The sequence below is a fragment of the Python bivittatus genome, unplaced genomic scaffold (genome assembly GCF_059951505.1).
Source record: "Python bivittatus isolate LINGU-HERP-01145 unplaced genomic scaffold, Pbiv_v1 ctg000580_np1212, whole genome shotgun sequence".
Lineage (NCBI taxonomy): Eukaryota > Metazoa > Chordata > Lepidosauria > Squamata > Pythonidae > Python > Python bivittatus.
Genome location: NW_028277087.1, coordinates 17,688,200 through 17,749,147, shown reverse-complemented (window position 1 = coordinate 17,749,147; position 60,948 = coordinate 17,688,200). Strand labels below are relative to the sequence as shown.

Sequence of the window (60,948 nt, the reverse complement as noted above, 5' to 3'; positions counted from 1 at the left end):
CCCATAGGAAAAACATCACAGCCTGCGCCATAGGGACTTGTGGGCAGGACGGTGCCATGGCATTATTATAAGTGTGGCAGTGCAGGGAGGTGTGCTTGGGGGGTGTCCATGTATCAGTGAAAAGTGGGCATTGGGACCAGCACAGCCTTTGATTGCTAGAGTAGAAGATCCAAGACTATCCCTCACTGATCTTTCTTGCATGCTCCCTCCTGCAGCTCAGTCCCTTCTACCCATCACTCTGGGCAGGTCACAGGGAGTTACAGTGATCCAGAAAGGGCGAGCAACAGTTACACAGACACTGGTGGGAGCTTGGCCCCAATTTATCCTTTCCCAGTGTAAGTGAACTCTCAGAGGCTGGGACAGAAAGGGGAGCATTTCCAGACATGACAAAGGAAGAGTGGGTGGACATTTCAGTCTTCTCTGGCAAAAGAGCCGTTAGCTCTTCAATTAAACCAGGGTCTCTCAACCTCAGCAACTTTAAGATGTGTGGACTTAACTCCCAGAATTCTGAGAGTTGAAGTCCACACATCTTAAAGTTGCTGAGGTTGAGGAACACTGAGTTAAGCTACCTGTGAAAAAGAAGTTCAAGCAGCTCACTGAGATCCCCTCTGCCTTAATGATTTCACTAATACACGAAGGCTGGAGTTTTGCTTAGGGTATTCAGTTTTCAAGCTTCTGTATCCTAACCCCTTTTTTCCTGCCATGAAACACAATTGATGAATCTTGCTTCCCTGACCAGGCGTTGCTGTTTGGGCACTTGACATCTAATCATCTGCTTCCTTCTATCTCATGGTAGGGCCTGCCCGAATGTCAGAATCTGGCAACAACTTTTGCACTATTCACTCAATGTGTATGTCAGGGTTTCTCAGCCTTGGCAACTTTAAGATATGTGGACTTCAACTCCCAGAATTCCCCAGCCAGCATGCAGGCTGGGGAATTCTGAGTGTTGAAGTCCACACACCTTAAAGTTGCTAAGGTGAGAAACACTGGTCTATGTGAATGAGATTCCTCTCTGTCCCCAGCAAAACATGCGTAAATGGATAGCTCTTGTGCTGACAGGACTGTCCCTTTGTACAGTATACTATTTCATGCACAGTTGTAGCCATAGATTGTGTGGTAGGAGTCCTATTGCAGCCTTCCCCAAACTAGTGCTCTTCAGATGTGTTGGCTAGGGAGTCTGGGAATTTATGTTCAAAACATCTAGAGGGCATCTCCAGATAGCCTCAGAATTACAGGAAGAGGCTGTGAAAAAAGAAGTAAGCCCCAAATAGCTATATTTCTGTAATTAAACTTTTTTTCTGGGATTTTTTTTGGCAGGGTGATCATTCTCTTGGTAAAGGCTTCTTGCTGACACATGCATTTCAGTGATCCCTATCTCAGAAAATTAATTCTGTGACCTCAATTGCTCTGCTCCCTGCACTGCAGTTTTTGCAGAATCGGAGAAGAGCCCATTCTGAAGACACTGTACCATGTGAAAGATCTTATCCAAGCAACTTCCCTCTTCTCTGGGTTCTCCTGACTTGGTCTGATCCTGCAGAAGCTGGAAGTGGGGCCTCTGGAATGCAAGTGAACACCATCCTTCCAAACACTCTCCTTTATTCACCCATAACGAAGCAACTAGGGTGCCCCTTTAAATCCAGTACTTACTTCCCACTACTGTAAATCCCCCACTTTCTTGCTTACTGTAGCAACCAAGGCTCCAAGTGTGCTGCATTGCTGGCAGGGAGGTGGGAGAAACATTAACAGGTTGATCAAGACAGACAGCTTGCTTGGCAGAAGTTGCTGAAGCAGCATCCTTTCCCATTGGCTGGGTCTGTGAAAAGTTGTGATATGACCAAATGTGAGAAGCCACCAATTGCTACTCCCTGAAAAGCAGAGGTGGAATCAGGATGACTATGAGAGACTGCTTTTAAACCTAAGGTGGGGTTGGTTGGATGGGGGCTCTTGGAGAGCAAAATAACCTCCCCGTGCAAAGCTGCTGAGCCTTTTTTCCTTTGGCTTTTAGGCAACTATTAAATCACAGAACTCTCGAATCCTAGCACTGGCAAGGGGCCTTTTGGGGTGCCAAGTCCAATGCCCTACTCCATGTGGAATCCAAGCAAAAACATCCCCAAGAGATGCCCAGCCAGCCTCTGCCTGAGCACACCCATTCAATGGCAGCCAAGCACTTTCTGCATATTTGGTTCCCTTATCAAACTCTCCCTTGGAACCTGCCTTCCTGCAGCTTCAGTTGATTAATCTGCGTCCTGCCCTCTGGAATGGTAGAGAACAGGTCTTCTTGACATGCTGCTGAGTGAGATCCTTTCCAGTATTTGAAGAGTGCTTTCGTGGCCTTTCTCACTTTTCTTATCCCAAGGCTGAACTTCCCCAGCAACTTGAATCTCTCCCTTCACAGGACAGAGCTCCTAGTTCCCTGATTGTCCTCTTCGCCTTCTCTGAGGCAGTTTCTAGTTTCTCCAGTTCTCTGAACCAGACACAGTATTTGGGATGGGCAATCTGGGGAAGGCAAAATAAAGTGGAACTTTTAGATTCAGATTTTAGATTGCCTCTTTCAAATGAGTGCTGTCTGAATTCTTGTATGATTATTTCTATTGACTTATTTTAAGATAAAAGAACAACAGCAATATATATATATATATATATATCTGTTTTTATTGTGCTATGGGTACACTGCTGTGGGGAAGGGAGAAATACATCTTTGGGTGGGTAGATTGGTCTTCCTTGCTGACAGCAACCTTTTAAATGATGAAACAAGAATTTTTCAAACCAACCTGCCCCAATCTGGCATGTTCAAATACAGTAGAATTGCACCAACTCCCATGATTCCCTTTAAGCATGGCCAGCTTTGGCCATGAAGACTAGAAAAAGAGGCTAAGGCAGGTGACCCTTTCATCATGATAACATGCAGCTTGTCAAATTGCATTTTCAGGCCTAGGGAATTCTGGGAGTTGGTCCACACACCTTAAAGCCGGTGAGGTTGAGAAACACTGCTCTAGCCTCAGTTTCTCTGTTTCCTCCTCACTTCCCTTCCTGGTTCTCTTTCACACACATACACACCCTGTGCACCATGGGTCTGTCCATCCCAAACATTGCGACTATTACATGACATCCCTTACCCCTTTTATTTCACATCCCTTAACTTCAAAAAGAATTTGGGTTTAAGGAGAAGGAACAGTGTGTTGAACTGAAGGAGTCCATCTGTAGGCCTTTCCCCCTGCTAAATTAAAGTGCTCTCCCTCCATTCTTGAGTCAGAGAAAAATCAATTAATGGAGTTTGTTGTCCCTATGGCAGTCCTTCTGCTGCCTCTATGTTCTCTGTTCCAGGCACTGCCAATTACTCAACTCCCCTCCAAGCATAACAAACTGTCCACTCCTTGAAGCATGGAGTCAGAATAAGGGTGAAAATATTACTTTAACGCCAATGCAACTAAGGATGATTTATCTTCACTTATGGAGTGAGGATGATATGAAGCACAAGGAGGAAAAAATGTTTTCAGGGCATGATTGTGATGTGGATAGTTCCAAGTAGGGACATGTCTTCTCCTTTTGAGGAACATCATTTGAGGCAGGAGTTCATAGAAGTGAACATTCCTCCATAAAAAACTTTGGATGTGCTCTTTTCAAAGTATCTGTCCATATGGAGGAATTATTTAATGAGAAAAGCTTTTCAGTCATACCAATTCCTAAATCTGAGTGGTATAGCCGAACACGTTGATCTAACCCATGAGAACAAGGCCTCCTGTATTAGAACAAGAACCCAATCTGAAGGTTCATCAAAACTACCTTCAGTTTTGAGTTATGGAACTTTCTTCTAAGAAGAAATGAAGTACTTTCAAGTTTGGTTTCATCTGACTTTTTGCTTGTGATGTTTTGGTAGAATACTTAGTTATTTCCTAGGGTTCAAACATAGTGTATGGAGGTGGGGTGGGCAAAGGCTAGAAGAACTCTTTCACAAGACTGGAAGATGCTGAAGCATGGTCCAGATTGCAATTTCAGGAAAAAAAAACATAGACTCTGCCATCATTTGCGATTCGATAGACATAGATAGCACAGGTCTTGCACTCCTGATGACTGAGCAAGGCTGGTTTCTTGATGATTACAAATGCCCTGAAAACATGTTTCCTCCTTGTGCTTCATATTATCCTTATTCCATAAGTGAGGATAAATCATCCTTAGTTCCACTGGTGTTAAAGTAATATAAATTGTAATCATCACCATCATCTACAAAACTTGCTTCTCAGAGGCAACAAAGGGGCAGGTACCATGGATGGCAATATTCCGAGCATGCCTCCATCGCAACTTAAAAAAATATGGAATATTTCCTTCCAATAGATTGGTGGCGTTTTGGATTTCATGTTCCCTGCATTGCAGAGTCTTTCTTTATGCTATCCCTTGGCAAGTGGCCAACCCTTTTCACTCTTAGAAGAATTAATGCCTCTCCCATCAGATCTTTTTTTATCCCATGACCCCCCACCTACCCCAAGATTCAGAAGAATTTAGGTTAGTTAATTATCAGCCTTACTTTATTTGATTAGACCCAGCCTTGCCAAACTACTAGTAGCTTTTGATTTCTCTGCAAGAGCACAATAAAGCAGAAGCAAGCTTTGCAGAAAAACCAGTGTTTTATTGGGGTTATTAATTTATGAGGACTGGGAACAAAACAGAGTGAAATCTCCACTGAGCCATTGGAAACACTGGATGCTCCCAGGATAGTCAGTCTCCCACAACATCTACTGCATAGGGTTGCTATGAATATACAGTTTTTTAAATGGACCAATTTTGTATTTGTGTCCCAAATTTCTTGGACTATAGACAGGCTGTAAATACCTTTCCATTTAAGTTTGAGACAGCCAGCAGCCTCACATTAGATAATGTCATCCTTTGTCCTACTCTATTGCTTTGGCTTCCCCTTTTCCAGATTAAATTAAAGCAGGGTTTTGCATCTCTTACTGAAACCATGGAGGACGTGGCCCTAACTCCACACATCAGCTATAGTCACCCTATATCCTTTATTATAAAGGACAGTCCTTTATTTCAGAAAGCTGTCCTTCAGATTTATTTAATTTAGTTACAGTATTTATTTTCTCGGTTTTGCTCTTGAATTTTCCTTTGTAAAGCAAAGTTATAAACATAAACAATTAACTTCTTAAAAATCCTCATGGACCTCTTTCAGATTTGCCCCTTTTTCAGGTTTGTCCTTTATTTTTTCCAAGAAACTATAGTCACTGTACGTCACTGACCATAAATGCCAGATTCAAGAAGGAAACTGAAGGCCAAGTTTGACTTCTTGCATTTAAAATGCATCATTTTGCAAATGCAAGTAACAGCTGCTGGAAAGGAGAACGGTGGTAATTAGAGGTTAGAGCAGAAAACAGAGTTTCACTTTTTCTTCACCTGCTGAACAATTGCTTTCCAGTTCTTCTAACCCAGGATTTCTCAAACTGGGCAACTTTAAGATGTGTGGACTTCAACTCCCAGAATTCTGGCTAGGGGATTCTAGGAGTTGAAGTCCACCTCTTAAAGTTGCCAAGGTTGAGAAACACTGATCACTGTTGGGATCATTTGTGCCAAAGATTATGCAAGCAGCAATTTCAGATTAGTTTTTCAGGCAGGATCAAAACAGAGAAAGCAAGAGTCCCCCCCCGCCCCCTTCTTGCTGCTGCAACTCTAATTATTGTACATGCACCCTGTTAACAGAAACTATTTGTGTTTTCAAACTGTACATGAAATCTAAAGATGAATTTAATGCCACATCAGTTAGGTGCAGCTGTCCTGAAGACAAACGTTCCTTGCATCTGAAAACTCCCCTTCACTTAGCCTTTCAGAGGCAATTACAGTGGGGCAAAAAAGTATTTAGTCAGCCACCAATTGTGCAAGTTCTCCCACTTAAAAAGATGAGAGAGGCCTGTAATTTTCATCATAGGTATACCTCAACTATGAGAGACAAAATGGGGAAAAAATCCAGAAAATCACATTGTCTGATTTTTAAAGAATTTATTTGCAAATCATGGTGGAAAATAAGTATTTGGTCAATATCAAAAGTTCATCTCAATACTTTGTTATATATCCTTTGTTGGCAATGACAGAGGTCAAACGTTTTCTGTAAGTCTTCACAAGGTTTTCACACACTGTCGCTGGTATTTTGGCCCATTCCTCCATGCAGATCTCCTCTAGAGATCTGGGGCTGTCGCTGGGCAACACGGACTTTCAACTCCCTCCAAAGGTTTTCCATGGGGTTGAGATCTGGAGACTGGCTAGGCCACTCCAGGACCTTGAAATGCTTCTTACAAAGCCACTCCTTCGTTGCCCGGGTGGTGTGTTTGGGATCATTGTCATGCTGAAAGACCCAGCCACGTTTCATCTTCAATGCCCTTGCTGATGGAAGGAGGTGTTCACTCAAAATCTCACGATACATGGCCCCATTCATTCTTTCCTTTACACGGATCAGTCGTCCTGGTCCCTTTGCAGAAAAACAGCCCCAAAGCATCATGTTTCCACCCCCCATGCTTCACAGTAGGTATGGTGTTCTTTGGATGCAACTCAGCATTCTCTCTCCTCCAAACACGAGTTGAGTTTAGACCAAAACGTTCTACTTTGGTTTCATCTGACCATATGACATTCTCCCAATCCTCTTCTGGATCATCCAAATGCTCTCTAGCAAACTTCAGACGGGCCTGGACATGTACTGGCTTAAGCAGGGGAACATGTCTGGCACTGCAGGATTTGAGTCCCTGGCGGCGTAGTGTGTTACTGATGGTAGCCTTTGTTACTTTGGTCCCAGCTCTCTGCAGGTCATTCACTAGGTCCCCCCATGTGGTCCTGGGATTTTTGCTCACCGTTCTTGTGATCATTTTGGCCCCATGGGGTGAGATCTTGCGTGAAGCCCCAGATCGAGGGAGATTATCAGTGGTCTTGTATGTCTTCCATTTTCTAATTATTGCTCCCACAGTTGATTTCTTCACACCAAGCTGCTTGCCTATTGCAGATTCAGTCTTCCCAGCCTGGTGCAGTCTACAATTTTGTTTCTGGTGTCCTTCGACAGCTCTTTGGTCTTGGCCATAGTGGAGTTTGGAGTGTGACTGTCTGAGGTTGTGGACAGGGGTCTTTTACACTGATAACAAGGTCAAACAGGTGCCATTACTACAGGTAACGAGTGGAGGACAGAGGAGCCTCTTAAAGAAATAATTACAGGTCTGTGAGAGCCAGACATCTTGCTTGTTTGTAGGTGACCAAATACTTATTTTCCACCATGATTTGCAAATAAATTCTTTAAAAATCAGACAATGTGATTTTCTGGATTTTTTTTCTCATTTTGTCTCTCATAGTTGAGGTATACCTATGATGAAAATTACAGGCCTCTCTCATCTTTTTAAGTGGGAGAACTTGCACAATTGGTGGCTGACTAAATACTTTTCCTGCTCCCTGAACCCAAGATGCACACCTTCCTTTGTTGCTTCTTTCAGCTTTGCTCTGCCAGCAACATCTAGCAAAAAGAGACTTGATCCCACAGGGATTGCCTCTTCCCCCAGCAGTCCAGCTGTTGCCATTATGAAAGTGTCTGACTCTGGATGGCAGCAATTCCCAATCTGTCCATCATCCAGAGGGACCGAAAAATGGCACAACAGTCCTTTGGGAGTAGCCAGAAGGAACTTGACTCCCTTTCAGTCATTTAAAAAAAAAGATATTTCCAGATGTCCTTTCTTCCAATTAGAGCTGTCTGGGTATCTGCAAACCAGAAGTGGAGAAAATAGCAAATCACCCAAAACCAACCAGTTGTTCATTAGTGTGCTTCCCAGACAAAGCCAAGGTAAATCAAATGTCCTCAGGAAAAGAAGCCCATTTCTTTCTTTCCTACACTTTTGTTCTTATCTGCTGCTAATCATTTATGCCCATGTGGCTGATAAATATGCTCAAACTGTATTTCTTAAGTCAAAATCCCTTGGTATTATTTTTTACAAGCAACACTATTGTGTTTTCTTTATTTGCAGATATTTCTGACAGGACACGTTTAATGGCCAAGTGCTTTATAACTTTATTGGCTTGCCCTCACAACAACCCTGTGAGGTAGGTCACTTATTCCTGCCAAAAAGGTGGAGAATTGGGTTGATCAAAGTGACTCACCAAAGGCCCTAAGCAGCATTCCCCAACCTGGTACACTCCAACTGTTTGGGGCACATCATGACATCACTGTAGCTTCCACTGGACACCTGGGCTTTTGGACAACCACTCATCATCCTAGCCAATTCAGGTGACACATCTGGAGGTCTCCAGGTTGTGGAAGGCTGGTCTACATCCAGCTGACAGGACTAGGAGTCCTGAGACCCACCTCTGCTCAAGTTCTACCCTCTATCCACTGAAACATATATTCCTTTTCCTACTTGCTTTTTTAGAATTCAGTTCTACACTTAGAATTTTTGTTTAGAATGCTAACAAAACAATTCAAAACATTTCTTTTCTAGCCCCACAATCTTTAGAGATACCTTTTCCAAATTCAGGACCAATTCCAATGTTAGCCAGCTTCTTGTGTTGTGAGATGCAGGAAGACTGAACCCCCATGGGAGAGGAACCCACTTTGCATGCAACAGGGCTCAGCTTCCATCCCTGCTTGCTCCAGTCAAGGGCTCAGGAAGGAAAGGCCTTTCCCCACAAGAGACCTCTTGCTTGGTAGGGCAAAGCAAGCTGAGTTAGACACCCAAACTCTTACACTTGGCATCAAGCACCACTCCCATTCCCATGTATGTTGATTCATTCTGTCCCTTCTGGGAGAGAGGGGGATCACTCTCAAGCCCTGATCTATTCTCTGCCAGGCCTGTGGCATTTCAGGGCCTGCCATACCTGAGCCAGCAAAAACAGCCATTGGAGAAATTGCAAGGGGCAGGCCTGCTCTGCTTGGACTGGCTGCTTCATGGAATGTGAGCCATCGGCTGGGAGGGGAACATGCAGTAGAAGGTGACAGATTTGCTATTCCATACTGCTGAACTGGCGGGCAGAGGGAGGAAGGGGAAAAAGTTACCTCTATTTTTTTTTTAACGTTCTTGAAAAAAGGTACCTTGGCCTATCAGGGATAAAAGTTCTAATTCAGCCAATTTATGGCTTTATTAAGATGTGGGGTTTCTTGGGGGGCAGAGGGAATTGGAAGCATCCAAAAAGTCTTTCATCTTTAATCTAGAGCAACTCAAGTTCATTCTGTTGCTTCTGAACTTTATCATCTCAACTTCACGCTATCATTGGGTGCACAGATGGCGTTCAGCCCTTGCCACATTAAAAAAGCCACCCCAACAAATTGTGTGCTACACTTCATGCTCTAGCACTTATTGGAAGTCACTGACCTCGGGAGTTTCTGGTTTAGCCAACCGTGGTCCCAGTTCACTATTCCCTGCAGCCATATTGCTTTGTTTACAATTGGCTAGAAGTCCTGAGGCACATTGTCTATAATCCTGGGATGCTATGCTAGGAAGCCACTCTTACTAACACATTGCTTGCTTATTTAGTGTGTATATACATGTGTATGTGGTTCTACACACACACAAACACACATACAAAAATAGTGTTTAGTGTCATTATCACGATAACAAATTGCTCTCTATGGACTAGAAACTAGAGACATCTCAACTGCTTTCGCACTTCTCAACCCATCCCTGCTTGCCTATTTTGCTGGGTACTGCTATTCTGAAGTCATTGACCAGAACTGTTCTCCTTCTTTCTCACCTCCACGTGGCCCTAAGGAGGGTCATTAAAAAAATGAAAAGTATCCTCCAAATAGACCGGATTTAATGATTATGAATACTACAGGGGGACAACACTTTGATTTGATCTCCAAAAACTGCTCTGGAGCTCAGGAAGCATGAATGGTGGCACCGTTTGCAATGAGAGGTGCCGTGGTTCATGTTCCTATAGTTTTGGAAGACCAAATTGAAGCCCTACGCAGTCCTAGAGAATACACGTGACACATACTTCCACCAGGCAAAGTGATGGGATAATAATTCCCAAAACATGTGAGCCAGAGAAGAAAAGCATCCTTGGCAAAATTAAGCTACCATATCAGAAACAGCAATCACTTAATTCTAATGGAGCTAAAGATCTCTTGTTGATTTCCCCCTCTCTCTGTTGTGAAAAAAAAAAGGGCCAAAGCTCTGTGGAAGATAACTTGTCTGATATGTAGACATGCCCAAATTCAGTTCCTGGCTTTACCCAATACTGTGTGTGTGACCGCTTCCTGAAACCCTTAACAGTTGCAGTGGTTCAGTGTGGATAATAATTGGGAGAAGTAACCAAAAATCCAGCTTCATACATGTCTCTTGTCTTCTTTGTGGAAAGCAAGACAAGAGCTCTTAATTAAGTTTAATTAAGTAGCGTGGGAAAAGCCCAAAGCCAGAAGCACATTTTTATTCCCAAGGAAGATGAACAATTAAATAGACCGGCCTTCCCCACCTGGCACTCTCCAGATGTGTAGCAATATTTCCATCATCCCTGTTGGCTGGGAAGAATGGGAATGATTGTCCAACTCAATTGGAGAGAATCTGGTGAATCAGACTGGGTTAGGCAACGTGCTGACTGGTTTGCACATTTGAACATCTTGGGGGAGCTCCCATGAAATAGCTGATAGACACCTGCCTATTTGCAAAACAGCTTCTACAGTGGGCATGACCAATGAGGATGATTCCTGTTATGCCCCACAAAAAGTGGTGACCAACTGGTTCTTTTTTTTTCCTAAGTCAATAGATACATTTTCAAAAAAAATACATGTGGCCACCGTTCCATTTCTATTCCTGGAAAATAATGTGCATTGAATCTAGAGATATTTTTGTAAACAATTAGGATGTTAGAAGGTGGCGTTTAGCTTGCAGAATGCCAGCTTTCACTGGAAGCGCTAATTTAAAAGGAAGTGAAATGGGGCAGGGAGCTTTGTGGACGCAAAGAAGAATGCAGAACTACCAGCCCACACTTTGCTCCATCCTGACGCAGAACATGCTGCAGCTGCAGAGGGAGGCGCCCCTTGCTCTTGGCCTGGCAGCTGGTTGGCTAAATACAAACCTGCCTTTTTGAGTGCAAAAAAGAAGTGTACTTTAACATTTAATCCAGAAAAAAATGCTTTGCCTCACGGTATCAAGAGTTTGGGCACCACTATCATACATTCACTGCTGGTTCACTGCCATGACCACAGCAGCAAGTAATGATCTCTTGCAGATCAAATGGGCATTGACAATTTCCATATCACCCTGGGAACAATGGAGACAGTAGAGAGGGTTTTAGCTGTGGGAGCTGAGTAATAGTCATGTGAAGTACGCCATGCATATGTGACCCTTATGGGCCCTTCGCTGAGCTGATGAAAACACTCTCCCACCCCCTGCTGTTTTTCCACTCCCATTTGTTTCACAATGAACAAAACAAAGCCCGTGTCTCTTATGTATGTAACCATCTAGTTTGGCCCTAAGCATAATACACTATGTACACATGGTGTGCCTGTTCATTGTACTCTACTTACATAGTTACTATCCTGCTTATGAGGTGGTTTGCTTCAAGATGACACTTCATTAATTAAACAGAGCCAATCATTTTCAAAACCAGCTCAGGAAATGCCACATCTTAGAAGAGACTTCCCAGTGAGAGAGTGACAGAAGTTATCTGGGCTAAAAATCATCCTCCCCAAAGACTGTATGGGAAAGGATGACAGCTTGATTGCTAGCGTCAAAATGAAAATTAAAACCTTAGGACCATTATTGTCATTCAGCCTGTCTTGTCCCCCGCTCTTTGTGGCATCATTGTTAGTTTCATCCTTGAAGAACATGCAGTGCAATGGAAATGAAGTTGCACTAATGCATGGTTTTTAAAAAGTAGGCTGCAACATGCTGTGATTGGGATGTGTTTGGCTGTGTGTGTATCTCCTTTTGGGGACCGGTTGTGTAAAGCAACACTGCCATGTGAATGCACAACAGGCAGGCCGCTGGGATGCAGCAGAAAGATTTTTTTTACTTGCAAACCTCCCTTTACAAACAAAGTCAGTCGCTGGAGAACATGATGTAGCTTTGCAACCTGATTCAAAATTCATCTTCAGAGCTATCTGCTAAAAGCATCACCCGGTCTTGCATGCTGTTGAATTCTCTCTGCTAGTTGGGGGGGGGGGGCGGGGGGGAGAGAGAGAGAAAGAGAGAAACAAACATCAACTACAAGGAAGACCACCTCACTTCCCCATTGTTTATTTCTTCCCTGCCTTGAAATATTCAGCCACTGCAGCTTTCTTTAACCTACTTTCTTCCATACATGCTGGACTTTGGCAAATCCAAAGAGCTGAAGCCCAATACATCTGGAAGTCACCAGCTGGAGGAAGGCTGCATTTGTTACAGGCATTTTTCACCTTTATAAACTTGGAGCAGGTCAAAGGTAGGGTTATCAAGACCAAAGCAAGTGCCTTGCAGATGTTTGGGATGTTCGTACCATCTCAAAAGCTAACAAACAGAGACTATATGAGATATAGCAGATCAAACAATAAGTTCATTCTTATCAAACCAAGATAATTGGTTTTAATTTAAACCAACTTTAAACAACTTATAAGTTACAATATTGTGTCTTTTTCATTAATGAGGCTGGAGGACAGTCAGTCCTGGGATTAACATGATGCTCTGAGTCCAAAACATTCCTTTTCCTTTTCCTTTTCTTTGGAGAGGAAAACATCCAGTCCTTGTCACCACAAAGGTTTGGCCAAAAAGATTATGACCTATTGAAATGTCATTGACAAAAAATTCCTCATCTAAAAGATTAAGAAAACCTGACTCAGTTATGACAAATTAGTTTTAAAAACACTGCAGAATTCAAATTAAGCAGAAAAACTACACTAATTCTATATCACCTACAAACTATATTGCCTAATTTGTGCATTTATTATTTATTTATTAATTAAATCAATTTATATAGCCACCCATCTCACCACAGGCGACTCTGGGTGGTGTACAACAAAGTGCATGTTGTATTATCAATTTTTATAAATTTTGGACCGAGATTGACTTCCAGCATGCATTCTTTCATGCCGCCTTCCCCAACCTAGTGCCTTTCAGATATACTGAACTACTATGTTGAGATGATGGGAAGTGTATAGTTAAACACTTTTGGAGCACACCTGGTTGGAAAAGTCTGCATTTAATAATGGGGGGGGGGTGTTGGTGCCTTTGAGTCCGTTTTTGACTCCAGGCGACTGCCTAGACTAGTCCCTGCAGTTTTCTTGGCAAGGTTTTCCAGAAGTGGTTTGCCATTGCCTCCTTCCTGGGGTTAAAAGAGAGAACGACTGGCCCAAGGTCACCCAGATGGCTTCGTGCCTAAGGCAGGACTGGAACTCATGGTCTCCCGGTTTCTAGCCTGATGCCTTAACCACTACACCAAACTGGCTCTCTCCTAATAACGCATCTTACAAATCTAATTTCTATCACCCCCAAAATAAAAGCAATCCATTATTATTATTATTATTATTATTATTATTATTATTATTATTATTATTTTGCAGAAACAGACTATGTGTCAGGCCTAGCCCAAAGAACTCCTGGAGACCATGCAGGTTCAATCAGCAAGGTTTATTTGCCAGCACCTGTTTACAGAAATCTTCTCAGACTGACCACCAGTTCCCAGGCACAAGTCTCTACTATCTTCTGGAATGTTTAGGGATGCGCCAACTTTCTCCGCTTATCTCCAAAGCGTTGCTCTGGAGACGAGAGCACCGTTTTCACCCCCCTTCCTCCATTCCAGTCCATCACACTATGTAACCACAAGAATAATCTTCAATGGCCTTAAAGGAAAGGTGCAATACAAATATAATAAATGAACACTTACTTTAAATCATTGCCTGTTGATTTGAAAGATAAGATGACACCTTTTAGTCATCTTAAAGGTGACTAAATAATTTGGGGCGAGGAGGGCACTCAAGCAATTTCAGAGCATTTGAAGAGGGATACCAACCTTTCGCTTATGTCTTTTAAAGCCATTTCTGCGACGGCGGTTCATGATCTTGATGCTATACAGTGCTCCCAGGATGAACAGGGCTCCCGCAATGCCTACGCCTACTGGGACCAGCATCCCAGACATGTATCCTGCCTAAGGAAGGAAAGAGAATTCTATGTAACCATCAGGTCCAGCTTGACTTTTTATGCTTCTAATTATTTGGCCATGATTAAAATTGCAGACCTTGAACAACTGAACTATCTTCTTGCAGCCGTGTTTCCAACTGTCAGCAACCAAGTTGCTACTTTTGCTTTGCTGTCATTTAAACATAGGAAGAAATACTTAAGTTCACAGTTATAGTTCTGGCTTTATCTTGTTTTAACCTTCTTACATCTGTTATTCTTTTTATTACTCCATTTTGCAATCTTACTATTCTACTGGGTTTTTTTCCCTTTGTATTTTATGGTACATTATATGTTATGACCTGCGGTTACAACAATAAACTTACTTACACTATTAAAATTGATCAAGAGCTCTTTTACAGGAAATGAATGCATTGCTTGGAACCCTTGCTGAAGCAGAAAACGTAGCGCGCAGGGCTATCCTCAAATTACGAAAGCCAGCAGCATCCGTAGGGGGTCAAGGGTCACAGTGCAAGCCCTGCCTCTTTTCCTAGTGAGTCATGACATCACACCCAACAGGAGCAGAGCTTCTGCTGCAACGCTGCACCAAAAGGCTGCAGCGGCCCTGAAGGGAGGCCTTACTTTGGGGGAAATTAAACATGGTGGAAAAAAGCTTTAGATGAGTAAATTACAGTAGTTCCCATTCTTTCAAAGTTTTTAAACCACAATACAATGCTATTTAAATTAGTGGCCAGTGCTGTGTTATAGAGCAAAGAACTGAAGCAGCACACACAGGCTAAATACAACTAACTTTTATAAATTGGCTGTAAAAAATTCTGACTACAACCCGTCTAAAAAATGCAGCTCTTTCAGATGAGCAGCGATGGGCCAGGAGATATTACTGCCCCACAGTGCTTCCAGCATACACAGCAATGAGCCCAACACATTTCATTAGTACATCTTTATGCACAGTGTGAAGAAATATGTTATTTTGCCTTCCAAAATCTGAATTTTGATCATTTCCATTTTATGAACCCAAGTTCTAACATTGGAAGAGGGAGACTATCATCTCTCTGTCAATGGCTCCACAGTTGGAATAATTTTAGAAAAATTCTGATTCTTTGCAAGTTGCTTTCTTTCCCAAGGCAAAATGGCCTGAACTTTTAAGTATTTAAGATTGTTTCGGTTTCTTTTAGGTGACCGTAGATAGAGCAGCTTTAGCATACAAAACAGAAAGTTAAGGATAAACATGAATGCTGATCTTGTACCATAAAACAAAATAGAATTAACAGTAGAATAATATTAAAATAAAAGAATAATAACAGCAATATACTTATGGATCAATGTCTTAGTTTATGGGAAGCATTTAAATGAATTTTGCTGATCAAGAAGAAACACAAAGCATACTCCATTTGCAAACAAATATTCTCTGCTTTAATGTCTTGAAATTTATGCTTTTTTCCTCCGGGCCAATTCATCCATGCTAGAAGTAGAAGGTGTATTTGTGGTGGATAATATTTATGAATAGGAGAAGAACAATGTCCATATAAAAACGAGTCTTCCTAAGGCATACGCTTGCTATATTGCTAGTCTGTTGGACTGGTAGATAAAGGTACCAGCAAAGCTAATGCTGGTCTAGGCTGTAAGTTTTGCCCTACTATTTACTCTCACCCTCACTCTTTAGGGCAGGAGTAGGAGAGAAGTATGTTTACCAGTAAAGGGAACAGTCCGTAAGCCTTACTAGCCAGGGGGTTTGCAGGGTAGTTAAAAAAAAGGAATGATGGCACAAACATGTGACTTATATAAAAACAGGTGGTGCTTCCACTGCGCCATTGCAGCTGCCAGTTGCCTTTTCTGACCATGCCTTGTAGACGGCCCTGTAAGTAGACGAAACCATGCCACGCTCCTATATGTGCCAAGCTTAATGCAATGTGCTTTCAATTTGTTGGGAACTACGGTAACCAGACCTTCACTTAGGGCAGGAGCAGACCAGCTTCTTCATAGCCAGGGACAGACAGGACAGGATATTTCATATCGTATCATCACCTCTGAGGCAAGGGCCCAGTCCAGTAATGTGATCAGGAGTGTCTATAGGGTAGGGTCAAAAAGTCAAGATGGCAGTATTGACGGTGTCATTGAAGCTTTGCCTGGTTTTTATGTGCATCACAAATGGGCAATGCACATTAAAACAGGCAAACCTTCAAGGATACCGTCACAGCCACCATCTTGACTTTTTGACCACACTCTGTGGACACCCCTAAATCTGATCATAACACTAACTGGTGTGCCCAATTTTGAGGGGTGTTTTGGAGACCTTAATTGGGTGAAATGAGAGTCTCAAAAACTTGCTCCTTATTCTCCTCCTCTCAGAAAAAGAAAAATAAGGCTGAAGTTTGAGAGTAACTTTGTCATTTATTTTTACAAGACAAGCAATTTTTTTTAAAAAGTGTAATGCTGATTTTGCTTCCAAATTTGGGTGGTATGTGATCTGGGGGATGCTCTGGCAGCTGAATATGACCTGCAGGTTGCCTAGCCTAAAGGAGAAAAAAATTTAACAAGGCTCTGCACCTGGATAAGCCTGTGCTGAAGTAGAGGATATAGGGAATGGCCTTGAAGGACAGGAGGAAGAGCCTCTATAGAGGCAACAATCAGACAAGTGGGACTTGGGTCCCGTCCAAAAAACAAATTTGAGAAAGCATCTCAGATAAACCCTTCCCTAATTCACACAAAGATAAAGTGGGGGGGGGGGAGAAGCACATTCAGACTCAAAAGATTCTGTTATTATAGCTGTTACAGTAAAAGTAGTCCTGATCTATATGGCATTGATTTCTTAGTCTGGTCTACCTTATAGGGCTGACAGTGGAGTTTCATGGATTCACGAAGCAGAAGACAGCAGGGGAGGAAAGGAAAGAGAGTAAATGAGAAACAAACAGGTGAGGACACTTATACTGATGGGTCCAGCAACAACTCTGATATATGGATTATATCAGCTTTCATCAATTTAGTATCCACAAGATGTATCAGGTCTACAGGCCGACAATTCCCACTGCTTTTTAAGCATGCTGGCTGAAAATCCCCAAAGGTGGCATACCAACATATACAGGGATACACTAAGCTGGGAAAAGCTGGGTTGCATTTTCTCCATTAAAATATGATAGGACGTTATACTGAGCAGGTTTATGCTGATGTATTTCCATATATTCTGATGTGCAGTCTTCTTCAGATAGTCTTGCCCCCTGTGGGGAGGAGGTTGTACATGCAGAAGGACCTATTTGCAAGTGACATCCCAGCCGCAGGGACATGGATCCTTGGTCCTTTTAGGTTCATATGGGAATAACCACAGTCAATGACATGAGGTGCCTTGGAAATGTGTAAGCTTTTGTCCCCAACTTGGTGCCATTCATATGTATGAGACTACAACCCTCATGAGACAGCCTGCATAGCCAAAGTCTAAGGAGAATGATGGGATTGCAGTCCAACACATCTAGAGGAGACCAGGTCAAGAAGTCTGCTTTAGTCTAGACCAGTGTTTCTCAACCTTAGCCACTTTAAGATGCGTGGACTTCCAACTAGGGAATTCTGGGAGTTGAAGTCCACACATCTTAAAGTTGCCACGGTTGAGAAACCCTGCTCTAGATAACACATGCAGCAAAGCACTGCTAGAGCACTATAAAACACCCAAATTCCAGTTCCTAGTCACATCTTGAGAAACAGGCTTTGCTTTCTTCCTAGAAGGAACGTGTATCGTCCTGCCCTTGTTTCTGGCAATAGGGACCAGCTGCAAGCAAAGTGCTCAAACAACTTCTGGTGTCTCACAGTTCTGTCCCCCATGGATTCTAGCATGAGACCTCTGCTCAAAATAAAAATGTCAGCTACACAATGCTTAGATATATATTGCATATTGAGAAGACTGTGGAATGGCAGAGCTCCAGTTTATACAATCAGTAAATCCCCAGGGTGGTTAGCTGAATTGGGGCATACACAGAATGTCCACACACTACTCTGCTTGTACAAATTCTTAGAGAGGAGGGTTGAATCCAGGACCCCCCCGCAAAGGTTACTCTTGGTAATAGGTAGGGAAAACAAGGCAGGGTACGATAGACCATAGCAGTCTTTATCAACTGAACCTTCCAGATGTGCTAGGACTACAAATCTCAGAATTCTATAGCACTCAGAAACTGGAAGATGCCAGATGGTAAAAATTGGATTCAAGGCTTGGGAACCACAAATGATCACAGAGATCTAGTAGAAGCCACAACGACAGCACACATATCTTGATGCCATCACACACAATGAGGCGCAATGACATCATGACGCACATGATGCCACTTGTGGATATCCACGGTCATCATTCAAACTCATAAAACAATTGTGCTCTCAGCTACCCATCCAGAAAAAGTCTCTGAGTCTTATCAAAAGTCATTGATTAAAAGGTTACCACTCCATAGTGGATTTCTGAAAGTAAAAAATAATGCATTTTAAAATGAATCATACTGAGAAGAGCTCCCTACCTTGTCTTTTAGTTTTTCCATCCAGCTTCTCACTAGAAAAGCAACAACATAAAATTAACTGCAATCAAAAGTCACCAAACATTGTAGTAGCATAAGGCCAACATTAACCCAGCAATGCAGAGTTGTAGAGGCTTAGAAATTCCCCAACATGTCGATATCCTCCTCCATGGTAGAATATATACAATGGCCCTACAGGCAGTGGACTCAGCAGCCCCACCCAGTATTTCAGTGTGTGGACAAGACCCTTTCTGACACATGCTAAATCTCCAGATGGTAGACTGGATGACCAACAGGCTAGCAGCAGCAACGTGGGTAGCCCTCCCCATGGGATGGCCAGATATAATCGGGGAGAGGCGGTCCCTCAGATGATCTGGCCCCATGCCATGAAGGGCTTTAAAGGTCAAAACCAGCACCTTGAATTGGACCTGGAAGCAAACTGGCAGCCAAGCAACTGGAGCAGAGGTGTAATGTGTGCTGTTCTAGAAGCACACGTTGAAGCTTCTGGATACGTGGCAGCATTTCCAAAATTATAGATATGTAATTGTCTCCCTCCACACACACTCTTTAGTACATGTCCCCTTTTATTCAGAGTAACTTATATATCACATCCTACTCACCTCATCTATGCCATACATACAGCACTCAGCTTGTCGGTGTTTCAACAGATTCTTGCTCCTTTCTCTATTATTTATTTATTTATTAAACTTTTTATCCCATCGTTATTTTTGGTCAACTGAAGGCAGCATACATACCTAATGTCCCTGCCTCCTATTTTCTCCACAACAACAACCCTGTGAAGTGAGCGGGGCTGAGAGAGAGGGACTGGCCCAAAGTCACCCAACCAGCTTTCATGCCTAAGGCGGGACTAGAACTCACAATCTCCTGCTTTCAGACCTTGCACCTCAACCTCTACACCAGTGTTTTTCAAACTTGGCAACTTTAAGTTGTGTGGACTTCACCTCCCAGAATTCCCCAGCCAGCATCCTGTCCCCAGGTAAGCTCATACCCTTGTGGTATTTGGAAATACAGGTCCCATAATCCTTTGACATTGCCATACTAGTGATGGGAACTGGAATAAAAAAAAACCTGGCATGCTAGAGGAACATTATTCCCTAACTCTGACCCAACTCAATCACACTGGCCATAGGTGAAATTTACTACCGTCTTGCTAAGCTATCTCTCTGTATTAGACTACAGACTAGCTATCCTTACCCCAGAATTGTTATTCACTCAGGGGCATCAGCTTTTCTAATATTCATCACAGAGGTGCAAAAAAGCCATAATGATGCCACATCTTAGTTTAGAAAAACCCAAGTGTTTTGTAAACAAGGAATGGTGTTAATGGGCTATTTCCCAGCAATGCTGTAATTACAACTGAAGCTATTCATTAACATGCAAAGGGATAATGGCAGATAATAAACTACAATTGTGCTTAGGCAACTGAAGAAAGAAAAAAGAAAATTTAAGAAAAGGAAAAGGAAAACGACTTATTAACTCTTGGGTGAAACTGAGGTTCATGGCTGAAAAGGTTTCTCAGGCTAAGATTCCTAAATTGAAAAAGAAATTGGGCAAAGGAGGCCCATGTCATTATTTAGGGAGGCTACTAATTCTTTTTGACAGTTCGGTGCTTTGCAACAGAGGCCTGACAAGCAAATATTTTGCAGGACACAGAATAATGGTCTTGAGATAGAGGATGATTGCTGAATGTTAGGAAAAACGTGGTATCAGTAGTGTGATAGTGGAACTGAAGACATAGAAAGGAAGTGGGCCATACTTTCTTAGATGTGCTCAAACTAAGTCTGGATAGACATTTATTGAGAATGCTTCTGTCTGGATTTCTACAATCTTAGTAACAATAGGGGTCATTTAGGCCGTCCAGCCAAGAAAACAAGCAAGTTAATCATCAAACAAATTAACCCAGAGTTCTCACTCAAGGCAAAAATGAGCAGGCTCAAATGATCAGACTTTGGACGCATTGTGCAAAGGTCTAGTTATCTGGAGAAATCTGTAATGCTGGAAAAGGTGGAAGGAAAGAGAAGAAGATGACCAGCAGCAACGTGAATGGCACCATTGGAAGACCTGAAGGACCCCATCATCCTGGAGAAAATCTATCTATGTATTTCCTAGGGGTCAACACCAACTTGATGGCACATAATCAATCAATCAATCAATGAGTTTAGGCCACTGAGTCCAATCCTCTATTCAGTGCAGGTAAAATATCTCTGACAGATGTCTTTCTCACCTCTGCTTGATCCCCTAGTGAAGGGAGCCCAGAATCACCCTTTTGGTTGCCCACTGCTTCTCTGACTGCATCTCTCCAGAAGCAAGCAGGAGCTGGACTCAGGGACTAAATAGCTTCTTCCAACTCTATGATTCTCTGAACCTACTTAACTCTATTGATTGCCCCTTTTTACATGACATCCCTTCAGGTATTTGGGGTGAGCTATCATATCTGCCTCCCACTCCTTACTCTTCATACTAAAGACACCCAATATTATCAGGCTTTTTAACAGAACTAATTTTCCAGTTGGTTGACAAGTTTCATTATGTCCTTTGAACCCGTTCTAATTCACCTACACTTTGTTATAATGGCAAAGATCAGAATTAGACACCGTTTTTCCAGGTCTGACTACTCTAGAATAAACTAACCTTGTTGCAGTAATTGCTTAATAGGAAGCCACAAGTAACTAAATATCTGATAGTACGAAGGCACTATTAATTACATTTATGTTACCATACATAAATTAGCAAAATTCAGTATTCAGACATGGGAAACTTACTAAAGATTTTGTGAGGATATGCCTTCATCATCATTGTATAATAGCTCTGTACTAAACTAATTCCAACTGTTTCTTTTAAAAAAATCCAAAATCCATAATTGAGTGTTTCATTTGCTAGGATCAACAGCTAAGGCATTGTTCACTCAATTTGCTGTTGGGTACACATTCGTTTTAACTAAATAATAGCAGTTGCAGGTAAGGGGCCAGTCTGTATTATGACAATGGAGGGGGAGGAGTGGATTTAGTGCTGTAACCCTGGATGGGTCCAGTCCCAGGCCTTCTCCCAATAGCCAGTACTGTCCAAGGTATATGGCACCCCAGGCCACATTGGCTGGTGGTACTACCTCCCGTCAAGGTGAAGATTTGCAATTTTAGAATGTTTCGGAAGGAGGGGCAGCATTGGTGCCCCCCAAACTTTGGCACTGTAGGCCAGTCGTTACTTGACCTTAGCATAAAGCCAACCCTGCCGATAGTTGATACTGGCATTGCAATAAAAGCTTTTTCTGGTACTCAAAGGAAGTTTCCTCTCAATGATAATTACAGTTGTACATGGAGAAGACCCAGATGTGAATACAAAGAGGGTGAAGAGCTAAATCCTGCCATTCTAGCCCCAGTTCAAAGTAACATTCATGCAATAATTAATTCTGCCAATAATATCATACCTGCTTTGGTTTTGTGTGTCTCCTATAGTACAGGAGAGGCCTTTTGAACTATAAATTAACCTTTCTAAAGCATGAATGAAAAACCTTCACTCAGTGATTTCTGAATATCAAACAGGCTAGACAATTTTTACTAATCAATTTGCATCTGAGTCTTCTGCAGCAATAAACCCAGCTTCCTAAAGAAATGAAATGAGAAGCTGATTCTAGATAATATCTCAAAAATGGAAATTGTTATCCTGTTGGGAGTCCTACAGCTATTGCAAATGGCCAGATTACATCAAATCTGTTGAGTAATTTAGCAGCTTTATGAACTAGTCTGTTGAGTTATTTATAGGTTCTGTACAAATAGAGTTTATTTTATTTTATTTTTTTATTATTATTATTTATTTATTTATTTATTAAATTTGTATGCCGCCCATCTCTCCCAGTGGGTGACTCTGGGCAGCTCACAATAAAAGTAAAAGCCACAAACAGTTAAAAAATAAATACCCCCATTAATTAATTAAAAAGTCAAACTACAGAAACAAGCCCTATACATAAAAACTAAAAAACATTCAAGATGATGGGGGAGTAACATCAATTACCCCACAAGCCACTTCCACTGGTGTGAGCCCCCATGCGGCCCCCAGGTCATCTGGCATAGCCAGTATTTCACGCTCTTCCTGAAGGCCATGAGAGTAGGGGCACACCGCACCTTGGGAGGTAGGATGTTCCACAGAGCGGGGTCCACGGCAGAAAAGGCCCTCTTCCTAGATCCCACCAGTCGAAAATCCTTCACTGGTGGAGTCTGCAATATGCCCCTTCTGTCAGACCGAGTGGGGCAGGCTGATATAACAGGGGCAAGATGGCTCCTCAGATAACCTGGTTCTGTGCCATGAAGGACTTTAAAGGTGATGATCAATACCTTGAATTGGACCCGGAAGCAAACTGGCAACCAATGCAGCTCGGATAACGGTGGCGTTATCTGGGCCCCCCAGTGGCATTCAGAACTGTCCATGCCGCTGCATTCTGCACCAGCTGTAGCTTCTGGATACTCTTCAAGGGTAGCCCCATGTAGAGTGCATTGCAGTAATCCAGCTGGGAGGTGATCAGGGCATGAGTAACCATGCAGAGGGCCTCCCAGTCGAGGAAGGGGCATAACTGACTCACAACACAAAGTTACACAAAGGCCCTCCTAGCCACAACTGCTATCTGCTCTTCGAACAGGAGTCATGAGTCCAGGAGGACCCCCAGATTACGCACCAGGTCTGTCTGGGGTAGTGTAACCCCGTCAAGAACCAAAGATGATAAACTCCCAGATCTTGAGACTCCCCGAACCCACAACCACTTCGTCTTAGCAGGGTTCAGTTGAAGCCTGTTGTCCCCCATCCAGGCCCCTACAGCCTCCAGGCACCGCGAAAGGGTAGCCACAGCGTCACTTAGGTCACCCGGGATATATAATTGAGTTGCTGAATTATAATTATATATGCTTTTTACTGTAATATAATCTCTTTTTTTGATTTACACAGCTACATTGCTTCAATCATATTTTTTTCATTCCATAGAATTATGTGGGCTGGGGAATTCTGGGAGTTGAAGTCCACACATCTTAAAGTTGGCTGATGTGGGTCTTCCGGGCTGTGTGGCCGTGTTCTGGAAGGTTTGGTTCCTAACGTTTCGCCAGCATCTGTAACCGGCATCTTCAGAGGACAGGAGCACAGACAGGAGCGGTTCTCTCTGTGCCCAGGATGATGTGGCCCTTTTGTGGGTATTTATAGAGATCAGTGAGGGTCCCTGCGGGGGGGGGGGGCGTGTTGTGGGTTAACGAGTGGCTGCTTGTTTTGGTGATCAACCTATATGTGTATCTTCCTGGGGATTAGGCAGGGTTTTTTCTTCTACTGAATTGTTAACGAGGGGCTGCTGAGGGTGATTAGCAAGTTCATTGTGTGAACTGTTCACATGTCCTGGTGGATGAGCTGAGTTTGTTGACCTTTTGCAGGCTGTATTTTTCAGGATTGGTAGCCAGGTTTTGTTGATTTTTAGACTTCTTTTTTATTGAAACTGTGCCGGTGTTTGTGAATTTCAATGGCTTCCCGGTATAGCCTGGTATAGTAGCTGTTGGTGTTGTCCAGTATCTCTGTGTTTTCAAATAGGAAAACGGGAAGCTGGCCGTGAAAGCCTTCGACAATACATCTTAAAGTTGTCAAGGCTGAGAAACCTAGGGATTCCAGGACTGCTGATTAGATTAGAAGAAGAAGAAAAAACAGCCCTCCCCCCCCAAAGGCTGTGGCAAATCACTGCCATGAAAACTGCATGGCAAAGTCCCAAGAAGTTGAGAAAAGGCATTTTTACCCTTTTTAATGGGGTGGGATTTTTAATAGTACCTCTGAAAGATTCTGGATGGGTTTACATTTTTATTTTGCAAGAAGCAATGCCAGAAAAGCCTTTTCTTTAATTCTTACCTATTAATTCTCTTTGCAGATTAATGCCATTTTTAAAGTGGTGGAGGAAAACACTTCCTTGGGTCAAATGCAGTTATGCTGTCATTGGAAACCGAAAGCAGCTACAGATACACCCCCACACATCAAATATATAAAGTGTAAATGGATGCTTTACTGTCTAGATCCTGGGGGGGGGGGGGGGGAGGTGATTTATTTGTTTACTTAAAAGGTAGCATTTCTGCAGGAGCTTTGATTTGCTTTGTCGTCATGCAGCCTTTTCTCTCCCCAAGCTTCTCCAAAACAATTGCAAAAACTCAAGAGATGAGAGGAAGGCATCTGGATGCCAGATGTATAGGATTGTCGTAATGCACCTTCCCAAAAGACATTTATATCATACACACCATCCCCATGATTTTCTGTTGTCCTTGGGAGACTAGCAGTGATGGCTGCGACAAGGCACAGAGTAACCCCTTGTTTACTAGAAATATTTCTATGGCATTAATACTGTTATTTATTTCTTTGTGTCATAGAGTTAGTAGGGGCCACATCACCCATCAAATCAAACCCCTGCTCAGTACAGGAATTGAAATAAAAGCTCTCCCACAATCACAGAGCTAGAAGAGGCCATTTATGCCATCAAGCTTAACTCCCTGCTCAGTGCAAGAAAACTAATTGGATCATCTCAGACAAGTTGGCTGAACATATCCAGTGAATGAGAGTCCACAATTTCTCTGGGTCACCAGTTCCACTATCAAGCTGATCTTACACTTATGATCTTTAAAAATTCATTTTAAAGACTTATATACTAATTTCACCGTGAAATATTCTAGGGCATAGAAGTAGCATCCTAATCAGTTCTCTACTCAGCTCACTCCCTCTACACAGGTTCCAACTCTTCTCAATGGTTATGAGAACATTCCCTTTGTCCTTTTTAATTAAAATTGAGACTCCACAGTTATCCAATGAAATCAGACACTCCATTCCATCCTTTCTGGCTTTTCAATTGAAAGGAACAAAGTGCCTATCGATTAATTGAATGCTGGTGTAGCCATTATCTTCCTCCCTTCCTAGTGAAATGTCATTCTCCTGCCCCACATCACCCTGACTCCTATAATTGTCTTTCATTCCTCCTGAACTGGGTGCTGTCCTGCCTCTTCCTCCTCCAACACCACCAACAACAAAATCTAGGAGATGCTCAACAAAGGCAATTCCATGAAGAGGAAGATCAGAAGAAAGTGTAGTAAGCTTCACTCCCTCATCAAGCATTCTTTCTGCATTTTTGAAAATTCTTTGGTTCTTTTTCCAAAGACTCATAAGAATATAATTGAAAGGTGGAAACTCTAAGAATCTAACTGGAGTTTCATGTTATAAATAATATAAAATGAAGCTTGGAGAATGGATGTCTTATAGGAGTGTAGGTCTTATGAGCCCTCCAGATATACTGAACTACAACTCCCAGTATCCTTCATTACTGGCTATCTAGACAAGGACTCTGTCATTTGAAGCAATACCAAGAACTGTGTTTCTCAACCTTGGCAGCTTTAAGATGTGTGGACTTCAACTCCCAGAATTCTCCAGCCAGAAGTATATGCAAAATAGATTCCCAGATCAATCAATGAATATTCATCTCAGATTGGAATGAACACTGAATCCACTGTTTGTTTTTGTCTTCCCAAAAATTGCTTAAATACCAAACTCCTCAGAAGATTACAAGTTTAAAAAAGATTCAGGAAGGGGGCAGTATTTCTGCCTAATCCTTTCCCTTTCTGTTATCTTTTCCGTTCAAAATGCATCAGTCCTTCTCCAAGCCTGCTACAAAAAAATAGTCAAAACAAAAGAAATACAGATGAGCTCTCCCATCTCATTTTTCCAACTACAATAACTTTGTTTAAATTTGCAGGCCAACAATGCTGTTTGTAGTGGAAAATAAAAACAGTGGAGAAAAGGCACAGGGGAGTGTAAAACTATTCTGTCTGGACCAGGATAAAATCTCATGGTTTCTCCTTTGACAAGGTTTTTTCCCTCTAAACTCTTGTGGGCATTCCCAGGCCTTGCTGCACCTCATGGTGAATCCAGCAATCTTTTATTGAGACAGTGAACATTCAACTAGCTAAGGAGAATTTTGGACCACATACACACTGCCTTCCCTCAAATACCCCTAACAGCCATAAAACAGTGAAATTCCACTTCCCCAAACTAGTAGGGCACATATTTATTTATATTTAGTTATTACATTTATTTCCCGTTTTTCCTTTGGTGGCACTCTTGGGGATCTTGTGATTATTTTGTTTTCTCACATCAACAACAGCCAATGTAGAGTAGTATTAAAGGTGTGTTGGAGTAGGAGTGGGGCCAACAGTTACAAACAGTAACTTATGATACCCAAGGTGAACAATACCTCCCAATCATAAAATCACATCAACAATAGAGCTTGCTTAACCTCTGAGCCCAAATGCCTGGGGAAACAGCCAGACCTTCAAAGTCTTAGGAAAGGGTAACAGGGTTGGGGCCATCTGGATCTCCAGAGGGATGCTGTTCCACAAGGCAGCGGTGTCACAGAGAAGGCACAACTCCTGATCCAACAAGATGACATTGTTTGATACAAGATGAGGTATGCCCACCCTGCTAGATCTGGTGGGAGGGAGCAGAAGCAATGGGAGAAATGTGGTCCTGCAAGCAGCCTGGCCCCATGCCTTGCAGGGCTTTATAGGTGACAATCAGCACTTTGAATTGCACCCAGAAGCCTACTGGGAGCCAATATTATATGAGTGTAGTGAGAAATGCCAAAAACTGACATCACTGCATTCCAGACCAGCTTCCAAATGCTTTTCAAGGGCAGCCTCATGTAGAGTGTGTTACAGTAACCCAGAAAGGAGATGACTAAAGCATAAGTTTTACCATGAACAAGGCCTCTCTGTCCAGAAATGGGCACAACTATGGACAAGATGAACCTGTGCAAAGGCCCAACTTATTGTTGTGGGGAAAACTGGATGAGGGGTTGTTGAACTCTTCAATGGAAGGTGGGATATAAATTCAAATAAATAAATAAATAGGGCTAAAACATCAAGGATGGAAAGGAGAACCTAGGTTTCTGCAATTCCAGTCCAATAGCTTAATCACTACCCACACTACACCACTATATCATTGATATGGGAGAGGCTCTTGATCACCAGTTAAGCCACCAAAGAACTGATACCGCAATGAAAATAAGAACTTCCCTTGCAAGCATACAGGCTTTGCCTTCCACATGTTGCAGAGAACGCATTTTGCTTACCGAGCCCTTGGTTCTGCTGTTCCCATTCAATTGCATTTGGCACATGGTAGGATATTCCGGAGAGCTCTCCTGCAGGACCTCCCAGCCCTTCCAAGGGTTCCTGTGAGGTTTCCCCAGGAACAGTAAAACTGGAGAGGTCAGCGTCTAAGCTTTCATCTATTGAGTTGGGCTCTCTGTCATCATCATTCTCTTCTTCATCCTCATCCATTTCTTCCTCCTCTTCTTCTTCTTCTTCCTCCTCCTCCTCCTCTTCCTCCTCCTCTTCCTCTAGAGAGATAGGAATTAGAGAAAGGTGATATTGGGAAAAATCCTAATATGATGTTCATTGATGACATCCAGGGCATGAATTGATTTGTACACCTTTTTTTATGAACTGCAATAATGTTGGAAGATGCTTGAAGTAGAGGCTGTTGTCTGTTTTTGTTTTTTTTAATTAAATTCAGTTCCTCTCCGGTTACCTAATGCCAGTACTTAGAAGGTTCCAAAGATACAGACACTTATCAAGTACAAACTAGTTTCCTTCTTCTTTTCCTCTTGCCTCATAATCCTGATGAAAACTTCTACCCATTTGTGGAATGAAGAATATCTTAAGAGGAGGGCCTTTTAGTAGGGATACGTCATAATCCTAATGATGATTGGACCATGGGTCCAGTGGTTGTTACCCACACCACTAGAAGTGAAAGCGTTTAACTTCACTGAGAGGGTTTTTTTTTTCATTTTACCCCTAATATGTGAGTGAAATTTTGGGGAGGCTTAATTAGTGGGAAAAGAGAAAGACGAAAATTGTGCCACTGAAAATGGACACTTGGCCATGTAATTCTGGATGCTCCACTTGAGTCTGCAAAATGGATGCATGCAGAGTCTGCTGGCCACATTGACTGGCAGTGACTTTCTAGGAAAGTCTGCCCAAGTTTGGTTGCCTCCAGTTATATTGGATTTCCGTTCCTACAGCTCCTAGACAACACGGAAACAGCTTGTGGGTTGAGAATGCTGAGAGTTGGTTTAACACATCTGGAAGGCACCAGACTGGGATAATGTCAATCAAGCATAACAGCATCTTGGATTTGTAGAGACCCTTGTTGCTCTTGTGACAGATGCAACTCTATTTGTACTTGCCCAGTATTAGAATTTATTCATCATCGTGTATATTTCCTTCTTTCAAGAAAAAAAAGTATTTTCGTGCATAAAATCAGGCTGTGCTGGGCTCCATATTTTTTAAAACAATGAAACAGGAAAGACATCCAGTGAATTTTAGTACTTTCCCATCCCCTTTATTTCAACAGAAAATAATTAAATATCCCAGGTCAAATCAGTAGATATTTGGCTGATCAATGTTCATACTTCTAGACATTGTGGAAAAGGATGAATGCAGTGATTTCACGCATCACACACAAATAAATGCTATTGGACACTTATCCACAGTAACACATATTTTGTTCTAACACTGCATTACCAATTACAGTACATTCCTCAGCATTAGAAACAAAAGGAAATATTGCCATCAGTTGGTCATAAGAAGGCACTGCAATCTTCAAGAAAGTTCAGAACAAAAAAAATTCCAGTGAAGAGGGAAGACACTAAAGAGAAAATACCAGCAATCAATCAGCAAATAAAATTACAGAATTTCCATTTTTTATGTGTTTCCTCTTGATAATGCTTTAACGTATTTATTAAAATAAATACATAAACTAAAAATAAGTTACAAAGTTGGAGTTAACTATAGATCTCTATCACTCAGATAAATAGATAGAATAAAAAACAGATGGCAGATAAATTAAGAATTATGCCTATTGTGATTCCTTTGTCTTGAGAATGCAGACAAACACAAGCTGGGTTCCCACACTGATCTATGCTTAGGATCTCTCTCCACATGACATCCATGAGCATCAATGTGCCCACAGACACTTCTGTTGGTACTTTCCAACTCTCTGCACAAAAACTTTATTTTAATTTTGAATAAAACTAAGAAAAGAGGTAGCATGCTGGAAAGGAAACCAGCAGTTTCAGAAACATCTTTGGGAGTTAAAAATGGTGAGTGGCTGCCCCTTAGCACTTTGTTGTAAAGATATGCTCACCTGCCAAGAAAAGAGAACAGAGACACAAATTGGGGGCAGATAGAGGGTAGCCCTGGATAGTTGGAAAGAAGCTCGTCAGTTTGCCTTCTGCTGGACAGATGTTCTATGATTGGTCATAGAAGCTGGTCCCCTCTAGATCCTTGCCAAAACAACAACCTCACATGGATATATCCTTCTGCTGTTGGAGAAATATCTGTAAGAGTCATCTTCTGAATTTCCATCCCATTTGCAAGTTTCCTCTCCCTTCTCAGGCTGAGGCTCTTTTGGTCTACTGAAGCAGGACGCTAGAGTACTTCAGTCTCCAAAATGTATGATGAGTTTGCAAAGCCAAGTCAAAAGCACACGGACATGATCAGTCACATTCCATGGGCAAGACCCCAATACTAAGAAACAAGGAGCACTGATAGTTAAGCAACAAGGAAGTACAGAATTACAAATGTGATTGGCTACAAATGAATTATAAAAAGACAATGCTTAAAATTGACTGGAGTCACTATGTTGTACCTGCTAAATGACAAGCCACAGCTTCAGCTATCTCTAGCTGCCCTGATCAACTTCTCCCTGAAGCTTAACCACAAATACAATATAGAAACTATTCTTATCTACCTACTTGTTTCTAGTGCTTGCTCAATATTTGCTGCTACAGTTTAAACTCTTACTACGCTCAGGAACTCCATGCTAAAACATGTATTAATATTCAACTTGCTTCAATTCTTCCACATGCTCACCAAGAATCAACCTTCTTGCTTTTAGAAGTCAAAGCCAGGCAGAGGGGAAATATATTGTGACAGTCCAACTACCACTGATCAAATCCTTTCTATGACTCACAAGAATCGAAGAATCATAATGTAAGATATTGGGTGGCTTTGCACAACTGCAGGAATAGTAGCCGACATTCTTCCTGCACTAATGTCCCACCATTGCACCAGAGTTTAATCAAACTCCTGGGAGAGGCTTCTCCTTGGAATAAATATTGTCCAGAAAACCATTAGCACGTTAATTAAAACAGCTCAAATGGGGTGGTAATGATTACATAAAAGGAAAAGGCATGTAACCTGGTTTAAAGAATGATTGCTAATTAAAAGCAGGAAGCTAGCCCCAAGCCAGGAAAACCATTTCTACTGCATCATGTTCCCTTCTCCCTCCATGATTTATAAAGCATCTTTCCTTTAAGAACTTAGGTAACTGCTTTATAAAAACATCAATACTGTAACAATGGAGAAACCAAGAACAGGTGTATCTCACTGGCTAAGGGTTTGAACAGGAAAGTCAGTAATTCAATGGTCTCCATAGCTGGCTTCAGAACACACTAAGCCCTAAACCCAGGTTAAAAAGCACAATTCCTGCACTTATATAACATGAGATATCCAACCAAATAAACTTAATGGGATAGCCTGGTTCACACGAATGTTAACACAATGGCAGGGTTCTTATCACATACTGAACTCCAAAATACAGAATCTCATTTTATGCCAGCCCCCAGGCATTTCGGTCAGGAGGTTAGATGAACACTGCTGTTGTTGGGATTTTTTCTTCTGTGAATGGGGTTACTGTCTATCCTTGGGCGCCAGGGGTTACAGTATATGTTGGGGGCAGATGTTTAATCCTTGTACGCTGCCCAAAGTCACTTGTGTGAGATGGGTGGCCATAAAAATCAGGTAGGTAGGTGGGTGGGTGGGTGGGTTGATAGATAGATATTCAAACCCAGGCACTAGGCAGACTAAGAGAACCTGTAATTAACGCAAGCTGCTTTTTAAATAAAAGTCGCTGAGACCCATTTACCAGAAGTTTAACAGATATAGCTGCTGTCTGCTCTTCCCATCAGTCCCCTTCCTAATTCCCATCAGTTTACTTTTATTTTAGGTTGGCAGAAACATTTCTAAAGTCCTCACTAGGCTACAGCCACCCACCCTTTTTAATATTCTAAAACTGTGTGTGAGGTTTATCATCTTCTGGGATAGACTCAACTTGAAGTTTCCTGTTTTCTCCAGCAACCCCCCTCTACTTGACCTTGCTTCAGACAAAATGACAAAGTACAGAGTCTCTTGATTCTGAAAAGATTTTGCAATAGATAAACATCAGAGTACAAAAATGACGCGGTGGCGCAGCGGCTTAATGACGCTGAAAGTTGCCGGCCAGAAATGGTTGACACTTCAGTGGTTTGAGCCCAGCTCCGCGCAGCAGAGTGAGCTCCTGTCTCATCCCCAGCTTCTGCCAACCCAGCAGCTCGAAAACGTGAGTAGGTAAATGGGGACTCTCACCCCGGTGGGAGGAAAAATGCTGGTGGCGCTTGCACGGGAGATGGGGACCAGTTGCCAGTAACGCGGAAGCCGCGCACGCCCGAAAAAGGCGCGAAGCAATGGAAACCCCGCCTCCTGTGCTCGCCAGCTGGGCTCTGCTCTAGGAAGGAGGCACTGGCAAACCATTTCCGAAACACCTTGCCTTGAAAACTGCAGGGACTCGTCCAGGCAGTCGCTGCAGAATCGGTAACGATTGAGTGCAGATTAAAAAAAAACCCAAAAACAAAAATGAAGCTACTCCACCATAGAAACACCTTAAGATTTCCCCATGTCCAGCTCCCTTCTTTTCCTCCACTACTTCCCTTTTTTTCTTCTTCATCTTGAGCTTAGGATGCTGAATCTTGTAACCCTGGATAAAGAAATAATGTAGGGTGAAATCTGGTCTAATTTTTAATCCATATGTCTATAGTTTACTCAAAGAACATAAAAGAGTTGAATCTAAGTATTTGTGGCATGGTCATGCTGGATAGAGAATATTTGAATATTTTGAATATCAGCTGTTCTTGAGATAGCTTGGTAGCAGTATTCCTAGGAAATCTTGAGGTTAAATTTGGTAAAAGTAGTTCTGGTGAGCAATAAAAGAATATCTTAGGACCAAGGAGAGAGAGAGATTTGCCTTTAAGTCAGTCTTGACTCCTTGCAACTACATGGACAAGCTCATGCAATTTTCTAGGCAACATTTTCAAAACTAATTTGCCATTCCCTTCTTCCTAGGCTGAGAGAAAGTGACTACATAGTCCAAAGCCACCCAGTTGGATTCTATGCTTAAGGCAAGTTTAGAATTTAGGTCACCCCTTTCCTAGTCCAGCACCCTACTAGACCAAACTGGCTCAGAGATATATCTAGCAAGCAATCAAATAAATACAGAATTCCTTGTGGTGAATCTTAATGGAGATTTTCTGGTGATGTCTCAGGGCTAATATTGATAGAGGCACTCCTAGGATATCTTGGCAAACATTGATACTTTTCTGGAGGGTAAACCGATAGACTCAAGCTACTAAACATGAGAAATCAAAAGGGGTGTTCCTAGGTATTGGGCTAACTGATGAACCCATAGTATGAGACCCACAGAGAGTTGTGTGAATGAAGAATAAAGAATATAGATACACCTTAAGCTCATAATGCACAATGAGATGTCCACGGACACATTTGTACCCAAAGGCCACAGATTCCCTACCACTGCCTTACTCCATTTATCCATCTAGTTCTGTACTGTCTAGTCAGAGAAGCAATGACTCTCTTCAAAATCACTGGCAGAATTTTATCCCATTATTTTTTATACAGTCTCTTTCAAGTGAAGAGTCCAGAGCATATGCCCCTCTAAGTTGTTGTCCCTCCTACAGATAATTTGAAACAAGATGAAGAACCAGTCTCAAATTCTTAGCTCTACTATTATTCTATAGTTTAAGCTTCACTGTAAAAGTTATAAAATAATATTTGGATATTTACACTCTCACATTCAATCCCTAATGTGGGGTAGGAGAAAAGAGCCCTGTCCAAATCATCTTACTTATGTACCTTCTGATTCCAACCTCTCCAGCCCATAAGTTGAAACTGTGGTAAGTCGGTGGGCAGCTGGAACTGTGGTTTGCCTTGTAGAAGATACCAAAGAAGGCAGAGCTGTCATCGTGTCAGTTGTGCCAACAGTCATTTCAGTTGGCACTCTCAGATCAGCCAGAGTTGCAGGAATATAGGCAATGGAAGTGATCTCTTTATTCTCTAGGAAGGTGACAGGTCCTGGAAGCCAAGCAAGAAACACAGATCGTGATCACAAGTAAAACCTGTAAGACTGCATGCTGTGACTAAGAAAGATGTCTCATATTTCTTGAGGCCCAGCCCAAGGACAACAGGGAAGCAATCCAGCCAAGTTCAGTTCTTTTATTACTTACACCATATAGACAGAATCTTGCCAGACTAAATCTGTACTACTCTAACCTAGTGGATATACCCTGGGAGATTCTAGGAAGTGGTTATCCTCAATCTCTTCCTCCTCCCATGCTCCTGCTCCAAACTGTGTTGTTTCTTGTCTTGCTCCCCTTCCTAGAATGTGCTCCCTCCTTCCTGAGAACCTGCTGCACTATTGCAGTCCCTCACACATACTACAATGTTCATCATCCTCAACCAGTGGCTGGAGATAAGAACCATAGTCAATCCTAGTGGATGGAAACTAGTGGGAATATATATTCCATACATGTTGAGTTCCTTGGCACATGAATTAATGATGATTCCCAAACTTTTTGAAGCTATTTGAATTGGTAAATATCTTTACATATTATGGTAGATAATTCCACCACTTCATTATGTGCTATGTGAAGAAAAAAATTCTTCCAGTCTAACCTGAATCTCTAACTATCTCTTTCACTGGATGATCCTGGGATCTAATATTAGAGATAGAGGAAAACTTGTTATCTAGTTGATTGCAACTCTATTTAACATATTTTATTTATTTACTTGGAGCATTATCTTTCAGAATATATATCCCAAGATAGTTTATAATGCAAAGTAAACTGCCATAAAATGCAAAAATTAAGAAAAAATGCAAACACAGACATTCTACAAATGCAAAAAGAAATAAACACTATAGAGTGCACTAATAAATTAAAACTCCCAGTACTTCAAAAGTGTATAAATTGTGGCTTAAAAGCTAACAGAAAGACTTTTTCCTACTTACCACCTGCCTAATAATTGGGGTTATAAGAACAGGGTAATTAACTAGGACAGTACTTCAATAGAAAAACTTTGTATTTGAGTGACCTGATATGAGATTTGCCATTTTTAAAACCTTGCATTTTTTTTCATGGTGATTAATATACTAAATTACCTTACACTAGGTCAGATGATTTGTCTATCTAGCAAATTTGGCTTTTTTTCTCTCTCTTAAGCATTTAGTTACAATAAACATAAAGATAGCTCTTACAAAAGGACTGAAATGAAATTTGACTAAGAGCTACAGTATATGTAGCTTAGGACTACAGAATGTCCATGCCTGGCATAGCCCAGGCTGGGCAACCTATGGCCCTTCAATTGTTATTGAACTAAAATTAAAATTCCCAGAAGCTCCAGCCAGCTTGGCCAATGGTGAGGGATACCGTGAGCAGTAATTCAGCTACATGTGAAGTGCCGGACTGAAGTGTCTATCGGAACTGGGAGCAACCTTTCAAAGTCTCACAAAGTAGGATCTGTCCCATCAACCATTCAGCTGAGATATCAGAGATTGACTTGAGGTCTTCTATATGCAAAGCTTTGTCTCAGAATTAAATTAAGGGGGGAAAATCCAACCAACCTTCAACTTCCACCGTTTTCACTGGGAGATGGGTAGAATGAGGAGACACTGTAGCAGCAACATTTTCTAATATTCTCAACAGTTGGGACGTGCTGGAAACTGTTGGTATTTGAGTTGCCAACTCTACTCCTTCCTTCATCCCATGTTGTGATCCTGTAATCTTCTGAGTAGGTAGGCCTCCTGAGATCACAGGTGATGGCACAGTGCCAGTATCATGGAAGGCTGTTCCTTTCATAATAAGGGGATATAAAAGAAGATGAAAGCTATGGTTTTTCAAATGGCATTACTATCTTATTTGCTTATTTTATTTGTTTATATTCTGTTCTTCAAAGGAAATGGTCTTCCCCACATATCTTACATTATAATTGAACCATATAAATGCACATATATCACTATAACAGTTAATAATCGCAAAAGCAATTCAAAATATGAAATATATGACATTTAAGACAGCAGCATTTAAAATGTGAAAAAACAGAAGCAAAAGCTTTGAAGTTCCTACTTTGCATGAGGAAAAGGGGATGCATAACCCTGTAGGTCACCTAAGCTTGTTCTCACAACTCAGATGTGGAGAACCTGTGGCCCTCCAGATGTCACTGAACCAACTCTGAGCATCCTTCATATTAGCCCTGTTGGTTGGAGCTGATATGAGTTGTAGTTCAGCAGTGAGAGTTGAAGGTTCCCACTGATGCAGATGGCTTCATGTTATCTCTGAACAATAATAATAAAAAGAGTATTTTGAACAATAATAATAAAAAGAGTATTTTGGAGTAGGTGGCAATAATAATAATAGTAACAATGACAAGTAGAAAGAAAGGGTTTTTATCACACTTTATTTGTTAATCATGAACAGCAGGTGGCAGCAATTCTGGACTAATCCCCTCAAAGTTAAGCCAGGTCAAACCTTATTAGTACTATGAGAGAGTCCAAGAAATCCCAGGGCTATAGGCTAGACTGAGAAGTAAAAAAAAATAATCCCAAAGATGGCAATGGCAAGCCTTATTCATACTGCTGCCAAGAAAACTCCATGGATATGCCCATACAATCATTGGGAGTTGAGATCATCTCCAAGAAATCTATCTTTTTTAATGTGTTAATATCTCTGCTATATAATTCTTCCTGGAAATTGTTACTGGAGAAAGAATGCCAAAACCAAACCTGGAAGAAGATATGTAGTGGCAAAACACATCTGTATTATGCCCAAGAAAACTGTATGGATATAGCTCAAACATGTACACAAGCTTGGGTGCCAGAATATGAGATGCCCAGGTCAGAAGGCATTTATTTAGCTCAGTGTTTCTCAACCTTGGCAGCTTGAAGATGTGTGGACCAACTCCCAAAATGCTGGCTGGGGAATTCTGGGAGTTGAAGTCCACATATCTTCAAGCTGCCAAAGTTGAGAAACACCGCTTTAGCTCCTAGGGGAAAACATCAAATGCTCAAGGGTATATCTGATGGTGATGACAGGACCAAAGCAAAAGCAGAAGAAGGTCTCTTCACCGTGGGACATACTAGTTTTTGATAACATCAGAAGTAAATCTTGAGGAAAAGGCAAGGTGTGAAAAAAAAACTAGAAAGAAATAACGGCAATTGAAAGAGAAAGCATGTGTCCTGTGTGAAAAAAGATTGAAACAACTTGACAAAATGTTTACTAAAGATAAGAAAAATTTAAATGCAAATACTGGAAGAAATGTATTAGGAAGCATGCAATCTATATTAAAGAATGATTGCGAAAATGGCTGTTTATAAGAATATGTGTGCTAACATTACATCGAAGTGAGATGGTTAGGATCTAAAACCTGAGAACACGTGTTGAGTGTTACAGAATATTTGTAATGTTGCCTGTATTTGTATTTTCTGGTTAATTAATATTTGCTGTTGATGACAGTGTTAAATAAGTAGTATCAGTTGCCTACATACTGGAGTTGTGTTAACAGGGGAAGAAGAATTGCCATGCAGCCAAATTGCAAATCCCAGACCCAAGAGTTACACAGATATAATTTATTTTATGAAATCCAGGAAGAATCCTGGGCCAGATGGGTTTCCAACAGAATGTACTAAAAATAGAAAGTTTGGCACAACATTGTTAGAAATATATAAGGTCATCCTTTTTCTACTCTTAAATTTAATTTGTTCTTCCTGCATATTAATATAACATATTTATTAATCTTGCTCCTATGTTGTATGTTTACAATGATGTCTTTTTGTGCAAAGCTTTTCCTTCTTCTTTTAATGATGGTTTATAAGAGTGATTTTGAAGATGGGTAAAGATCCTTCCAAAGGTGCAAGTTACTATCCATCTTCTTTGTTAAATGTGGATGCTAAAATTTTGACAGCAACCTTTGCTTGAAGACTTCAAACTATGTTACCATTGGATTGGGGTAAGCTATCATCAATGTGTTGATGACATTCAAATGTACACTGTCATCTCAGGCCAGGCCACAGATCATGACTTAATGTCTGAAGGCTGCTGGATCAGCAGAGATTGGATGAGTGAAAAAAAGCTTATATTAAATCCCAGCCAAGATTCTCTTAGCAGATGACCAATTTGGCTCAGTTCTGGTTCTGAGGTTGACTCTGGACAGGGTTAAATTCCCCTAGAGGAGGTCTACAACTTGGGGGTCTTCTTGGGCTTACAGGTCTTGCTTAACCAGCAAGTCAAAGCCACAGCCAAATTGGCTGATGTGCCAGTTATAGGCCTTTCTGGAAGGAAGCCCTAACAACAGTGTGTCATGCTCTCATTACTATGCAGCTAGATTGTTGCTATACACTCATAGCATCTGCCCAACTCAGGAACTTTATTTGGTTCTAAATGCAGCAGCCAGAGAGTGAATAGGAGGGAGAAAGTTCAGCAATGTTACAGCTTCAGTCACTGAATTGGTTACCAGTAGATTCTTCACCCAGTTCAAAGTGCTGGTTCTTACCTATAAAGGCCAGGTCCTTGTGTATCTGTAGGACAATGTTTCCCATCCAGATTTAGATTTAGCCCATCCAAAAAGAGGATATTGAATGTCCCTCACCCTATATGTGAGGCAAAGGGGATGAGGGCCTGAAGGTGGCGACTCCCACACTTTGGAATAACCTGCCCCTAAGGATCGAAGGGCTCTTACCCTGCTTGCCTTTCATAAGGCTAATGTGACGTTTTGATGAGCTTTTGGTGCAGATGGCAGACCTGGGCTGACTTTGTACATTGCCTTTATCATGGTGAATTATGCACATAATTTTTATTGGGTTTTGAAATTGTATGGGCGCTGTTTTATTGTGTTTTTAGAACTGCCCAGAGTCATGAGGATAGACTACATACATTTTTCTTTAAATAAATGAAATGAATAAATTCTACAAGGATGGAAACATCTACAGAGAGAGGATATATTAGAAAATGAGGTAGGAGAGGCAATGCATCAGCTAAATTTATTAATAAATAAGTCAGAAAAATACCAAAAGCTGATGAAATACCCATCAGTCTCTTTAAAATTTTGAAATTTTAAAGAAGCAATTATAGTGCTAAAAGTTCTGGGTGGCCTAGTAACTGGAAACCATTGGTGAATATATTGAAGAAATGAGGGAAGATGTGCAGATTACTGAATCATTGCACTAAGTACTCACAGAAGTAAAGTTATCCTTAAGATTTTTACAAAAAAGAATAGAATCATAGATGAACAGGCAGGTTGGAAAAGTCTAACGCGAAATGGGTAGTGTGACAAAAAGAGAATTTACAAAGAAAGTTTCCTTTCTTGACTAGAGGAAGACCATTGATTATATATATCATGCCAGAATATGGAACACATTAAGGGTAATGGGCATGACAAAACAGCTGATTATTCTTTTGAGGAATCTTTACAATGAATAAAAAGCTACCATGAAAACTGAGTTTGAAGAAACTCAGAATAGTACAGAGTAGCAGGAGTAAGACAGCAGTACATATTTAATGTTAAACATTAAAATATAATGTCAACCAGCTTGCTTAGAAAAAAGACAGCTGACTGAGAAGAAGAATAAAGATGGACTGGGTGCTTGAGAAGGAAAGAGATTAATCCTATAAAGGAAAGAAATGATGGACAAAATCCTGAAGGATAAAAATATTTTTATGAGAGTAGTTAAAGCAGTGTTTTTTCCAGTGGTAAAATATGACTGTGAAAGCTGTGAAAGGAGCAAGAGAAAGAAGACTGACACCTTCTGGTTTTGGAGATGATTATTAAGAGCACGATGGACTGTAAGAAAGAACAATTAGGCCTAGAAGAAGTAAGAAGTCATTGTCCCTTGAAGCAAGCAGGAACTCATATATTTTGGGCATGTGACACAAACAGAAGATGTACTAGAAAAAATGACTTTGTTGGCCAAGGTTTAGGGAAGTAGAGGGCAAACAGATGAGGCAAAGGGACGGGATCAGGGATACTTCTGAGTTACATATTTTCACTGGGAATGGATATGGATGGCAGACATTTGTCCATACAGTCAGCATGGATTAGGCCTGACTCCATTGCCCTAATTATCTTTCTGTATTTAATTTTATCATAACCTCACTGTTTTACATAATTCTTCCTCTTGTGGAACAATTCTAACTCAGGATAAAACTTCATACATCTGATGGACTGCACGCAGTTCAGAAAAGCTAATGTTGTAATAAATGTGTTCATTTTTAAAGTGCCCCAAGACTCCTTATTGCTTTGCATAAAATAAATGAGGCGTCTCATTGCCGTAAATACCTTTTAAAGAAAAAGTGCATAAGAAAATGTTGTTTTACTTCTCAGACTTAGGACTTTTCTTAAGTTCTTCTGCAGTTTTGCAAAAAATGTAGCTAAAAGAGATTCTTATCTCTGTATCAGATTGCTGAAATAGAAGAATTAGAGTGCACAAGCTCTTTCCCTTCATAGGCCTACATAGCTTATGATCCAAATGATCACTGTCTGTTCTGTAGTATTGAGTACAAAGAGATATTCAGAGGATGTCTATCATTATGTCCCATCAGGGCCCTAGGTGGCTCAGGCAATCATCCTGCCACAATGCTTTTAAACAATTCATTCATTTAGGATTATTTTTGTTAAAGTGGTTCCAACTTGGACCCAGGCCCATCCACAGCTCACTGCAGCAGCACAGAACAGCCAAAAAATCCAAGTGAATCAAAGCACTGAAGTAGGCTGCAGAAGATAGTCTGCCAAAATTCCCAAGTAGCAGCAGAGCAGCAACAGGGACTGCTCCAGAACGTAGAGAGTGAAGGTCAGTATCTGCTCCCCATCCTTGCCAAGGTGTTATTTTACAATGCAGTTCTAAAACATTTCCAAACTTTTGAAAATAATTTGAAAAAAATATTTGGAAAAAATATTTCAAATAATAGAAACATCAGTTCCCCAACCCTAACCTTAGATAGACTCATTGGCTAGGTTTATATATCACACTAAGTCATAATGTGGTTTTTTTGGTTTGGGTTTACAGCGTTGTGTAAAATTGAGCCAACTGTGAGTTTTTTAGTAAATCAAGATTGAATCGCCTACAACCAGCATGTGACCCATCCTTTATATAGTCTCTCAGCTCCAAGATCATGCTGCCAAAACTGAAGCGCAAAAATAGCAAATCTAGGCCATATTTTTGGCGTAGGAAGGCAGTCAAGAATGGGAATGGAAGTAGTTTGCCTCACAGAGATCTGCTCCCATTCCCATGGGGAAAAAAACCTGGCTGGGTCATTGCCCCTGACCCTTCAGACATTGTCTACCTCTTCAATAAATGATATTTCAGGTATTTAAACTTTAGCCTGATGTTATAATGGCATCACTGGCTTTTTGAAAGGGAGAACTGAAGCTTTCTCTCAGCTGAAGTAACTGCAGCATTCCATGTTTTGCCTTTTTCTTTGCATTTTGGAATATTCAGATATTATTGCTGTGATTTGTGACTGCTTTCCAGGCAGCATCATTAGATCTGACATCCTCTGGTGGGTTAGAACTACAACTCAGAATTCAGGAGTTCCTTTAGCATACTAGCTGGGAATTCAAGGAACTGCAATCCTAACAGAGCTGGAGAAGGCTAGTTTGGGAAGAGCTATGCTAGAACGAACAAAATTGAATGGGAGGACAGATGAAATTTATCTCAGACATAAGCAAATACTTCCAGGGAGATTTCTTCTGAATAGCCATGCATAGGATTGCACTGCAAAGCAGCCCACAATATGGTTATTCAGTTAATTGGATACTCTGCAGCTGCTGAAGCTTATTTTAAGCTCTTTTGAGAATATGGTAAGAACTTTGATGCATAGTACTCCACTTCTGGTGCCTTCCAGAAATACTGGACTACTGGACTGGTTGGGAATGATGGAAGTTAGACTTCAGTGCATCAGGAAGTATGTCAGAAAGAGCAACTTTGAAGAAAGCCATAAAACCTAATTTGGTGCTATTGTCCAGGATGAGGAAAAAAATAGTTGGGATCACATGCAGCCCAGGGATTGACCCCCTGCAAAAAATAAAGAAATAAAACAACAGAAACCCTATCTAGAGAAAAATAAAGCAGAGTTTCCTATCTAGGCAGGATCTAAATTAGTTGGACCTAATTTAGTTCCAACTTCTGTTTAAAAGTGCAGCAATGAATCAAAGCACAGGAACTTCTTGCAGGGGAACAGCAGAGATTCCTTAAGCAAACAAAGATGAAGTCAAAGGCAATAATAAATGAATGGTTTTAACTTGCATTTTAAGGAGTTATGATCAACAAGGCAAACTAAGCATTCTGACTTGCCAAGCTCAGCATATACATAAAATAGTACTTTATTTCTCAGCCCCCAACTTTAGGAAGTGTGAACAAGTATCTTCTCTCCTTTGGTCGTGTGTGTTTATTCTAGCATAGCTCAGTATCTATATGCATTGGATGTCTTCTCCTGATGGGAAAAGAATTCCAAAGGTCACCAAAGTTATCTTCCCCAGTTTGGGGTCCTCCAGATGTTTTGGGGCTGCTGGCTGAGAATTTGGGGGTTGCAGTGTCACATCATCTGGAGGGCACTAGGTTAAGGAAAGCTAAAGTAGGGGTTTTGCTTTATCATAGAATGGAAAAGAGAAGTATGCTGAAGGGGAAGAGAGTCCTTCTGGAATGTAACCTAACAGATTTGGCCTATCAAGCAAAATCAATCATATGGGTGGCCAAAGGAGGTGTAAAAATCAAAAGGGCAACTGGCCCAGGGTGAAGCCATGCTCAACCACTCCGAGCTACTCTGAGACTCTGCTGGGTCTGCATTTGGAAGCCTGGGGGAAGAGCTTATTATGGGCAGAAAGAAGGTCTCAACTGCCAGGGCCAAATCTCTGGTACCCATCTGAAACAAAGCCAGGGAAAAGATATTACAGAAGATTGTATTTTTGTAGATTAAATCCCTGCTGAATATTTTAGGTAGATCAGGGACCTGGAAAAAGAAAGGATCATATATAGCACCATCACAATATGTACCATAAATCAAATAGTGATTCATGCTCTTAAATTATTTTAAAACAAGAAGTACTGGCAAATGAAAGTAGAAAAAAAAAAAGAATTACCTCTTAATTGGTCTCTTAAGGTTTGGAAGACATCTGATTTGGTCACATCTGTTGTAGTTATAGTCTCAGGAAACAATCTAGACCGGTTAATCATGGTTGGATCTATGTTTTCCATTGAACTTACAGACTGGGCTCCAACTTTCTCAGATAGATCAATGGTATGGGCAAGATTCAGGCTTGTATTGGTTGACTCCTCTACCTGCACAGGTATCTGGCCTGATCCACTCTGATTATCTTTGCTTCCTTTTGCTGTGGTTGCCAATAATATGGGTGACAGGACCTTTTTCACATCATCATCCTCCTGTCCTGTCGGTCGCACTATTTGAGATTGATTCATCTTCACAGGATGCATAACTTTCGCCTGGCTGGAAGGCTCTAATTTTGTATCATCCCACTCATCACTTAGCGGCAAGCCTGCAGTGGCCATCATGGTAGTGCTTAGGATAGCTTTCAAGTGCCCTTGGTTCTCTGAGATTTCCCCTTCCAAATTTAAGGGGGCATCTACAGGCAGCAACCTAGGCTCTGTAGCAGCAACTGTGCCCATCCCAATTGTTGGGAAGCTATTTCCATCTGATCCTTTTGCCAAATCAACTGGTTGGCCTGTTGGAAGAAATGGATTTTTGAGGAGGTTGCTTGGTGATGCTGTAGCAGGAAAACTATTTATCATTTTTTGGATAGTTAACTGGGGATTGTCTGAAGGGTCAACATGGGCTCCTCCTTCCAGACTGCCTGGTATAAACAGATCCCCATCCAGATTTCCTTCTCCCCCACCTCCATCCACGGTCACTTTTGCAGAGCTACTAAGCATATCATCTTCAACAATAGGATCTGGAATTGTCATAACAGTGGCAATCAAAGCTTCCTGTGTCCCATATTTATCCAGTTTTTCATTGGGTCCATTGAGACTGATTTGCCTTTCACTTTCCACAGCAAACTCCAGACCTGTGCTGGCAAAAGCCCCCATATTTGAGTATCCCAAGGGATTGTGAACATGCATAATGGTTGGTAAGGTTGTTTTTACAGTTGTGGCTCTGTTTAATGACCTCCTGGATGGCTCTACTGAGGCTCCATAAAGGCTTTCAGATGCAGAAGCGCTGGCTGTATCCATGGACGAGCTTACGTTACCTTCTGGATTTGATGCATTTGAATTTGCTAAGCTGTCGCCTCCTGGCAACGCCAGATGCAGTTGTCTTGCATGCCTTTCCTCTGCTTGTCTTAAAGCAAGGCATTTCAGGCTGCCGAAGTTGAGTAGAATAAGGCAGAAGGCAACGAACGTGTGAAACCCCTTCAAATTGCTCATGTTCAAGGAAAAGTTTGCGTGGAAATGAGCAGAACAAATTATTTCAGTAATCAAGTCCTGCAAGAGTGAAGCAAAATAGAGCAAAATAGATTTCCATTCCTTTCAAATTAGTATTTTTTAAATTAAATTGAAATGTCATATAAAACCCTAGTATTTACAGCTACTTTGCTATCATATAGGCACATTATTTTATGTATTTGTGCAATTTACAAAGAAACTACTTTTGCTTTTTCAGACTCATCCAGAGCATTTCCTTACTGGATAAACAAGATGCATTTTGCAGAAGCTGAGCCTCAAGACTTTTTGAACCAAGCCAGTTGTGGTTTATTCAATACACCATGGCTAAGGAAACCATTGCTTGGTGTAATGTATGAACCCAATGATTATGATTGTCTTAATCCTAAACATTGTGACACCAGAGTACTTGAAGTTTGTCTCTTTATATGAACCTCTCTAGTGTGTAAGCCATGCATTAGAAATTTTTCTCTGAGTGTCAGCAAATAGAGGCTCTTTCTTGTGATAGAACCCAACTGATGGATCACTCATCTTTGACTAATAACAAAGAAAGCTCCTGAATGAAACGGTTGTACATCAGCCATAAAGCACATACTTTAGATGCAAAAGGTCCTAAATTCAATCTGCAGCACCTCCAGGCAGGATTAAGAAAACTCCAGGCTGAAATAAGTGGGAGAGATGGACCATGACCTAACATGGTACAAGGAAGCCTCTTATACTTATTTCTTGGAAGACAAATTGGAATCTGATGGTTGAAAGCTTTTAATGCTTGCTGAACTTAATAGTTCTGATGATATGGTTCCAACTATTTTCTACTTGTGCTTTTATGCTTTTTATAAAACATAAAATGTGCAAAACATATTTTGCACATACTGCATTTGAATTTATTGATTTATTCTATTGATAGAGCCACCCATTTCATATAGTGATTCTAGGTGGCTTAGAGTGGGTAAAACAATATAAAACATATTATAAAATGCAGCAGCACACACAGCAGCTGAAAAACCAAACTAATCCAAATAACAAATAACAAACTCTCACTTACACTCTGACCCCTGTGTCCGGAACATAACCATGCCTTAAGGGCCTTCCAAAATCCAGCAGGGTTGGGCCAATCTAATCTCAGAGGGAATTGTGTTCCATAAGTCAGTGGCAGCAACCAGAAAAGCCCACTCCTTGAGTCCCGCAAGATGACATTCTTTGACCCATGGGACCCACAGTATGCCTCTCCTGCTGGATCTAATAGGATGAATAGAAACAACTGGGGAGAAGAGGTCCCATAAATAACCCTGCCCTATGCCATAGACAGCTTTCTAGTTAGCAACCAACATCTTGAATTGCACCTGAAAGCACACTTCCAACCAATGCAGTTCATTGACAGAAGTGTAACATGCGCACACCAAGATGCCTTCATAATTGCCTGCACCACTGCATTCTGCACCAGCTGTAGCTTCCAGATGCCCTTCAAAGGAAGCCCCATCTACAGCACATTATAGTAATCCATCTAGGAGGTGACTAAGGTGTGAGTGACTGTGGGCAGAGCCTCCTGGTCCAGGAAAGGGAACAACCAATGTGTAAAATGAAATTGTGCAAAAACCCTCCTGGTCCTGGCTGCCACCTGTTCCTTGAACAGAAGCTGCAAGTCCAGGAGGACCTGCAGGTTGCACATCAGTTCTGCTTGGGGCAGTGCAACCCCACCCAGAAGAAGAGATGGCAAATGTTCAGATGAAGGGGGCCCTAAAAGACAAAGCCACTTAATCTTGCTAGGGTTAAGCTGAAGCCTGTTTTTCCCCTTCCAGACCCCTATAACCTCCAGACACTGAGATAAAACCTTCACAGAAAGCAGCTTCATGTAGATGTTAAATAGGAGTGGGGAAAGCACCAAGCTCTGAGGCACCCTGCAAAGCAAGGACTGGGGACTAGAGCCCTGCCCCATCAACATTGACTGGAACTGACTCTGGAGGAAGGAGGAGAACCAGCGTAACACTGTACACCCAACTCCCAACCCCCAAAATCAGTCCAGAAGGATACCATGATTGATGGTATCAGAAGCCGCTGAGAGGTCAACACTGAGGATGGGCATACTACACCTGCCCGCTTGGTCCTGTACCAAGGTCTGAAACTGGACTGAAAGGGGTCTAAATAAACCGCTTCCTCCAGAGTCCTCTAAAGCTACAGAATGTAAAGTGATTTACGAGTATTTGCAATCAACAAAATAAACTCAAGAAGGCAGGTTCCAGCATTTCGAAAATGCTTTTTTGAACAATGTATCTTGCCTTGTCACGAATCTTTCTCTGTTGTGACACTAGCACCTATCTTCTATCCCCTTCTGATTCCCATAAATCTTTCATTCCCAGAAAGTTAAAAACAAGCAAACAATTGAAATTCAACCCTGAAATATGTATGTATTCTAAAACAGCCAGAAATTAGGCTCCAAGATTTAAAACATTACTGTTAGGACATGTTGTAGGATGAGGTCTAGAGCAATATTCCATTTCCAAAGCAGCTGCCTGGAATTTCCTGAACAAGAAAGGAAGATGCTGGATTTTCAATGATGTTTAATACCCAAGAATGAATAATGAATAATCAGAGATATAATATCTCTGGACATGGAGCCTTTATTTAGCTACCATGACAGTAAGAAGCTGTTAGTCCTTATCCTCCATACATCAGACAAATAAAAATCAAATGCAGCAATCCCATCCTTAAAGGACAGAGATCTTCTCCTAGAAACCTAAAACAGCAAGGAACTGTTGAACTATGGAAACTTGGTTACCTTAAGGGAGAGAGAGAGGGAAATTAGTTTTTTGGCATCATGAAAGGTCCCAGCATGGCTGGACCAGGAAGAAATACAGGTAGTCCCCGGATTAAGGATAACTCATAGTTAAGAATAGAACCCATTGTGACAAAATTTGAGTGAAATACACAATGATTTGAGTTAAATACACAATGGGTCAAGTTAATTACACAATACAGCTCATACAGTATTATACAATAATACTGTTCTGGCTTACATACAAATTCAGTTTAAGGACAGACCTTGGGAACCAAATTCATTCTTAAACTGGGGACTACCTGTACATCAGCACACGGAGCTGAATACAGGTCAACTATGAAACTGAAGGTAAAAGTCTGGATAAGGCTCTGATTGGTTTAGAAAGGGCAACTGTGAGTGGCACCCACATTGTTCCAAAGCAACAAAGCCACTGGATACATTTCATCAGAAAACCCAATTAATGCAGATAATTAAATGTATCCAATACATTGTCTTCAGAGGGTACTTTCAACAGTTAATGTAGGAGGAGTCAACCTAAGGAAAGTGGGCAATGGGGGTAACAAATAAAAAAATAAACTTTAAATGAGCTTAGAGGAGACATCTCTAAAAAAGGACACAGAGCAAGCAAGGGCATTTGAAAGAGAAGACTGCACCAAGAAATAGCTAGCCAACATAATTGTTTTCTGCTGGTAGAAGCTTTCAATCCTCTTACATTCTGAATTAGCACAAAGAGAGCTCTACTATATGATTCTAATCATAGAAAATCAGTTGCCAAAAGTCAAATCTTTGAGTTGAGTTCAATTCCTGATGTCTTTATATGGATGTGTCCATGGCAACAATACAAAATTGGTTTGCAATTTACTCTTTTGTATGTGTATGTGTGGGTTTATTTCCCAGTATATCATAAAGTCTGGTCTTCACTGGTGGTTTCCCACCCAAGTACTAACCACTAGATCCAACCCTGATTAGTTTCTGTGATAAACCAAGACCAAGTAAGTATCTCCTAAGACACTAACTAAATTGCTGTGATATCACAGAGTATACATATCTATTTTAACTGCTCAGGTGATAAGTCAGGATTGCAATATTGTCTATTAGTTCAAGAGGTCTGAAGGAAATGAAAAGTAGATTCAGTTAATGGAAGGGACATGCACAGTTCATATGAAGCTCCAGGGAAGATGGTATGTTGCAAAGTAAAGACCATGTACCTGAGAAATGGGAGAGGAGATTGAATGTGAATAACATGACATAATCCTTAAGCAAGGACCATAAATGGGACAAACTTTCTTTTTGTTGGGAAAAATGTAGAAAAATTAAAAGAGGGTTGGACTCACCACATGAAATTTTTATAATAAACAGAGGTTCTTAATTATTAGCTTACAGAGCAAATTTCTTCCTTTTTTTTTTTTTGGTGCCTTTGAGTCACTGTTGACTCCTGGTGATTGCCTGGATGAGTCCCTGCAGTTTTCTTGGCAAGATTTCAGAAGTAGTTTGCCATGGCCTCCTTCCTAGGGCTGAGAGAGAATGACTGGCCCAAGGTCACCCAGCTTGCTTTGTGCCTAAGGTGGGACTAGGACTCACAGTCTCTTGGTTTCTAGCCTGGTACCTTAACCACTACACCAAACTGGCGCTCAGTTTTTTCCTTAGCAATTTCGGATTTGACAAAGATATCACATAGATTTAAATATTATACAAATTAGACCAATAATATTCAAAGATCCATATCTATCTTTCCTCACAGAAAACAGATTATTTCTATCCTTACCTGCCCTATTTAATGTTTTAATGATGTTTAGAGCAAAACTGCAATGAGGTGGTAGAGAAGGCAATGCATATTAATAAATGAATCACCAGACTCAATTCAGCTCCAAACATAATATTTATTCTATAATCCCCAGATTCTAGAGAAGCACGTTACGTGAATTTTCTATTAAATTCTTCTGAATAGCTGAGTGAGAGAATCAGCGATAGAGCATTGAATGAAAGATGCCTCCAGTGAATCAGCCATCAGTTCTGGGCTAGAAGGGAGATGAGGACAATCGTATTAAATTATTTTATGCTTCCTTTTCTTGATATAAGGAAATGCACTAGGTTCATACCAAAATAATAAGCTGCCTTATATCACATCAGGTCATTGGCCACTTGGTATTAGCTGCAGTGCCTTCTCCAACTTGATGTCTTCCACTTGTGTTGCACTAAAACTCCCATCACCCTCAGACAGCATTAGTTGCAGACCAGCACGTGTGGAGAGGGCATCAGGTAGGAGATTCAGCCTAGAACCATTCTCAGTCCTACCTGAAGATGCTAGGGAGTTAGCATGAAGAATCTTACATGAATCTAATGTGTGCCCTTCAAGAAGCAGCATTTCTTTCAAAAGAGAAAGTGAGTGGATTCACATATCATACTAAGTCATGGTTTGCCTAATCATGGTTTGTCGAATAAGACAAAAGGTGGATCCCAATGAGATCAATAAATACACAAATATGAATTATAGCACATGGTTTAGAGAGGAGGGTAGAAAGAGAAAAGACTATAGAGCAGTTTTGCATAACTTTGGCCCCACCAAGCTAAACGCAGCCTGTGAGAAAGGCTATGGAGGTTGATGGTTATGTTTTCCCATTCTCTTTTCTTTCCCAAAATCCGGCAACCCGTTTTCTTTAAGTGGTAAAGTGCAATTAAATGCCCATTTAATCTCTAATACACAGATTAAAAACAAAACAAAGGGTAACTTTTTATTCCAGGGCATCACATCTCCAGAGAATACATGTGTCTCCCAGCACAAATCATCGTGCAGAGTGCCACCTTATGTTGCGTTTCATTGGGAGGTTAGCAGCAACCCAGGCAAGCTCTGCACAACAAATGGCACAAAGTTGGCTCCCTCCCCGGCTTCATCCAGATCTCTGGTTCAATCATTCCTATGACACTGATAAACAAGAAAAAGAATAGCTCTTTTCATTCTCCTGCCCCCTTCCCCAGCAACAGAGAACTATGCATATCTAGCGGTGAGCAATCCGTCTATTTGACTTTTGCATCATAAAAAAGTTGTGCTTTTTTAAAATTCAACTATCAATTTTAATTTGTATGCTGCTGTTACAGAGCCATGCGACCCTGTTTAGCCTCCAAATTCCACAAGGCTGTTGACCCAGAGCCAAGAGGAGAGAGAAATGAATGAAATCAAAGCCATGAACTGAGGGAAATTTGATCTTTGCACAAGAGGGCGGGGGGGGGGGGGTTTGCTGTGGAGGGAGAACAGAGACAAATCCCCAAACAAAAGACAGACGGAAGCAGCAGCAGCGGCTAGCTAGCGGCAACATCCATTTCCTCCAGCAATACAAAGAAGCTCAGCTACAGCTGCCCTTTCTTCCGTGCGTTCGTGGGGAATCCAGTCCTTATGGCATGTGATGTGGAAAGGTAGAGAGGAAAAGATTCCTGCATCCCCCAGCAAGGCCCACTTGCTTCCCTAGCCCTGCATCCTCCAGACAAGCTTAGCACAGTGTACAACCATTGTCTAGGAATCCCAACTGAGCCTGGGGCAAAGCAATTTCTGACCAGTCCCTCCGAAGGCAAGTTCCCCCAGCTCCTCTTCCCCACGAGCCATAAATAGCCAAGTTATCTCAAATTCTGCCTTACCTGAATGCCTGCCATCTCTTTAGCTGGGCAACATCTTTAAGGTCCTCAGGAAGAGCTTCCTGTGGGTTTGCAGCATCCTGCTCTCAGCTGCTCTGCTGCTGCCTTCATGGCCAGGAGACTAGGAGGAGAGAAGAAAGGGAGCGGGGGGCGGGGGGAGAAGCGCAGATGCTTTTCATATTCATGAGACCCTCCTTCCCTGGCTCAGGGATTGGGCAGTGGCAACAGCAAGATACACCCTGCCTCCCAGAAGCCCTCTTTAAAGCCACCCACCTCTAGCTCTACCTTGTGTCCCCCGGAGCTGGCAGAAAGGAAACAGTGGGAGATAATAGAACTGTAGTAATAACTGGTACAGTATAGCATTTCAAGGATGCAAAGCACTCGACTTGCAATATGCAGAGGCCATATCACTGAGTAAAGCACCTGCTTTCCAGGCAAACTGGACAGGGCCTGAGCTCAGATGGTAGAGCCACTTTGCAGCCTGTCCACAATTGGACCAGAGGACCCTTGGGGATTCCAGATACGCTGTCTGGTTTCCATCGGGGTGGAGGATGGGGAAACAAAATCTAAATAAGTAACTTAATAAATAAAACAGATCCAGGTTTAATCCCCAGCATCTCTAGGAAAAATCTCTGCTAAAGACTGAATTACTGCCAGTAATATATAATTTCTGGGCTAGATAACAAATTATTTAGCACCTTCCTAAATTCCTAAACTAGTATCCTTTTAGAAGAGCAAGGCCAAATCAAGACTATGGTTCCATAATCCATATCAGGAATTACTGATTTAGCAAAATTTAGAAGACAGTATCAGTATAAATTGCTACTAGTAATATGAATACATTGACCTGTTTTTCACATCACATTTTAGCCATGATTTCTTAGTCCCATTTTTAACTGTGCTCCCTGTCTTTCATTACTAGAATTTGCAGATCATTTGCACTTTCAGCTATCAGGGTAATATTATCAACATAGTGCAGGTTATTGATATTTCTTCCTCCAATTTTTAAACCCCACTCATCTTCTTCCAATCCAGCTTTCCACAATATATATTCCACATATTTCTTTAGGTATTCTATCAATTCCTGTAGTTTTCCAACTTGGTAATGACCAGAGTGCTGATCTAACTTCATTTTTTAGTACTAAAGGTTCTTGTAAATAGAGAATATCTTCTAAGATATCTTGGATGCTGACTTCTGTGATGCAGAATGTCAGTATAGTCCTTCCATCTTTATTTGATCTTCTCAAAATCAGTTACCATTTGTCCATTGGCATCTTTTAGCATTCCAATTTAAGAAATTGGAAGTTTTTTCAGAATTCAGAGATCTTTTGGAAGACTTTTCTTGTTTTCCATGTCTGTTTCCTTCTTCAGTCTCTTTACAAATGTTGTAATACTGCTTCTTGTTTCTTCTAATAGCTCTCTGAAATTCTTTGTTAGGTTCTTTCCTGAGATCTTAGTCTTTCTTGGCTTTGGCTTCTCTTCTCGGCAATTTCCAGAGTTTAATTCTGACATCCAGTTTGCTTTCTTCTCTTTCTTGACCTTTGGCAGTCTCTTTTCACATTCATCCTAAACAACTTCTTTAAGTCCATTCCACAGTTTCTCTGGTTCTCAATCAATGAGGTTCAGGACTTCAAAATAATTCCAAATGTTCTCCAGGAAAATGGTGGGTATATGCTGAAGATCATATCATGGAAATTGGTTGGCTTTCTTCTTCCACTTTAGCTTAACTTGTAACGCGCACATGAGTAATTTGTGATCTTTTTCACAGTGAGCCCCTGACTACGTCTTTACTGTTATAACTGAGCTCTTCCACTTCGTTCTACTAATTATATAGCCAATTTAAGGGGCAGTGCACTCCAAGTCCCCTCTATTAAACATTGTCATCTTGAGGGACCAAGGAAGTGTGCCTTCTCTGTTGTGGCCCCCACTCTCTGGACAGCACCCTTTCTCCTAGGGTTCCAGAAAGCTCTTAAAATCTGCCTTTGGTTCCAGGCTTGGGATTAATGTATTGTTGTATTTCCAGGGCCCCTGTTTTGTTTTGTTTGGGTCATTTTTAGATCATTTTAGTCTATGGAACAGGCTGTCTATGTGGTTTTAGGACTTACTTGTTTTTATGAAATTCTTTGTTTTGGTTTTGAATGCCACCCAGAGTTCTTTGGAGTTGGGAGCTATAATAAATTTAAATAAATAACAATCATTTGATTTCTGGGTACTCTATCTAGTGATGTCCACGTATATAGGCTTCGTTTGATTTGTTTAAAGACTGTTAGCAATGAAGACATTATTAGATTGGCAGAAATTGATGAGTGATTCTCATTCCAGTCTTCAACCACAAACAGCAAATGTTACCGACATGTTCTGTTGATTTCATTCTGAACTTGGTCATAAAACTCACCAACTTCCTCTTCTGCATCAGTGGTTGGAGCATTAACTGTGACAGTTGTCATATTAAAGGGTAGTTCATGATGTCTAATTGATATTATTTGGTCATTGATTCCATTGTAGCCAAGTACTATTCTTGCTATACCCTTCCTACCTCTAAAGGCAATACTATTCCTTCTTTGTTTCTCATGTTCTGTGTAGTAAATTCTAGATTATCTCAGCTCACTGATGCCTAAGATTTCAATGCATAATCAATTCACTTCCTCTTTCACTGTCTTGAGCTTTCCCATGTTGATGCTTCTTATGTTCCATGTTTCCACTATAATTCCGTTTGCAACTTTGTATTTTCCTTTCCTGCATGCCATCATCAACTAGATGTCCTGAAGGCTTTAATCTAGCCACATCATAAACACCATCAGTACTCAGAAAAATCTTCAGCGCTTCCTCAGCAGCATGTTGAGTGCCATCCAAACAGAAGCCCATCATCTAACACTATATCATCAGTCATTTTATATTGTCTATCCATGTGGCTTTCTCGGCAAAATACAGGAGTAGCTTACCATTATCTTCTCCCTTGCAATATGAAATGATGCCTTTGCTGTTGTCACTAAGGTGACCATCCACTTCTAGCATCTTCCTATATCGCTGCGACCCAATATAAGTGCCTGCTTGCTTTAGCTGGGCAGCTGAGATGACTGTCAAACCTTGGGTGACAAGTATAAACTCTTGGAATCCACTTCTGGCGTTTATCATTCATCCCTCCCAGGAATTCAAAGACAGCAGGATTTGGGGAGGATTCAGTGAGACTACCCTATATAAAAACAATCTGTGTATTTTAGCAGTTTTTCTGACTCCTGCATGATAAGCTGGGTTTATCAAAAATTCCTCTTCTTCATGATTCTCAAATTTATTTGAGTTTCTCAAGAATGTACCAGAAGAAAAATGGAACAATTCACCATGTTGGCAGGAGGGGGGAAGGGGATGGGGGATTCCTATGACCATTAGGCCAGCCTGGTTTAAATGTATTGATTTTAACTAACAGGTTATAAATTCAAGAATGCTCAAGGTTTTCATTTAATTCTGTTCTTTATTTTGTCCAGGAGAGACTAAGATGGCCAAATCTCCACCAGAGTCAGCTTCAGATATAACTGTCACCTTTTGTATTTTCAAAGGGAAAGCAGCCATTGCTTTTTTGTCCCAGCAGGCCTTCAGTGCAACCTCAGATCTTCTGCTGTAGACACAATCGGACTTAATTAGTCTAATTAGAGAAGCAGTTGCTCTGCAGGCTGAGTCAGTGCTCTGTGGCTATTCTTCATTTGCCCCAACTTTTATTCATAAAGATCTGCAGATTTTAAGAGTGCAGTTGTGCATCAAATATTATGCTGAAAGAGTATTTATACATTCCCTATTCTTATATAGTGCCTTAACAGACACTAAACCCTCTGCATTTATGCAGTAATTCTTTACTGCCTATAAAGGCTAAATGTAAAGCTCAGTTCCTTAATACATCCACCCCGCTGTATTATTCCTGTTGCATGGGGTCTTGGCTTCATGTTGACAGTGCAAACCTGAAATAACTGCCATCCTGAGTCTTCAGAAGCTGGAGTTTATAACCATAAGTTTATGTTACAAGGTATAGTTTTCAGAGAACTACGATTAAGGAAATTGAAAACTCAGTTAAAGAGCTGTGCATGAATAGGTAATATGATGCTTGTAAACCTAGTGTTACGATTAGCATGTGGTGCAAAAATCAGGCATTGGCTGGTTCATACATTGTTGTAAGCTATAAAGTGGGTTGGTTTGTTGTGGCTTAGCCACTGATTTTGTAGCTGAGGTGAGATATGAACCCACAGCTCACATGTCACAGTTCCTATTAATTTATTACAGTTATATTCCACTTTTGTTCAATATAGAATGCTTTGCTGCCTACCCTCTATGTTGCTATTTCCACAACGTCTCTATGTAGTAGATTAGGCTGAGAGATACTGGTAAAGTCACTCTGTGAGCTTTATGAATACACATGGATTTGAACCTGGGCCTTCCCAGCCTTATTTCAACACTAACCACTACACTATGCTGGAATTCTAGAATGAGTTCTTGCTTCTTCCCTTGACTTTCATGTTATGTCATCCTCACCCATCCATCTATAAAAAAACAACATAATCTCTTTTCTTTGGTTCCCTGGATTTATTTCCACAGGGTCATCCTGATAAGCAAAGCATAACCTGCAAGACAAAATCATACCTTAGTTCTACCTCTGTCAACTATCTGTGACCCAACAGCTGATGTTCTTAACATTTTCTTTTTGTTGGTGGTGACTGAGCAGAAGGGAACAAACTCTCAGTTTGATCCTTTGCTTACAGCGGACCCTAAACTGCTGACAATGGGAGAAGGAAATATTTTCTAAAGCAAGTCAGCAGTTACGATCTAGGAAGCAGAATTGCTGAGTAGAAATACACAGACATTTCTCTTCACTGCCCAAAGTCACACAAATCAGAGAAACCTAAAGTAAGAATTCTGACTTACAGGGCCAAATGCTGCTAATTAGCATCTCTTCAAAAAAGTTTTTAAAATCAGTGGAATACGTATGTGACTTGATAAAAAGAACAGTCCCAGAAATAAACTTCCAAGGAAATTAGAGACAGAATGAATATCTTGGGCTAGGGTTGTCAGCTCTATGTAATACTTAGTTCTTTCCTCCACCATCTGTCCTAAATATTGGACTGCAGAATTAGATTAACACGGTATTTGCATACTAGTATGTTAGCTTTTGTACTCTTCTTGATATAAAAAGCAAGACCTCACCAATGCATGCTTCCCTATCCTTTCTATAAAATCTGTATCCAGCACAGACAGTATCCCACCAAGTCTCTCCATTCTACTGGGTTTCTACTATATCACTATTTATTCATTCAGTCCATTTATTAATTGAATTTCTAAGTCTGCCCACTTGACAAGTGATTCTGGGCAACCTACAACATTAAAACACCGAAACAGAGAAATAGAGAAATACACACACACATACACACACACACACACAAACAGTGCAACATTCTAGCAGGTTTGTGCATCTTCCTGGCCAAGTGCCTACAGGAAGAATCACATTTTTAAGTCCTTCTATAGGGCAATAGTGCTGGGGCCTCACAAGGCCATATATTTACCAATGCATTTGTTTGCAATTAAGTAGTCTAATTCCTCCAATTGCTAGCATTGTCCTAGAAACTACTATATATCACATTATTTTCCAAATGTTGCTGGTGTGAGGCTTTTTGTCTCCTGACTATCATGTCCACTCATTGATCCACTTCCAACATTACAATATACCTTGACATGGAAAATTCAGAAGTACAGAGCATAACACTGAGGAGAAGGAACCATGTTTATTGCAATGATCATTGGGTGCTTGCTTTACAAGAAACAATGAACAATGGGAAAGCAATGATTTTAGAAGTTGGGGGCTACAAGACAGGAAATCCTAGACCTCTGACTTGCTGGCAACTTTTGGGGAAGCTAGGTGATGTACCTGGAGTTAGGATGGCTGGTGTGGGTCTTCCAGGCTGTGTGGCCATGTTCTGGAAGTTTTGTTTCCTAACGTTTTGCCAGCATCTGTGACCGGCATCTTCAGAGGGCAGGAGCACAGACAGGAGCAGTTCTCTCTGTGCCCAGGATGATGTGACCCTGTTGTGGGTATTTATAGAGATCAGCGAGGGTGCCTGAAGGGGGTGTGTGGGGGTGTGGGGGGGTTGGGTTAATGAGTGGCTGCTTGTTTTGGTGTCAAATATGTGTGTATCTTCCTGGGGGTTAGGCAGGGTTTTTTCTATTGAGTTGTTAACGAGTGGCTGCTGAGGGTGATTAGCATGTTCATTGTGTGAATTGTTCACGTGTCCTGGTGGTTGAGCTTAACCCAAACCCACCCCCCACACCCACTCCCTTCAGGCACCCTCGCTGATCTCTATAAATACCCACAACAGGGTCACATCATCCTGGGCACAAAGAGAACTGCTCCTGTCTGTGCTCCTGCCCTCTGAAGATGCCGGTCACAGATGCTGGCGAAACATTAGGAAACAAACTTCCAGAACACGGCCACACAGCCCGGAAGACCCACACCAGCCATTGTATTCCAGCCGTGAAAGCCTTCGACAATACCTGGAGTTAGCTCTGTTGTTAGGCAAAATGGGCCCTTCAGGAGGGCAGCAGAGCAGAGGAAGCCCATTGTTAAAGGAGATGGAATGTTGAGGTCCTCAGCTGATGGAGGATGGAACCTTGGAGGTTCTCTAGCTTGCAATTCCCTTGGTAGGGCTGTCCTCGGCTGTACTGTGAGCTGGTGAGGAGGCTTCTATTCTTTGGTCTAGATGGGACTGCAGGGAAGGCTTTGTCTGGGGCGGGAGGGTCAATTTGGGTCTGATAGGATTAGACAAAGAGAGGAGCTGTGTTTGATCCTGGTCACGTCTAAAAGACAGGAAGGAAAAGGGTGCAGCCTCCATTTTATTTGCTACATTTATTTTCTCCACCACATATCTTACACTATTCTCTGAAATATTTACACCCTTCTGAACCGATGTGGTCCAGCAAAGCCCCTCTGCCCTTTTTAAAGCCTTATTCAAATTCAGTTCAAATTAAACTCATCTTTCACACACAGATTCAGGTTGCTGAAAAACATTTTCCAAATTAGATTCCTAATAAATCTAAACTTTTCCACCTGGCACCACCCTTTTATCCATGCATTAGGATTCTCTGACCAATGCCTCTCTAATTGACCTGGACCTTGGAACAGGAGAACAATAGCCAATTGTACATTGGCACTCTGAGCAATAAACAGGAAAACACCATCCCTCTGCTAGCTTTCATAATTAGTTTTCTTTGCTTTAGGAAGTGTTGGCCTAAAAGATAGCTCCTATGTAATACTTCTACAGAGGTTGGTGTCCTGACTCCCTCATACAGTTGCAAAACATACCTTGCCACGTAGCCTCTCTCAGCAGGAAGTTAGCAGCTTCTCTCCTGCTCCTCACTCTGGTCATGAGTTCCAGATTACTTCTCCTGTTTTCAAAGAACGCTGGCTGGAATCAAGCTGTTGACTAAGAAATACCACACTATCCACAGCTAATCACCTGATCAGTCAGTCAGCGGCTGCCATGAGCCTCTCCCTCTCAGGCCATGAGCTCACGAAGCAAGCAAAGACATCCTTCATTCAGCCAGATGAAAACCACACAGCCTCACCCAGTTAGCCAAACAAGATTTCTTAAATGCAGCAAATCAGTCCTACAAACACACTAGCTCCCTGACAAAACTTTCCTGTTCCCAGTTGCTCACTCTTAACCCTAAAAGTTTAAGACACTAATTTTGCTCCATAATCCACATCAAAAATGAGTTGAGCATTTTGGGCCCTCACTCACTCAGGGTATTCTGGAGATTGCATATGGCCCATTGGTTTCCCATTCCAGTTGAAGAGATTGAGTGAACAGAACCAATTATGGTTAATTCTGTAAAGCAAGGTTAAAAGAAGCACAGCTAAATGTACTGCATGAATACTATCACTCATGGGTGACAGGTTATATTCAAACAAGGAATCCAACTCTGGTGAGTTCATGGACATGTCCATGTAGGGGGATTTGTTACAAAACAAGTGCTTTGCTATTGCCTTTTTCAACATCCCAATCTAACCTACATCCCAGGTATTTCTGGTGATTTCCAACCCAGATATTAACCAGCTTAGATTTCCAACATCAGATCCTGCCATCTAGCTGAGCACCAAAATAGGGACTATTATTATTCCCCAGCAACTGTATTCAAAGTCATGCTGACCCTGAATATGAAGTTATCACATAGCCATTAATAGACTTTTCTTTGAATCTATTTTTCTTTAAAAAGCATCTACAACCACAGCTTATGATACTAAATAACAAATTATGTGTTGTATTTCCCATAATGTAACCTGAATCTTCCATCATTCAGCATCACTGAAAGATGCTGATCAGGTTCCATCGATTAAGCAACGCCAGCAGCTTTCTCTGTAGCAGCACCTACCCTCTGGAATGAAGTTCCCCCTGAAATTTGAATGGCTCCTACCCTACTGGTGTTTCTAAAAGCCCTAAAGACTTGGCTCTTTGCTCAAGCATTTGGCAAGGATGACTGACGTCCCCTTCTTCCTTTTTGTTCCCCTCCAGGTTTGTTTTCTTTGCCATTGTTGTTCTTTTGTCGTGTACTGTTTTTGTGTGTGTGGGGGGGGGTTGTTTTGTTTTTTAATCTTAAACGTTTTTAACAATTGTAAACCACCCAGAGTCTCTAGGAGTTCAACGGCATATAAATTTCATAAATAATAGACACTATTCCTTTTCTCCATGCAATCCATAATTTCATCCATATCTATGATGTGCCTCCTTACTTGCTTTTTTCCTAAGCTAAGAAAAAGTACTGCAGGCATTTTCTGAAGAATCCTTGCTGTTGCTGATTTGATAAGCCATAACTGCTCACCTTTATCTTCTCCCTCTCTTTCTGTCAAAGGTTGGGAAGGCTGCCAGTCCAGCAATAATAGCTGATACACCAATCACTCATTTGTTCTCTGTAAATGTATCTGGTTAAATACAGCTTAGCTTCTATCTTTCAAATGAAGCTTTTCACTGGCCCTGCTCATGTGGCACAGTTAAATGAGGGCTGGTAACAGTCTTTTTGGTTAATATCCTGCAACTTTGGGACTGGCAGCACCTTGTTCCCCATCCCTACCCCCTGATTTGCTTTTTTTTTTAAAAATGTGATCCACTCAATATTGGAGCCCTTGGAGACAAGTTAGATGAGACTTTGCCTCCCCTACTACCTTCAGTCTCTATTTTATTCCCACTGAAATTTGCAGAGGGGATGTAAAGAAAAATGGCAGGCACAGCTGGAACCTCCTCTCTTCTTTATGCCTCTCTGTATCCTGAGGTCAGAATGGAAGATTGAACAACAGGAGGAGCCCAAGGAAAGTGAATTACACAACTAACTTTGAATACTTCAGAAAGCTGGAGGGGTTTGTGTTCACATGACACCCTAGATCCACCAATGACTTAGTCAAATGTGCTATGCAGACATAGCCACTAATGAATATATTTATGAGTTGTTATCCCCTTTTTAATGATCCCAAGCATGGAATTTGCTCTTGTCATTGGTACTATGCCAGTATTTTAAATGAGCATACTTAGAGCAAAACACATTTGTCATTTTATTGCACACCAGGTTTGAAAAGTCATTTTAAAAGTTCTTCAAAATCCCTTTTTGTTTTTGACATTATAATTTAATGTCATGAACAACTGTTGCTGAATTATTCTGGATCATAATTTCCCTAGATTTCCCCTCAATCTATTTTTAAAAACTGGACATAATATAAATGTTGATTCTTTGTTTAGAAGATTAGCTATTTTGCCTCTTAAAAAAATAACTCTTAGTTGGGTACTAACTGGAATTGGCAATTGTTTTGTTTTCAACTCCTTTAATTAAATCTATATTTCATTTTTTATCGTGAATATTTGGCTCCAATCTTCCAATTGTATTTCCCAAGTCAGTTTCAGATATGAATTTCTGCTCTGAATATTCTACAGATAATTCAGGCACAAAAATGTAGACACAAAGCAATTGACTGTGCAAATAAATGAATAGATTTATACACTGCACTAAGCCATAATGGTTCACAAACTACAATGGCTAAGTGCACACGATACACTATATCACAAACAAACCATCTTATGGCTTATGAACCCAGTCCTGAACTTCATGTCACCTTTCTCGAATTGCCGTAGGTACCAAATATACATTCTTGCTACAGACTGCTACAATGGGATGCTTAGTCCATCTAGGCCAGTATTTTTCCAGCTGGGCAAAGATTGTGGACTTCAACTCAACTGCCAGAATTCCCCAACAGCATGCTGGCTGGGGAATTCTGGGAGTTGAAGTCCACAATCTTTGCCAAGTTGCTTCATCATGTCCTATTCCTCCCTCTTCCCAAACCTGTCTCACAATA

At 41.2% G+C, this 60,948-nt stretch overlaps 1 protein-coding gene across 2 annotated transcripts; it reads right to left on the bottom strand.

Annotated features, from left to right (window-relative positions):
• Positions 1–8,424: 8,424 nt before the first annotated feature.
• Positions 8,425–58,070, bottom strand: ARMH4 (armadillo like helical domain containing 4). Of its 2 annotated transcripts, none has more exons than XM_025166166.2 (9): positions 57,913–58,070; positions 50,580–50,697; positions 42,859–44,215; positions 35,354–35,581; positions 33,589–33,807; positions 27,696–27,962; positions 18,560–18,591; positions 13,945–14,079; positions 8,425–12,104 (listed from the first exon to the last, which is right to left on the bottom strand). In XM_025166166.2, the coding sequence occupies exons 2-9, from the start codon at positions 50,592–50,594 to the stop codon at positions 12,039–12,041; spliced, it is 2,319 nt and encodes a 772-aa protein (XP_025021934.1). In that variant the 5' UTR covers positions 50,595–50,697; positions 57,913–58,070; the 3' UTR covers positions 8,425–12,038. The 2 variants fall into 2 exon arrangements, with proteins under 2 accessions (XP_025021934.1, XP_025021933.1); XM_025166165.2 differs by having other exon boundaries at positions 8,425–12,107; positions 57,913–58,069.
• Positions 58,071–60,948: the final 2,878 nt, after the last annotated feature.

Excerpts from the sequence above, each read along its gene's own strand:
- ARMH4 (XM_025166165.2), bottom strand. Across the intron at positions 35,582-42,858 it reads CTTAAGAGACCAATTAAGAG|GAACAGCCTTCCATGATACT; the intron begins GTAATTCTTTTT and ends TTATTATGAAAG. Across the intron at positions 33,808-35,353 it reads GAAAACGGTGGAAGTTGAAG|GACCTGTCACCTTCCTAGAG; the intron begins GTTGGTTGGATT and ends CTTGGCTTCCAG.